This window comes from Limanda limanda, chromosome 7 (genome assembly GCF_963576545.1).
Source record: "Limanda limanda chromosome 7, fLimLim1.1, whole genome shotgun sequence".
Classification (NCBI taxonomy): domain Eukaryota; kingdom Metazoa; phylum Chordata; class Actinopteri; order Pleuronectiformes; family Pleuronectidae; genus Limanda; species Limanda limanda.
Window position 1 is genome coordinate 1,943,233 of NC_083642.1, and position 72,089 is coordinate 2,015,321.

Consider the following 72,089-nt stretch of genomic DNA (forward strand, 5'->3'; position numbering starts at 1 on the left):
TGAACATTAAGCTAAATTGTTGTACTTATGGCTAATCTGAAGATCTGAGGTTCACAGAATCACAATTCAAAACTTATATCTGATGATATTATTACCAACATGTCTCATCTCTATTGTTATTGTTGTTTTTATCATATTGTTGGATATTTTAATCTGTTTTACGTTTGCACTATTTGTAATTGAAGGATTATATCAGGTCCAACTGCCTTGTCTGCACTTCATAACTTTGTATTAAAGAAATCTGTGTAATTAAAGTTTATCATCAGTATTGTTTAACTTTGTTTGACATGTTAGACTATTTGTGTTCTTTTATACAAATGTTTTAAATTCCTCATGCTGAAGAAACAGAATCTGCAGTGCAGGAGAAATATCTGTATTTCTCCAGCTGAAATCTCATTGACCCCTGAAGTATAACCCTGTCCATCATTATTCTTAAAAAAGTAATTCACTAACAATAGTAAAAATGAATATGAGAATATTTTAGGTTTCCTGAATATTTAAAAGAACAGAATGAGCTAAAACAAGGAACAATTAAAAAAACATGTTCAATTTTGCTCAAAGCTTTAGAGCTAAAGATGGACAAGGAATGATTTAAAGTTGCACCTTGTGTAATCAGGAATATCGCATTGATGTTAGACGTATAATTGGTCCTTTATGACCCTGATTTAGAAAAAGCCTTGATCCCCCCCAGTGTAAAAACTTACAAACTGCATCCTGGGTAACATCTCCCAGTTCTAACTCTCAGAACCGACTTCTGTGTGTGAAGAAACTCCTCTGGCTTCACGGCTCTGTAATGTGTTGCCACAGCTCCAGTCTCCTGTGGCTGACAAGTAAAAATAACCAGTGACGGTGCAAAACCGAGGTCACACTTTATTTTACAGTGCACTGACAAGAAGTGAGAGGTTTTATCAGACCACTTCATGTCGTGGAAGCATTGTTGGATCCCTACATCTTTATTAGAGGGTAATTCACAGCGTTATTACAGAACTGCAAAATCAAATCTGTCTGTTATTTCCTCACCGTTAGATCCTTGTTTATATTTTGCTAGTGTAAATTACAATGAAGATTTATATTGTTTTATATTGTTGTTTAATGTCTGATTGTTATTTATGTACAGTGCACCTGCCACACCAAGGCAATTTCCTGTATTTGCAAATATACTTGGCAATTAAAAGAATTCTGATTCTGAACATTTCTAGTTTTGTGCATCGTGATATAAAGTCCAGATTGTTTCGTGTTATTCTGGCACACCTGTGTTTACTTACTCTCCAGTGGAGAACGTATTATTTCTGGTATTGTATCATTGACTCCGGCAGGAATCCGGCAGGCCTCCCTCGGCAGACTCTTTGTTTCCCTGATAATCGGCTGAGGTCATCCTCTGCCCACCACCGCTCGGTAATCTCCATCCATAATAACACAGCTGCCTGGGAGCCGTGGCAGGAGGCTGGAGAACCTAAGCGCCTTTGGTGAGAAGGAGGAAAAGTCTCTCTTTGAAGACAGGCTCTCCAGCCCTCCCGGGGGTTTAACATCTTATTATTTTCCAGTTCCACACACGGCACCGGTTTTGTCGGCGGGGGGGGGACACTGCTGTGTTGGTGTCACCTCCTCCGTGCCCCCGGTGATGGCAGGCTAACGAATGAGGGGGGAAACCATTGGGAAACTTGCTTTTTCACCCCCACCCCCCCTCCCATTAGCCATTCGTTTAGCCGTCGTCTTACATGGGAAGATTATTGGGGAAAGAGCTGGCGACGGATCAGTCATGAACTGACTGAATTAAATTAAAGCTGAGGAGTGGAATTCACAAACATGGAGCCAAATATAGAATTATCCAATTATTTCCTCTCTCAGTCGTGGTGTCACCGCCTCTGTTACCAGACTTTGACTCATTCAATCTCTGCTCATCGCATTTTTCTCTGGCACTGTGAGTTCAACTCGACGGATTCATGTGCAGCCTGGATATCACACGTTATGCATATGATTATTAAAATGAGCGTTTGAGATGAGTTATAATTAGGGTTGCAAAGGGGCGGAAAGTTTTCGGTAAATTTCCGGTAAATTTCCGGAAACTTTCCATGGGAAGTTTAGCTCGGGAATATTGGGAATTTTGAAAAAATGTGAATTCTTCCATCACGTGCACAGATAACTCCCAGCATGCTTCACTCTACAGCAGGGCTATTGAGGCCTGCTGTAGAGTGCAGGACTAGTCAGGTAAGTTTCCATGATATTACTGGGAAAATATATTAGCATGCTGATTGAGGATTGTTCATCTGTTCATCTAGACTATTTCCATTCATTTATCCATCAATTGTAAAATATGTTCACAGACGATTCCAATTGTTTGGCTAACTATTTATATCTCTGGCATTGCATTAGTGTTTTTTTACAAACTTTTTTCTCATCTTATTCTACAGAACAATGCCACGTGCACTCTCTCATGTGTGGAGACATTTCACCTCATCCAATGTAGAAGGAAAGGCTGTGTACATTTGCAAATACTGTGCAAAGACCTATGTTAAGAATGACACAACGATGCAGAAGCATATAGTCAAGTGCCCAAAGTTTCCTCAGGGCTCAAATCAGCCTATGACACAACAAAATGTTTATATTTATGTCTGTATATGACAAGGTAAATACAGTTAGTATAAATTACCCACAACCTTTCCCGTTTATTCCCGTTAATTCCCGTTAATTCCCATGGAAAGTTTCGAACTTTGAATATTCCCGGAATTTTGCAACCCTTGTTATAATTCCTCGATATGTTTTGATGGTGTCTTCTTTGACGATGCAGCTCATTGACTAATTACACCGATGGCGGCTGCTACACCCCCCCCCCACTCCTTCTCCTGCTCGGCTGCAGTGAAACCTGAAACCACTTTCTGCACATAAGAGAGTTCTTATCATTGCGTTGTGTTTTGTTTGATGGTGTCACTCTGCGCCCGGTCACCCGGGGCCCTGCAGCATTCACGCACAGATCCTGTGACAGCATGATTAATTGTGTTGTGTTCATGGGGGGGGGGGGGCGAAACTAAACCAGGAGACGGATTCGTGAGGATTCCTCGGCTGTGGGAGAGAAGTGGCCGTTTATTGAGAGAAAGACCCGGTGTATGAAGATAAATGAAAGCACAGAAACTGTTTTTTGCTGATGTTCTAGAAAAGCCGCTGTCAAGGATTCTGGAAACAATATATTTTCAGAAGGATAAACGGCTTCTTATCTTCCATTAAGGTTCTCTGATGGCCCCTGTGATGGCAGCATAAACCCTCACAGTCACATTTCCATTTTAAAGACCGGGAAGGGACATCAGGCAGATTTTTATTGCAAATGCTGAGAGAATATAGAAGAGTTTTTTTGCAAATCCAGACATATTTATTTTAGTGTGCACTCAGCAAATGCAGATGTGCCGGCCGAGGTCATATCCACGAGTCGTGTCCGAGCATCGCCGGCGTATAATTGGATTAGGCTCCAGATTATCGTGTGGGTTGTGAGTGTCAGGGAAGCGGACGACCACGCCTTTAGAAATGATTCATCACAATAAACCAGCACTAAAGTGTTTCCCCCCCCCCCTCGTGAATACATCAGCAGCAGTAATGGAGAAAAAACAGCTTTTACACACAAGATGAAGTGTAGTATGAAACTGCACGCTCAGCACAAGCCGCTCTGACGACTGGGAGCCGGAGATGTTCACAAGTTGCTTCGGCCTCACGGGGACGTGTGCGTTGAGTGAAACACACAAAGAAACATTTCAGTCATCAGCTTTTCAATCATCGCTGACAGCTTTTATGATTCCAGCTTCGCAATTTTGTTTACTCGCTCCTGCAATTCACTCGCTCGGGAACCCCGGACGACAACATCCAAACAAATGAGCGTGAACGCGACGTTGTAATTTCACAATTTTGTCGTAATCTCGCCACGACATTGTAATCGCGGGCTCGGTGAAAAACACAGAGCATGATTTAAGAACACAGAGGTGGCCTGGATGTGTAATTTGGCATTAACCCTGTGTTCCATGTGAGTCAGGGAAACAACAGTGACAAGACAACGTTTGACACACACACACACACACACACACACACACACAGACACACACACGTGCACACACAAGGTGACGCCTGATGGGAAAGACTCAGCTGACAGCACATGAACACTGTGGCTGGGCTCTTGCATCATGAAACAACAAATGAAATGTGGCTGGTGTGGATCCCCTTTCGAGTGCAAGGGGGGGGGGGCCCTTCAGCACATGATAAACATTATGGCAGCTGGAAGACATCCCATCATAAAAACACAATCTGTAGATCCGTGATATTCTGCACGGTGACTGACTTATAGCTTTAGAGTCGTGAAAGAACATTTAAAGAAAGGATTCATGGTTCTTAGCTTTATTAAAACCCGTGGAAAGTAATTTAGAAAGTTAATTTATTTCAAATGAATTCATAGCTGTGGTTATTTACACCGTGGTGGATAAACAAATGGATGCCGGGTCCCAGTTACCAACCAGTTTAACTACTACTGCATGCTGAGTGCAGAAACCCACACTGTATTTTATGATTATAGATAATACTCCAATAAGATCAATTAAGTTTATGACCCTTTATTTATCCAGGAGAGGGTTTGCTGACCAGGCCCCAGCAGCAAACCGATACAATTAAGGAAAGAAGAACAATAACGATGAGTTTGTTCAATAATTTATGCGGCTGAATCCACAAATAATACACCTACATATACAACAAGCCCAGAGTGTGTTATTATCAGGCTCTTCACAGATGTCACATCGTGGAGAGGCGATAGATTTTTCGGTTTCAATTAACCCAAACACGACGTGACCTTTAATATTTTAACACAGCACAATAATCACAGGTTATATAACAAGCAAAACGCACATCACAGCTTGGTTTTCTACAACAGACTCCGAGGGATTTGAGCTTCTGGTGATTCAACAGCTTCATCCTCTTCATCAGACAATTGTTAAAAGACGTTGTGATAGAAGAAATGACAAGAAGACAAATTCAACTTGTGTCTGGATATCAGAATCAGAATCAGAATTAAGTATATTTACAGGAAATTGCCTTGGTGTGGTTGGTGCACTGTACATTAATAACAATCAGACATTAAACAACAATATATATATATATATATATATATATATATATATATATATATATATATATATATATATATATAACACAATATAAAACAAAACAATACATACAGTAAGAGAGTTATGGGCACGTAAAGTGCTAAGGTGCAGAGATTTTTCTGGAATAGGTGGTGACCGGGGAGTTCAACCTGTAGAGTCCACACAAATATTTATTAACAAGGAAAACAGCTGTGTGTGTGTCTTTGTGTGTAAAAGTAACTCTGGTGACTTGTCAACTGAGGTTAAACTAAGTTATCCTCTTATTCTCCTTATTATGTTGCAGCAAACTTATGTAGGAGTCACGGGTCTGAAGTTGTTCAGCTGAGAACAGGAATCTTTCTTCTGGTTCTCACGTGGGTCGATTTGAACACATCCCAGAGGAGGACAGGTTGTGTGAATCAAGAGGTTCAGAATGAAACACTTTTTATATTTTGATATTTATTCTTAAAATACTTATCTTATCTTTCGTAGTTTTTCTTTTTCCAATATAATGCTGTCCTGTTACTTGGCACATAATGTGCTCGATGCAATAATAAAAATAAATCAAAGGTCCTGGTTTCGCTGTGTCATCCCGCTTCTCTTCAACGACATCGATCAAACTTCTGTGTTGTGGGATCTTTCACTTGCTGTCTGAGACGTATTGATATTCAAAGCTGCGGTCTGTCATATTAATAATTTACTCAGTGACTGTGCTGTGCCTTTAAATATGCAACAGTATAACATCAAGAAATAAAGAGTCGATATGTTGTACTGGTAACTACTGTCCTCTCAGTTCCATACTGCACCATGAAGATGTTTATACAGCCTCTGACCACAGAAATTACATAGAAATAAGTTGATTGATTGATTGATTGATTGATTGATTGATTGATTGATTGATTGATTGATTGATTGTTTGATTGATTGATTGTTTGATTGTGCAATTGCAAATGTTCTTCCCTTTTAATAACTTACATAGATATTTGTGTAAATTCATATTAAAGTTTAAAGGTTAAAAAATACTTCTGCCATGTAATTGAAAAAATAGTCTGACACATTCTGTTTTCAGACAAATGTTCTTGTGATATTAGAATTTAAAATGATACTGTGATATTTTGATTTGTTGCTTGGTGCACACAACATTACACAACTGTTCATATTAATAATTAAACATGTATAAAGCTCTTCTAAAGCCTAATCTTCTTCTTAATAATGGATGTTATCTGTATCTAAGAACAGAACCTGATCCTTATGTACAGGCGGTTTTACAAGTTAAAATATGTTTAGTAAGTAACCATTGATATATCTATATGGATATATCCATATATCCATATATATCTAGTAAGGTACCAGTTAGTATAACTTACTAAGTGGTAACTGTACACTTTATTAAATGAACACCTACACACTGGATACTATAAGTTGTTTCTAAAAAATTTGGATCTACTCATTGTTGTGTCGCTAATGCAAATAAATGCTGAGAAAACTAATATCAATTTGCTGAGTAGTAATATAGGTAGAACCAGACGTTAGGACTCAGACAAATGATTTCAGAATATCTGGAGCAACCCACTTGTTAACTGTGGAATGGAAACTTTATAATATCAGCAGGCACTTACAGGAAGTCATCAGCTGCTGCTTCAGGGTCTAAACTCATAGCTGGTCTGATGCAGGCTGTTTGTAATAAGCTTTGTTGGTACCAAAACACGAGAATTAGGAAAAACTCAATTATCATTTTACAGAGGTAAAGTATTTTTTTCAACCAAAGCGATTTAATTCTACCTGGAAGCATTTATTGTGTCGAGAGCATCTTTGTTCCACAGCAAATTAAAAAGGCAGATATTGTTTTTGTCTTGAAAGCTTCTGGTCGACAGACGTGTGGCAACAATATAAAAAACTATAAAATGTCTCCATCTAGTGACTGAACGTGTGTCAACACTCGTTTCTCATTGTAATGTGTCTCGTGTGTCTCTCACTCGGGTGTAGTTGCTGCACAACAGCCAACATGGATCACACACAGGGGGGGAACAATATGGGATGAGTGGAGATATTTCATCCAGGGCTTTTCAAGAGTTCGTAGCCAATAAGCTGTGACCCTCACACGATGAGAAGAATAATAACAAGGGATGAAAGATGGGGATGAAGGAATGAGAGGGAGGCTCAGCTCAGACGGGAGGATTTTAGATATGGTTCTCACATCCCTGGTAAAATTAATAATTTAGTTATTTAACCTTCAAAGTTGCTAAAGAAATATAAAGGATGACATTAGTATGAAAGCAGTGAATGTAGTTCACTTCAGTCTTATTCAAACACAAAGTGACTTTCAATACAAGGATTTGGCTTCAACACAAATGTATTGATTAGTTTCAGTCTCATCAGGAAGCTAATAACAGGCAAAGTTTGCACCTGGCTAATGAGCATAGTGGAGAACACAACAACTGTGGACCTAGTGTATAGCCCTACACCTTTGTTAATCAACAAATCTTACAGATTCTTTCATAAGAATTCAACAATATTGAAAACAATGTTGTTTTGTATCTACTGCACCAGCCATCACATCGTTCAAGACCTTCGATCCTGCCATTAAAGCAGCGTAATTACCTTTTGTTAAATGATTTCTTAACCTTTCTTTAGGTTTGTTGAGGTTGAAATGATCACTTTCATTTCAAAGTCTTCACTAAAGGTTTGTGTAGTTTATCTCTTGTTCTGTGAAACATAATCAAAAGACATGAGAATGATTTACAAGATTTCCGTTGGTCAAACAAAACCATCACATGGATTGCAATGGATTTGTCTTATTTTTAATGAAACCTCCTGACGTCTGTCTGATGGATTACTTTGAGATTTGACTCAAACATCCACGGAGCGCAAAGGATCAATCATAATGTCTTTGGCAATCTTCTGGCCTTTGACTTTTGTGGCTCAGACTGAAATATGTTGACACGTATTTGATGGATTACCATGAAATTTGCCACAAACCATTCACTGCTTGTAAAGATCCATCACTTAATGACGTCCAAGCTGCAACTATTATGACATGACTCTTAACTTCTGTCCTGGAGCTCTAATAAAATAAAAAAAACACGTTTGGATCTTCGCCTGCACTAAAAATAAATCGTCACAGATTATGGACGTAAAATGTGCGTTTTGAATTCAGATGATTCCCGTGTGAAATAATAAATTCATCCATCAGGTATTCACAGTCGCTTCGCTCTCATTTGAACCAGCAGGACACTGACAGGTAATATCCACCGAGGCTTTCACGATGTTTAATTCAATAAACTGCTTAAGATTCAGTCAGTGGAGAACAAATGTAGGTCTGTGTACCTTCGCTGCTCATCCCTCAGTGAGGGATAATGGGGAAGGCAAGAAAAGAGAGGATGGCCTTGATTGTAGAATAAGCGTGACCTGCTGCTGAACCCTCTCTGGCTTCACTTCCCTGGCCACAGGCGCTGGAGATACGGGAACTGCTGACAGACGTCCTCCACTCAGGGGTCACGCTGACATTGTGTAATGCTGCCAAATTAGGTAGAGGGTCCTCCACCAGGGCTGCTGACATTTCATCTCACTTGACTGAGGTTTAATGATTACATTTTCTACAATGACACTTAGAACTTTTCTTTGTGTAAATATATGTAATCGCTGACAGACTGGAAACACTAGTCTGGCTCTGGTAATAAAACCAGACGCCCAGCTCCTCTAATGCAGAGGCGTGATACAGCCACAACATCACATCAGTGCCATTTGTTGATTTGGTAATTTCCGTTTGCTGTTATTGCTTCACATGCACTGTAATTAGGTTGCACTTGTAAAAGACAGCTCCCTCACAATGGCCCTCGCTGTCCTAACTTGAATTTAAGAGTTTATTACAATGTGGCTCCACAAAAAGCTTCAGGTACAATAGATTTATTTCGTTGCTGCAGCGAATGGGAGGCAACAGACTGTGAGTTATGTCAACAGGAGTTTCTCTCAAGGTCCAGAACTCACAGAGAAACTCCAACGCAAAACATAAAACATCTGATCTGAGGAGTTCCTGCCGAGGCCGTCAGACTCTCAGGTCAATCATCTGTGGAACATGAGGGTCAGACATAATATAATACATGATATTTCAGATATTAAAAGGTGTATAAGTAAGTAATAATGGTATTATTAGGGCCCGAGCACTGACAGGCACTGACAGACAGTGAGGCCCTATTGAAATTGTAAGGATTATTGTTATTCATGCAAATTAACTGGCTTTTTGAGGGCTTTAACATGCTGAAATTCTTACCAAAATTTGCAGAAAATTTGAAAGTGGTGAATATTTACTTATTCTGGACGAATTTTCAAGGGGCGTCGCAAAATGGCTCATCGGTGCCCCCCGAGACCCCCGGAACGCGTTCACATTGACCGATCTTCACAAAAATGTATACACATGTGTATCATGACCAGACAAACATAAAGTCTATAGATGGCCATATTCTACATTTTTACTTTGAGGTACTTGTACCAGGGCTTTCATCAGATCAGCTTCAAATTGAGATGAGTGTCATAACAACAAGGTGGAGATACACACTAACTCAAAAATTGGAAATACATGGACCATGAATCCTTTGATGATGAGCCGTAAACAAACGACTGCACTCCTGCAGTGTCAGTGGTCAAAGATCAGAGGAATCTTTATGTCTTGCAAAGCTGACGTCTCTCTCTCAGAATTGGGACGTTTCCTCAAACTGTGTAAACATTGAGGTACGGCGAAGGTTCATCCTTTGCCAAAGGAGATGATGTTGTCATAACTCCACTGTGCATTGTCCTATAACCACCAAACTTCTGTCTCATGATAAGAGTCCAAGCCTGAACTGCTCTATGTGTCAATATTTCCTCAGGGTCATAGCACCACCTACTGATCAGTGTGAAAATTAAGTTGTGACAGTTCCCAGTGCAACTATGCACTTTGAGATGTGATAACACAGATAAAAACTCACAACCAGCTCCTCCCAGTCAGGTTATGTCTGTGTTTCCTCCCTTCACAGGTGTGTCAGTCTAAGAACCAGTGAACAACAAGCTGTGAACTGTGGGAGCTGAGTCACTGCAGGGAGTGAACGAGAGGGGGAGGAGCAGAGATCTGTTCAGAGGTAGTGAACCTGTTCTACAGTCTCTGGCAGCAGCTGAAATGGAGCAGCAAGAAAATCACCTGGACAGAGAAAGATTCTCCTGTTCGATCTGTCTGGATCTACTGAAGGATCCGGTGACTACTGGCTGTGGACACAGCTACTGTAAGAGCTGTATTAACAACCACTGGGACAAAGAGGAGGGGAGAAGAAGCTACAGCTGTCCTCAGTGTAGACAGACTTTCAAACCGAGGCCTGTCCTGGTGAAAAGCACCATGTTAGCTGATTTAGTGGAGGAGCTGAAGAAGACTGGACTCCTAGCTGCTCCTGCTGATCACTGCTATGCTGGACCTGAAGATGTGGCCTGTGATTTCTGCACAGGGAGAAAACAGAAAGCTCTCAAGTCCTGTTTGAATTGTTTGGCCTCTTTTTGTGAAAAACACCTCCAGCCTCATCTTCAGTCAGCTCCATTTAAGAAGCACAAGCTGGTGGAGCCCTCAGCGAAGCTCCAGGAGAACATCTGCTCTCGTCACGACGAGGTGATGAAGATATTCTGCCGCACTGATCAGCAGTGTATCTGTTATCTCTGCTCTATGGATGAACATAAAGACCACGACACAGTGTCAGCTGCAGCAGAAAGGACTGAGAGGCAGAGAGAGCTCGGGCCGAGGAGACAAACAATCCAGCAGAGAGTCCAGGACACAGAGAAAGACCTGAAGCTGCTTCAACAGGAGGAGGAGGCTTTCAATGGCTCTGCTGACAAAGCAGTGGAGGACAGTGAGGAGATCTTCACTGAGCTGATCCATCTGCTGGAGAAAAGAAGCTCTGATGTGAAGCAGCAGATCAGATCCCAGCAGGAAACTGAAGTGAGTCGAGTCAGAGAGCTTCAGGAGAGACTGGAGCAGGAGATCACTGAGCTGAAGAGGAAAGACCATGAACTGAAGCAGCTCTCAGACACAGAGGATCACAACCAGTTTCTACACAACTACCCCTCACTGTCACCACTCAGTGAATCTACACCCTCATCCAGCATCAGGATCGGTCCTCTGAGGTACTTTGAGGACGTGACAGCAGCTTTGTCACAGGTCAGAGGTCAACTACAGGACATTCTGAGTGAGACAGAGACAGAGATTTTACAGATTGTGTCTCAAGTGGATGTTTTACTGCGACAACCAGAGCCAGAGACCAGAGCTGACTTCTTAAAATATTCACAGGAAATCACACTGGATCCAAACACAGTAAACAAACGTCTGTTATTATCTGAGGGAAACAGAAAAGTAACACGTCTGCAGAAAAAAATGGCTTATTCTGGTCACCCAGACAGATTCACTGGTTATAGTCAGGTCCTGAGTAGAGAGAGGCTGATCGGACGTTGTTACTGGGAGGTGGAGGTGGAGGTGTGGTTGAGAGGAGTTTGTGTAGCAGTCACATACAAGAATATCAGCAGAGCAGGAGGCTCAGAATGTCTATTTGGATACAATGATAAATCTTGGTCATTAATTTGTAATGGATGCGGTTATTACTTTCGTTACAACCGCATCTGGACTCGAGTGTCAGGTCCTTGGTCCTCCAGAGTAGGAGTGTACCTGGATCACAGAGCAGGTGTTCTGTCCTTCTACAGCGTCTCTGACACCATGACTCTCCTCCACAGAGTCCAAACCACATTCACTCAGCCTCTCTATGCTGGGGTTGGGGTTTTTTCTGAATCCACAGCTGAGTTCTGTAAACTCAAATAGACTCGAGTCATTAAAAGCAGTGATTTAGAATCTGTGTGTAAATCTTTAACTTCTTTTTCTCCATGTTTGTTGATCAAAGTTCGTCGTGGTGACGTTTCTGCTCCGCACAGAGATCAGCTGTCAATCAAACACTGACCTTCCTTTATCACACATATTTAGTTCTCACTTCGCAAAGACAGAAATCTATAATTACACTGACATTAATGTGTTTGAAAGAACTGATGTTGCTGTTGTTTTCTAAATCAAAGTAGAAATCAGGTTGTGTGATGTTTAAGAACCTGTGTTGATCCTGATTAGTGTTGCAGAGGGTCGGAACATTTCCGGAAACTTTCTGGAAACTTTCCACAGGAAGTTAAGCTCAGGAATTTTGGAAATGTTGACCCTTTTTTGCAGAAGTTACGGGGAACTTAAAGGAAGTTTAAAACCAGACGAGGCGAGCCAAGCTCAGCTGGAGCCTGGAGGCATCTGGTTTGGAACATTGTCTGCCAGAAAAGTAAACCTATGACTTTGTGTTGTTGTTGAACGTCTTTGTCATTACCTAGCATGTGATTACTTGTTACATTGAAGCCGTGTTCATGTTAATACCAAGTTCATTTGTATATGGTAGGCTAACCTTTTACAGCCGTGAGAGTACGATGTATGTAAAGTTGCAATCAGAAATATTCAACCCCCCAAATATTTAAGGATTTATCAATTAAAGTTTTTTCAAAGAGCAAGATTCTGCTTCAAATGACTTCTTTATAAATTGAGTAAAACAGAAAATCAACACAGAAAATGCATAATGTAGTATTTGTGTGTAACAGTATAGTTTGTTAAGATATAATATAATATATAATATTGTTGTTTTTAAGGCTGTCTGACAGGTTTTTTTTATTAATTTATTTAATTTGTTTTTACTCCCGAATCTGATTGAGATTCAAGTTTAGCAATTTATATTTATATAATTCAAAACACCAATTTACAAATGCAAAGCTGGTGGAATAATCTCAGTATTTGCTCTTCAACTGACTTAGTTCTATATCAGCTTTCTCGATAATATATTGCTTCCTATGTTTTAATCAAGCCTGCAGTATACATTTGTTTAGTCTTTCAGGTAGGATGCAGATTGATAAATCTAATACCTGGAATACTAGTATAACAAAGAACAAAACATTTTAAGGTTTTAGATTTGATAACAACATCGTATCTAAACACTGACAGACAGTGAGGCCCTATTGAAATGGTAAGGATTATTATTATTCAGGCAAATTAACTGGCTTTTGAGGGCTTTAACATGCTCAAGTTCTTGCCAAAATTTGCAAAAAATTAGAAAGTGGTGAAAATGTACGTATTCTGGAATAATTTGCAATGGGCGTGGCAAAATGGCTCAACGGTGCCCCCCGAGACCCCCGGAACGTGTTCACACTGACCGATCTTCACAAAAATTGATACACAGGTGTATCATGACCAGACAAACGAAAAAGGAGATGGTGTTGTCATAACTCCACTCTGCATTGTCCTATCAGCACCAAACTTCTGTCTCATGATCAGAGTCCAAGCCTGAACAGCTCTATGTGTCAATATTTCCTCAGGGTCATAGCGCCACCTACTGATCAGTGTGAAAATGAAGTTGTTGTATTTATTACTTATTTTTTTCAGGCTAAACACATGCAACGCTTCAAAATACATGTGCTCGGGCCCGTTCAATGCTGCTTTGCAGTCCTAGAAATGTTAGAAATTGTATTTCATAGTTGGTACTTTCCCGGGTTGAGCAATCCTGGTTACTTGTGCTTTTCATTTGAGAAGCCCTTTGTAAGTTGGTTTTTACTCCACTGAAAATATCCTTTCTGGAAACTTTGAAGAATTTGAATCTTACAACCTGTGCTGTTCTGAGCTGAAGGTGACAGTTCCAAGTGCAACTATTTTTTCTTTGTCTTCTTATTATTTCTGTTATTATTATTACTAGAACTAGTAGTAGCAGTGTAGTAATGATGGTATATCATTCTTACTCATCTTTGTCTTCTTGTTTCTGTTATTATTATTATTCCTAGAAGTAGAACTAGTAGTAGTTTTATAGTAATAGTGGAATTATTATTATTTGTATTTGTATTACTAGCAGTAGATGTACCAGTTTTAATAGTATAGTAATGATGGTATATCGTTCTTGTTCGTCTTCATCTTCTTCTTGTTTGTGTTAATATTATTCCTAAAAGTAATAGCAGTTTTATAATAATCATGGAAATATTATTTTTATTTGTATTATTACTAGAAGTAGTTGCACTAGTATTAGAAGTATATTATATAGTAATCATTCTTATTCACCTTCTCGTTAATTCTCTTGAAATTATGAATAATGTTGTTATCATTAGTAATATAAATATTATTAATATTAGCACTAGCAGTAGTTGTATAGTTATAATAAAGATAACATTTATAATACGACTATTATGCAGTTATTGTTGTGGTACAGACTCGTCCACTGCTGCTGGCGCTGATATTTCCGAGGGCCCGTGAAGGCGTCGTATGTGTGCAGGGTGTCATGGCGGACAGGAAGCAGCAGAAGATGAGGCCTGAGTCTCTTTAGCCGCGGGTTCGATCCCTCCTGTCTCCTGTGTCCGTCCCTCTTGTCCACCCGGGACAAAGTGGACTTGTCCTCTTCTTCCTCCTCAGCTGCAGAAGAACTCAGGTCAGTTTCTAAAGTCGCTGCTTCCCGCGGTGACGCTGCAGGAAACCTCCGGAGCTTCATCATCTTCATAATCTTTAATATGATAAACAACAACCTGTGTTCTAACCCGTTATAAACTGTGGCTAAAGTTCGTTTGCATCCTGGAAGTTAGCTTAAACTTATGTATAATAATAACAACCTTCATACGTCACTTGGAACATCTGGCTCTACATGTGGATTCGGGCCCAGCTGTGAATCTGACATCTGGATGTTATCATGAATCCAACAAGGCTGTTCATATTTTAAATTATGAATAATAGTGGACCTGGTATAGATCCCTGTGGTTCACCTTTTATTAAAACTCATAAAGTTACAGTCATCAGCTCGAGTTCTACCATAAGAAATAATTTACAAACCAATTATAACAATTTTTCAAGATTCAGCTAAAGTTGTGGAAATTTCCAGAACTAGCCGATGACATTATTGTGCAAATTAAGATTATAACTTTTCACCGTAACCATGGTAACGACAGAGGAACAGAGATCTTTAAAAGATTCCAGAACCAAATTGCTGGGACGTTGCGTTCCAGTGAAAAGTTTAAAACAACAAACATATTTTTTTTACTACTGTATATCCCGCCTATAGTGTATTCATATTTATATATATTTATATTTTTATCCTGCTCATAGTGTATTCATCGTCCTTATATCATACAATTCCTGTTAATACTGTAATATTCCATATATATTTCTTACTGTACAGATCTATTTATTTACATTTTCACTTTATTAGCACATTACTCTGCGGTTTATGTTTTAAATTATGAATAATAGTGGACCTGGTATAGATCCCTGTGGTTCACCTTTTATTAAAACTCATAAAGTTACAGTCATCAGCTCGAGTTCTACCATAAGAAATCATTTACAAACCAATTATCCAATCTTTCAAGTTTCAGCTAAAGTTGTGGACAATTTCAGGAACTAGCCGATGGCATTATTGTGCAAATTAAGAGTATAACTTTTCACCGTAACCATGGTAACGGCAGAGGAACAGAGATCTTTACAAGATTCCAGAACCAAATTGCTGGGACGTTGCGTTCCAGTGAAAAGTTTAAAACAACAAACATATTTTTTTACTACTGTATACCCAGCCTATAGTGTATTCATATTTATATTTTTATCATGCTCATAGAGTATTCATCGTCCTTATATCTTACAATTCCTGTTAATACTGTAATATTCCATATATATTTCTTACTGTACAGATCTATTTATTTACATTTTCACTTTATTAGCACATTACTCTGCGGTTTATGTTTTAAATTATGAATAATAGTGGACCTGGTATAGATCCCTGTGGTTCACCTTTTATTAAAACTCATAAAGTTACAGTCATCAGCTCGAGTTCTACCATAAGAAATAATTTACAAACCAATTATCCAATCTTTCAAGAGTCTTTATTCGTTCAGTTAAGGTTGTGGACAATTTCCAGAACTAGCCGATGGCATTATTGTGCAAATTAAGAGTATAACTTTTGACCGTAACCATGGTAACGACAGAGGAACAGAGATCTTTAAAAGATTCCAGAACCAAATTGCTGGGACGTTGCGTTCCAGTGAAAAGTTTAAAACAACAAACATATTTTTTTACTACTGTATATCCCGCCTATAGTGTATTCATATTTATATATATTTATATTTTTATCCTGCTCATAGTGTATTCATCGTCCTTATATCTTACAATTCCTGTTAATACTGTAATATTCCATATATATTTCTTACTGTACAGATCTATTTATTTACATTTTCACTTTAATATGCACATTACTCTGCGGTTTATGTTTTAAATTATGAATAATAGTGGACCTGGTATAGATCCCTGTGGTTCACCTTTTATTAAAACTCATAAAGTTATAGTCATCAGCTCGAGTTCTACCATAAGAAATCATTTACAAACCAATTATCCAATCTTTCAAGAGTCTTTATTCGTTCAGCTAAAGTTGTGGACAATTTCAGGAACTAGCAGATGGCCTTATTGTGCAAATTAAGAGTATAACTTTTCACTGTAACCATGGTAACGACAGAGGAACAGAGATATTTAAAAGATTCCAGAACCAAATTACTGGGACATTGCGTTCCAGTGAAAAGTTTAAAACAAACATATTTTTTTATTACTGTATACCCAGCCTATAGTGTATTCATATTTATATTTTTGTATTCATCGTCCTTATATCTTACAATTCCTGTTAATATTGTAATATTCCATATATATTTGTTACTGTACAGATCTTATTTATTTACATTTTCACATTAATACTCTGCACTTTTACTGCCTTTTTTGCACTTCTGGTTAGATGCTGAACTGCATTTCGTTGTATAAGTACTTGTACTGTGCAATGACAATAAAGTTTAATCTAATCTAATCTAATCTAATATTTAAAAACAACAATTAAAACCAGTATCTCGAGGAAATGCAAGGAAACGTGTTGATAAAGTTTTGTTGTGACAGGTCAATTGTCATGTGAGCTTCTTTGAATGCTGTAAAAATGAATTGAGATTTAGTGTGTGTACCCAGAAACACATAATTTGTGTTGTTTTAAAACGTGTCTGACCGAAGCGTCCTTCATTTGTGGAACTCAGGAGAAAGTCTGGACCCTGTTGTGCCGACATTCTCCAGACTTCATGTCTCTTATCTGAGGCTTGTTGCTGCTCATAGGGGGGGGGGTTCCACGGTTGCCTTTTTATGGCCGGGCCGGACTCAGCTGTGGAGGAACCAGGGATTTGTGTCACTCTGATGTCTGCACTGAGAGAGAGCAGCTGTCTCACTGAGCAAAAGCTGCTGAGTCATGCTCCGGTAAAGAATGTCTGTATAACTGCAGGAAAAGATCCCACCAGTTTGTATTTCAAACTTTTCAAACCTTTCAAACCAGAATAATACACGTGAACAGCCGAGTTTGAGGAAGGTCGTTCACAGTCGAGTTGTTTCACTGTCGTTATCGGTAATTACCAGCTTGCACCAGTAAGGGGCGTCGGTCTCACTGGGACAGAGACATGCAGAACACACTGTACACACTGTACACCAGTATGTGGAGTGCTGGTGATTTACCAGTTCAAATGCACAGAGCAGATGAATAGTCGGGACTGTTGGAAGCCAAACTGTAATGAACCTGTTGATCTGACTCAGACCCTGCAGCCAGTGAACTAAGCCAACTCTGTTCTTCACTTTAAATGAAACAAGATGATGCTTTGTGTTTTTTTGTAATCTGAGTTTGTTGCCTTTTGTATTTGTGCTCCAATATCTGAGAGTAAAGTTTTTACAGATGTTTGCAGAACTCGTGCAGATGCATTTCAGCCTCGTCCACATTACAACGTGAAGATTTAAAATCTAATCAGCAGATGAACTGATAATGAAATTCAATATCTTTGTGTTTTCAACCGCTGTCAGACAATATGAAAATATGTTTCGTAGAAAGTTGCCATTTCTCACTTTAAACTTATCTCAGTGTCTGTGTTTGCAGTAGTTTGTGCATCTTCATTCATCTTTATTCTTCCCGACTGAAGTCACAGAACCTCTCATCAACCTTTTCAAGGATAAGAAAAATATATATAAAAATATACACCCACCAACCCTCCTCTGGAGTTATAGACCGGATGTTACTCATAAAACTGAAAGACGCTGCAGAACCCTGAAGCTGCACAGATGTCTGTCCACCTGTTTATTCAAAGTTGAGTTAATCTGTAAAATATCAAGCATCAGTTCCATTTTTGTTATCTTAGGAATCATTGCCAAATACATTTTTTTAAGATATATATATCGACATCAGTCAGTCCCCAGAAATCCATTTGACTCAGGTTCTACTTGTGAGTAGCATCCTGAGAGTGTTTTTATCCAGAATACAGCCAGAGGTCATGAGTTCATCTCCAGGGGAAAGACAGACGTGTACTGTTATGGTACCTGATGACAGCTGGGGGGGGGGGGGGCTCAGAGACCATGCCACCTATATGGCGAAGGGGGGGGGGGCAGATGCCTGGCTGTTACACTGCTCTCTCTGTGCTCTTCCCTCATAGCTGTGGGATTGTGTCTCTGCCATGTCCCTCCCTCCAGTATAAATGTCTTCTAGTTATTCCTGGAGCCGGTTGGTAAACACAAGTTGCTCAACACACTTCCTTCCTTCCTTCCTTCCTTCCTTCCTTCCTTCCTTCCTTCCTTCCTTCCTTCCTTCCTTCCTTCCTTCCTTCCTTCCTTCCTTCCTTCCTTCCTTCCTTCCTTCCTTCCTTCCTTCCTTCCTTCCTTCCTTCCTTCCTTCCTTCCTTCCTTCCTTCCTTCCTTCCTTCCTTCCTTCCTTCCTTCCTTCCTTCCTTCCTTCCTTCCTTCCCTGCTGCACTTTGAAGCCATCCTCATGTTTTATGTTCGTGATAATGCGAGAAGGGGAAAAGAGATAAAACGGTCCAAAACATGGAAGACGAAGACCAGATGTTATTGTTGAATGACTGAGCTGCTTTCCTGGGAAGAGACATTTTTAGCATTTGCACGCGGGACAGGAGTCGTAAGAAATCACTGAAACGACTGGAGGAAAGGAAAGCTCATCACTGCTATGTAAGGAGAAGCCATTTCCCTTCTAACATAAAGACGATTGCTTAAACACGAGGGAGGAAGATGTGTGTTTCCAGTGCAGATCTGGGTTGTGGGTAGGGTTGCTAAATTCCGGGAATATTCAAAGCTGGAAACTTTCCATGGGAATATACAGGAATACACGGGAATTAACGCGAATTAACGGGAATAAACTGGATATTGTGTGGATAATTTATACTAAATGTATTTACCTTGTCATATACAGACATAAATATAAACATGTTGTTTTGTCATAGGCTGATTTGAGCCCTGAGGAAACTTTGGGCACTTGACTATATGCTTCTGCATCGTTGTGTCATTCTTAACATAGGTCTTTGCACAGTATTTGCAAATGTACACAGCCTTTCCTTCTACATTGGATGGGGTGAAATGTCTCCACACATGAGAGAGTGCACGTGGCATTGTTCTGTAGAATAAGATGAGAAAAAAGTTTGTAAAAAAACACTAATGCAATGCCAGAGATATAAATAGTTAGCCAAACAATTGGAATCGTCTGTAAACATATTTTACAATTGATGGATAAATGAATGGAAATAGTCTAGATGAACAGATGAACAATCCTCAATCAGCATACTAATATATTTTCCCAGTAATATCATGGAAACTTACCTGACTAGTCCTGCACTCTACAGCAGGCCTCAATAGCCCTGCTGTAGAGTGAAGCATGCTGGGAGTTATCTGTGCATGTGATGGAAGAACGCATCTTTACATCTTTAAAATAGAGTATTGAAGGATGTTTTTATTGCTCAGCGTTTCATTTGCGTAGTTTTTTTTTTTTTTAAATTCCCAAAATTTCCGAGCTTAACTTCCCATGGAAAGTTTCCGGAAAGTTTCTGGAAATTTACCGGAAACTTTCGGTCCCTTTGCAACCCTGGTTGTGAGGCCCTGTCTGCCCTTCACGGGTTCAGTTTGATCCCTCCGAGCCGAGAGCACCGCTGCATTGTTGAACCCCGGTGTGGAATGTGAGCTAAGTCCTTTGGCCAGAGGACCAGGGGCCTTATTACAGCCTTTAAACAAATCTCTGTAAAGAGATACCTGTGTATTTCGAGAAGGAATGATCATCTCCCAATGTTGACAGGAGCCTCGGATTGGCCGTTAAATTCACGTCCATGTGAAGTCAACAAAAGTCTGTTCAAGTATTTTAGCTTTTTTTTTCCTCCTGGCGATTTTACAGGAATGTAGACCTGAAATTTAATCCACAACACAAGGTCTAAATCCACTGTACCTCTCTGTAAGCTGCAAGGAGTTATAGGAAGCTATAAATAGAAAGATTGTTTTATCATCATATAAACTATTTCAGAATTAAAAAAAACAGAATTTAGGGTCAGGTTTTTAAAACAAACAGAAAAGAATAAAAATATTCTGTAGTACGAGTGTTGATTTCAACATTCTTGATGAAGGCTGCAACTGCTCATGACCCAAATATATTAATTTCAAAGCTTCAACTAGCAACAGAATTCTCTAGTGGCTCCTCTGTTTTGATTAGTGTATCATCAAATTAAAAAAAAAATTTCTGCTGATTAATTTACTCATTTCGTAATTACGAAGGTCGGATTTCAGAAGCTGTAACTTTCATATTTGTTTGGTGAGTCTTCAGGCTAATGTTAGTTATTCTCTTCCGAGAGGAGGTCATGTGATCGGAGACTGAAGAATTATGACTCAAAAGACGTTTAAGTGTGTTTACATCATCGTTTTCAAGATTGTTGTATCATATAGACTATTTCAGAATTAAAAAAAACAGAATGTAGGGACAGAAAATAATCCATATAAGGGTTCATAGAATAATTATATAATTATTTTTTAAATTTTAATTAATAATAATAAATATTCTGTAGTACGAGTGTTGATTTAAACATTCTTGATGAGGTCTGCAAAAGCTCATAACCCAAATATATAGATTTTCAAGCTTCAGCTTCTCTAGTGGCTCTTCTGTTTTGATAAGTGTATCATCAAATTAAGAAAAACATTTCTGCCGATTAATTTACTAAATACATAATCTGGAATCCAATTTACTGTAGTTTAAGACGAGGACCAGTAACAAGCTCATATTTCAGAAGCTGTAACTTTCATATTTGTTTGGTGAATCGACAGGCTAATTCTGAAAAGGAGGTCATGTGATCGGAGTCTGACGAATCGTGACTCAAAAGACGTTTGAGTGTGTTTACATCATCCTTTTCAAAATAAAACCGGGTCATCACTCTGCCTTGTTTCCAACCTTCTGTCTTCTCTGAAACTCTGGAGCAACGTGGACGTGTTTTCAGATGTAAACTTCTGATCTTGTGGACGAAGCCTCCGACAGGAAGCTCTGTGTGTGTTTGCTCTGGATTCTTCTCGCTCCTCTCGATGACGACTTCCTCTCACTGGCTGACCACAGACACATACCAGTAGAAAAAGGGGAGGGGCGGGGTCTACACTCTCTCCCTACAGCGTCAGCTCACGGCATGTTAGGTGTTCGCCCCAAAGCCCCCCCCCCCTCTGGAACTGGACACTGCTGGTGTATTAATAGACCCGGAGCACAAGCGAGCTCTCTTTCTTAAACACAAGTAAGGAGCTGGTGGAACTCTCGGGTCGAGCAGCGCTGTTGAATAATCTAGACGCTTGTTCTCTGGGATTGTTTAACGTATCTAAGGAAGTCAGGTAGGGACAGAGCAGCTTATGGATTTGAATTTCAATTTATTAAAACCTATGTTCATTGTCCGGTAACATCGGTGAAACGTCGGCTTTAATGTCTCTGCTGTTATTCGCTACTTGGCTTGTATTTGCTTTTAAGCATTTCCTCTGGGATTGAAGAGTCAGATATGAAACTTAATACATCTTTTGTTTTTGAACTGTGAAACTTTTCTTGAATGAAATTGCATTATAGATATTTCTCATTAACTTTTGGCATTATATACCACTGTGTTTCCATCAATCATCAATTCTAATAATCATATTTTATTGAACAACTATTTATTAATCAGGAAAATGGCTTTAATTTTGGCTTTAATGTCTCTGCTGTTATTCGCTACTTGGCTTGTGTTTGCTTTTAAGCATTTCATCTGGGATTGAAGAGGCAGATATGAAACTTAATACATCTTTTGTTTTTAAACTGTGAAACTTTTCTTGAATGAAATTATACATTATAGATATTTCTCATTAACTTTTGGCATTATAGACCCCTGAGTTTCCATCAATCGTCAATTCTAATAATAAACTAATAGATCTGCTTCTCAATTTTGAGAATTAAAATGTTGTATTGTCAAAACAAGTGATTTGAAGATGTCTGTTTTGGCTTCAGGAAACAATTTTTGGGATATTTGATTGAACAACTATTTATTAATCAGGAAAATGGCTTTAATTTTGGCTTTAATGTCTCTGCTGTTATTCGCTTCTTGGCTTGTATTTGCTTTTAAGCATTTCATCTGGGATTGAAGAGGCAGATATGAAACTTAATACATCTTTTGTTTTTGAACTGTGAAACTTTTCTTGAATGAAATTGCATTATAGATATTTCTCATTAACTTTTGGCATTATAGACCCCTGAGTTTCCATCAATCATCAATTCTAATAATCATATTTTATTGAACAACTATTTATTAATCAGGAAAATGGCTTTAATTTTGGCTTTAATGTCTCTGCTGTTATTCGCTACTTGGCTTGTATTTTCTTTTAAGCGATTCCTGATATTGAAGAGGCAGATATGAAACTTAATACATCTTTTGTTTTTAAACTGTGAAACTTTTCTTGAATGAAAATATACATTATAGATATTTCTCATTATCTTTAGCATTATAGGCCCCTGAGTTTCCATCAATCATCAGTTCTAATAATCAATTCATGAATGTTTGCTTCTCAATTGTGAGAAATTGAATGTTGAATTGTCTTTTCGGGTTCAGGAAACGTTTTTTTCGATATTTTATGAAACAAACTAATTATTAAACAAGAAAAAATTTGCAAATTCATTGATAATGAAAGGAGTTGTTAGTTATATTATTGATTTGAATTTCAGTTTATTCGAACATATGTCCGGTAACATCGGTGAAACGTCGGCTTTAATGTCTCTGCTGTGATCGCTACTTGGCTTGTATTTGCTTTTGAGCATTTCATCTGGGATTGAAGAGGCAGATATGAAACTTAATACATCTTTTGTTTTTGAACTGGGAAACTTTTCTTGAATGAAAATAAACATTATAGATATTTCTCATTATCTTTAGCAATATAGGCCCCTGAGTTTCCATCAATCATCAATTCTAATAATAAAAATTAATAGATTTGCTTCTCAGTTGTGAGAATTTGAATGTTGAAAGTCAAAACAAGTGATTTGAAGATGTCTGTTTTGGCTTCAGGAAACAATTTTTGGGATATTTTATTGAACAACTATTTATTAATCAGGAAAATGGCTTTAATGTCTCTGCTGTTATTCGCTACTTGGCTTGTATTTGCTTTTAAGCATTTCATCTGGGATTGAAGAGGCAGATATGAAACTTAATAAATCTTTTGTTTTTAAACTGTGAAACTTTTCTTGAATGAAATTATACAATATAGATATTTCTCATTATCTTTAGCATTGTAGACCCCTGAGTTTCCATCAATCATCAGGTCTAATAATCAATTCATGAATGTTTGCTTCTCAATTGTGAGAAATTGAATGTTGAATTGTCAGGAAACGTTTTTTTCGATATTTTATGAAACAAACTAATTATTAAACAAGAAAAAATCAGCAAATGAATCGATAATGAAAGGAATTGTTAGTTGTACCAGGTTGATTTAAACTTTCTCTGTCCCACAGATGAAATCAACGTTCTGATCACCACCACCAGAGATGGATCCACCAGAGCGAGCCGAGCCGGAGAAGCCCGTCCTGCAGACGCAGCCGTCCACGCTGCCGTTCTTCGACACGGCTCACGCCTTCAACCTCCTTCGGGGAATCCACGAACTCAGAGCCGAGAGGAAGTTTTTCGATGTGACTCTTTGTGCCGAGGGCCGCGAGTTCCACTGCCACCGCACCGTGTTGGCCGCCGCCAGCACCTACTTCCGGGCCATGTTCACAGGAACGCTGAGGGAGAGCGTCATGGACCGGGTGGTTCTGCACGAGGTGTCGGCCGAGCTCCTGGGTCTGCTGGTGGACTTCTGCTACACGGGCCGGGTCACCGTCACTCAGGACAACGTGGACCTGCTCCTGAAGACGGCCGATCTGTTTCAGTTCCCCTCGGTGAAAGAAGCCTGCTGTGCGTTCCTGGAGCAGCGGCTGGACATCTCCAACTGCTTGGAGATCCAGGACTTTGCGGAGGCGTTCGCCTGCAGAGAGCTGGCAACCAGCGCTCGCCGCTTTGTCCTGAAGAACATCATGGAGCTGGCGAAGGGGATGGACTTTGAGCGATTGCCCTGGAAGCGCCTGCTGGAGTTCATGTCCGATAACGAGCTGGGCGTGGACAAGGAGGAGACGGTTTATCAGATCGCGGTGCGCTGGGTGAAGTGCGACCTCCAGCGGCGGCTCCACTACTGGCCCGAGCTCCTCCAGCAGGTCCGCCTCCCGTTCGTCAGGAGGTTCTTCCTGTTGGCCCACGTGGAGAGCGACCCGCTGGTCTACCTGTCGCCCACCTGCCTGCGCATGGTCAACGAAGCCCGCAGCTTCCAGTCCTGCGAGTACGACCGCCACGACCGGCCCTGCCACCGCATGCGCCCACGCCCGTCCACGGGCCTGGCAGAAATCCTGGTGGTGGTGGGCGGCTGCGACCAGGACTGTGACGAGCTGGTCACGGTGGACTGCTACAACCCCCAGACGGGACAGTGGCGCTACCTGGCCGAGTTCCCGGACCACCTCGGGGGGGGCTACAGTATAGCTGCCCTGGGAAACGACATGTACGTGACCGGTAAGACAATCAATGACACTCAAGCATCTTTACAACACACTCTTCTACACAACACTGTGTCGGGGAGCTCCAGAGACCGTGTGGCTACAGTGGTTACAGTGGTTACCGTGGTTACAGTGGTTACCGTGGTTACCGTGGTTACAGTGGTTACAGTTGCAGTGTGTGTCAGTCAGTACATTTCCACTCCTGTTCCTTCGTATTATGAATTGGTCGTCAGGCGTGAGGGCTTATAAATAAACCGCCGTCTCTTTGGCTGGTGTGTGTCTGTCTGTGTGTGTGTGTGTCTGTGTGTGTGTGTCTGTGTGTGTCTCTGTGGGTGTGTGAGTAAGACGGGACATGATGTGCTGCCAGGATGCCAGTGGTGTCATCATCAATATCATCACCAGCATTGTTCGCTTGAGTTTCCCTCGACACATCATCTGAGACCTTGAGTCAGAGATGGAAGGAGACTGATGACGAACCATGAGATTAGCATTTAGCTCAGTGACTCGACAGAAATAATTATTACGTCTACAGGCAGATTTAGTCCGATTTCACCTCTGATACAGTTTATTTTGCACATTTAAGATGTCAGAGTTTCTGTATTTGAAACTATCAGAAGCTTCACTGACTTTTAACGGCAACAAAAGAGCTTCAAGTATTAACTCCCACCAAAACGTCCTGATTTTATTCAAAGCATATTCCCCTGTTGATGTTCATTAGTTTTCCTGTGAAAAGGGTTTTAGATTTACTTTGGCAATGATTTCATATTGATTTCAAAAAGTGCACAGGGACCTCAGTGAAGGAAGACAACCCTTTTCTGGATTTAGTTTTGTTTATAATACATATAACAGCGGATAAAGATATTTTCCATGCCACTTGTCATGGTTTCATCCCTGCGTCTGTCAGGCGGCTCCGACGGCGCTCGCCTCTACGATGGCGTGTGGCGCTACAAGTCCAGCGTCAACGAGTGGACCGAGGCGGCGCCCATGCTGAAGGCCCGCGAGTACCACAGCTCCTGCGTGGTGAAGGGTCAGCTCTACGTGGTGGCGTCGGACAGCACCGAGCGCTACGACCACGCCCTGGACTGCTGGGAGGCGCTACCCGCCATGCTGCACCCGATGGACAACTGCTCCACCACGGCGTGCAACGGACGCTTGTACGCCATCGGCTGCCTCACCGGAGAGGACACCATGGCCATCCAGAGCTACGACTCGGACGCCAACCGCTGGGTCATGGTGAACTGTGGTCAGCTGCCTCCGTGGTCCTTCACGCCCAAAACGCTGACCCTCAACGGCCTCATCTACTTCGTCAGGTCAGAAGGAAACCGATGTTTTTACAGTTTCACATCTGAACTGAATCTGAGAAGGTTTCTCTTCATGGCTCCTGTAGTTCCCTCATTTCTCTGGAACCTTCCTTATGGTTTTATATAGAGAGGCTCATATTGTGTTATTAATTAAGAGAAATTCAGAAAGTACGTGCTTGTTATATATAAAACATTTGATAACATTTGGTTTGTCTGCAGAGTGAGTAATTAGATAGATAGATAGATAGATAGATAGATAGATAGATAGATAGATAGATAGATAGATAGATAGATAGATAGATAGATAGATAGATAGATAGATAGATAGATAGATAGATAGATAGATAGATAGATAGATAGATAGATAGATAGATAGATAGATAGATAGATAGATAGATAGATAGATAGATAGATAGATAGATAGATAGATAGATAGATGGATACTTTATTAATCCCGAGGGAAATTTAGATCTTCCAGTAGCTTATACACTTTGCACACATGCACTCATTCTTCTATTAAATACAAAGAAGGTGCACAATCTTTTCTTGAGTTGCTTACATTTACATTCTGGTCGTTTTCTAATGTAAAATATATTTTTTGATTTCTTATTTACATTCTAAAGTCTGTAAGATCACGAGAACACTTTGGGTTATATGAGCTTTCAGTCAATTTATAATTAAACCACATGAATTTATAATTCTATTAAGAGTGGCTCATATTGTGTTATAATAAAACATTTTATAACTTGGTGTTTGTTTGCAGAGTGAGTACTTAAAACTTGCCCTTAAGGTAAATTTGGTTAGTAACACTTTTTAATACATAGGTTTTGAAGTGCTGGACCTTTTCTTAAGGTTGTGGTTATATGAGCTTTCAGTCAACTTATAATAAAACTACATGAATTTATAACAATAAAAGATCACAGACTTTCTCTAACGCAGTAAACCTGAGGATATAATTGATTATTGTTGATAAGATGTGACTGGTTCAATAGTTAACATTTGAATCATGGGTTGTTTTTGTCAGTGGCTTGACTTTGGTGTGTCTCTATTTGTAGGGATGACTCAGCGGAGGTGGATGTTTATAATCCCCAAAAGAACAAGTGGGACATGATAAGTCCGATGACCCAGGTTTGTATTTCACACCATGTGTTTCTCTGCTTTCGTTCTTCATGATCTCTCTGCGTCAACAGCTCCAAAGATGGTGATGAACACACACATGAACCAAAGTGATGGATGAGCGAATGTGGTCAAATATATCAGCTTGGTTATTTACTTTAAATCTATTTGATTATATTGATATTACTTAAAAAGTCAGTTTTATATGTTTCCTTTAACCTCAAGTTGGTTTATTTATCTTTTTTTCTACCGCTTTTTATTTTATTTGACTCATATCTATATTTTTAACCAGCTTAATGTTATTCTGCAGCATCAGTTTTTTTGTTGTGACACATTTTTAATCATCCAAATATTCCTTTTTTTCTTAAAGCAAGAAAAACAGATTCATGCTGATATGATAATAGTGTCTAGATATATATATTTTTACCCTTATTTTTACCTCATTTTAATTATTTTACTAACAGTCCTTTTTATTATATTTATTCACTTTTAGTTTTCCTTTAACCTCAAGTTGGTTTATTTATCTTTTTTTCTACCGCTTTTTATTTTATTTTACACATATCTATATCTTTAACCAGCTTTATGTTATTCTGTAGCATCAGTTTTTTTGTTGTGACACATTTTTAATCATCCAAATATTCCTTTTTTTCTTAAAGCAAGAAAAACAGATTCATGCTGATATGATAATAGTGTCTAGTTTTATATTTTTACTAGGGCTGGGCAAGTTAACTCGTTTTAATCGAGTTAACTCAAGTGATGAGTTAACTCGATTGTTTATCCGCCAATTATTTTCTTTTTTCCTGTTCTGCAGCAGTCAGCAACAGACTTTCACAAAATAAAAGCCTGACTTTCACAATAAAACAATAAATAATCAAACCTGAGTTAATGCGAGATAAAATAATTAATCAAGTTAACTCATCACTTGAGTTAACTCGATTGAAACGAGTTAACTTGCCCAACCCTAATTTTTACCCTTATTTTTACCTCATTTTAATTATTTTACTAACAGTCCTTTTTATTATATTAATTCAGTTTTAGTTTTAGCCCCAAAACTGATAAACAACAAAGTAAAAGTCCATTTATTTTTCATATCGTTGATGTATTTCCTGTCTGTTTCCCCAGGTGCACGTTGGAGGAAGCGTTGCAGCCTTGGGCGGTAAACTCTTTGTCTCCGGTGGTTACGACAACACCTTTGAGTTGTCGGACGTGGTGGAAGCCTTCGACCCCACCACCCGCTCCTGGGCCCTCGCCGGACGCCTGCCTCAGCCGACCTTCTGGCACGGCAGCGTCAGCATCTTCCGCCAGTTCATGCCTCAGGTGTCCAGCGCCTTCCGCCCGACCGACGCGCCCGAGACGAACCCCATCCACCTGCACCGCCACCAGCGCCACCAAGCGCTCCACAATCTCAACAACAATATCAACCAGAACCAGGATGTGAACCCGGCGCGCTGAGTCTGGACCTTGAGACCCTTCTCACATGTTTTCAGTCTGTTCTCCTCCATCGTGCCACCATGGGCTGACTGTGAATTCACCTCATCACTGTTGAAGCTGTTTCAGGCTGAAGAGACGAAGGAGAAGAATCCACCCGAGTACGAATCTGTCGTAGTGACAATCGTGTCTGTGACTGGAGGAAGAAGAGAAAGTCGTGTTCACAGGGAAACAGTTCTGGTTGTGTAACGGCCCCCCCCCGCTTCTCTTTTATTTTCACATCTGGCTTGCCGTAGTGACACCGTAAAACTGTAATTTTTACAGTTACAAGTTACAGAAAGATTTGAATCATTAAAACCAAAACACGAACATTAAAATCCAATGAACAAACAAATCGCCAGGTGAGACACATCTGACTCGTTAACGTGACGTAGCGACTCCCTTCCGGACTACCCGCAGCAGAGTGAATGGGACCAGCTTCATTACCTCGTTCCGCTTGGCGAGGGGTGTTAAAGGGACTCTTACCTTTGTTGCATTTTTACACTTTTTGTGGATAAGGTTAAATTGGTATTAATAAGGTAATGACACTCTAAAATGCAAGACAGACCCACCAGGAGTAAAAACAAACAATTATTTCACTCTCGTAATATTTAGTGAAAACTTCAACCAATAAAATTCTTCGGACCGAAGGACCTTATTGGCCGACAGACCTGTCTGTTTGCTGCATGGAAACAGACAGGAAGCCCGTCTGCTTCTTGTGGCGCATTCGGGCCCGCGTCATCAAGGCGCGTCCTCAACTAGAGGGTTTGTTTTGATTCCACGGCAGACAGTAGCGACCGTATCGACCGTAGCGACCGTAGCGACTGACGATGGCAGACCAAAGTGGTCCACGGCGTACTGAAACAGCCGCTCCCAGGGGGAAAAACAAAAGAAAAAACACCGCGGATGGGAACGAGGGGGTGGGGCATTGGAGGAAGGCGGGATGATTCGAATGTGCTGTAATTCTCAAATGCAACAAAGGTAAGAGTCCCTTTAAGCTGTAGTTGTTTGGATGGTTCTTTAGGTCTGAGAAAAGCTGGCGTCCGGTTTGGTTTCCGCTCCTATCTGTATTTTATCGCACTGGGGCGGAAACGAGGGAGCTGGTGTGTCGAATCAAACCGTCCGCTCCTTTGCTGCAGGTATTAATGCGAGGGGAGTCCCTACGTGTAAAAGACGACCAAATAAAAGAATAAAACAGTCTGCATAAACGGGCCGGTTAGCTGACAGTCACAGGTTGGTTCCTGTAGAAGCAGAGGGAAGTGTCTGAATGCTGCTCTGACAGGGAGGTGGGGGAGTTTCTTTTCAAAGTCATTATCCTCTAAAAGTTTTTATCTTTGAAACATACTGTGTGAAAACACTTTAAATTTCCGGCTGAAACGATTTATCACTTATCGCTCAAGCTTATTTGATAATAATCTTCTTTTTCTACCATAAAATGTTTCCCGGAGGTTCGAGCGTCTGTGTTTCACGACACCTTCGGCTCCAGAAAACTCAAATATTTCTCAATTTACAGACAATTAACAGAATATCAGCAGCAACAGTCGGAAATGTTTTTTATTTTTAAATAGCATCCTTTATTTTTAGAAAACCATGAGTCTGGTTAACTGCCCCCTTCCTTCGATGAAGAGCAGTAAAACAGATGCTTCTCTCGAGTTTTTATTCAGGAGCTATCAAACACCGGATGAGAACATCTGTGAGTCAGCAGCTGATCATTGTGGAATTTATTTTTCTACAAATGCATTAAATTTGAATTCTAAACGCACACAAGCACCAAAGTGAGTGTTTAGAAGCCTGATGAGGCGTCAGAGTGAAGTCTGACAAACATCCTCCTCTCATGTGAGTCTGTCACATGTGAAGACTTTGAGATATGATCCATCAGTCACTTGTATTCAAACTCTGACTCTTAAGGTTGCCAACTCCCTGAAAAATAAATAAGGGACACCTCATTTGAGCTCCTCTTTTTCTGAGTGAAACGATTTTTTAACTTTTTGACCCTGAATTGAATAAGATGCATATTTTTGAGTGACATGAACACATGGAAAACAAATTATTATCCAGCACTTCACTTAAATAATAAACAAAATTAACTCAGTAAAATAAGAATCTTTCTTAAACAGAAACCTGTCTTGCTTAACTTAAAACTGTATACATTAATATAAAACAATAGATAGAAAGCAGAACATCCATCCGGAAATAGTGCATATTTTTTGTGCAATAACAAAAGTGCAAACAGAACATGTTATGTGAATATGCTGTAAGCTCATTGATCCCAGAGCAGGACATTGCCTGGGAACAAGTTTACCGTAAATTTTCATATAAAGCGCCCGGGTTTTTCATTTTCCATTGGCATTTTGCTGACCATTTTTTAAATCTCACAGAAATAAGGGACAAATTGCGTCTCTTTTCAGCTCAATACGGGACAGGTGCTTATGTTCCCAAATACGGGACGATTCCGTTTTTCAAGGGACGGTTGGCAACACTACTGACTCTCCAACAGTGGTCGAGGAGCATTGTGGGTAATAAAGGCGCCAGGTCAATGTTTATCCTTTAAATCAGTCCAGAGTCCGACTGTTACTTTACTTTATTATTTAACCGTGATTCACCAGCAAGAAAGAAACCAAACGTTTGGCCCGGACACGACAACAATCTGTCTACATTCCAAAAACAGCTGCGATCACAATCGATATTCAGCAGTAAACAGACAGAAGGCTTCATCGGATGTGTTGACTTGTAGATATAGAAACACCAGAGAGTTCTGAACGTTGTGAAACCTTTTCATCACGGTACAACTTCTGCACTTGTTCAATATGAAGTGATGATGAGGCTGCACACACCCACCCCCCCCCCCCCCCTTTACAACCACCAGCAGAATGTGCATGAAGTATTTTCCTATAGAATTGTATTTATGATTTTTTTTTTTATGGATGCATTTGCTTAAGAACCAGAGCAGTGACACTAGTGAAGGGTTGGAGATCTCAACTGGAAAAATCTAAATAACTTGTGCTCTTGTGTAAAAAACAAACTTTTGCTTTAATTGAAATTGTAACTTTTGTGTGTTTCCATAGAACGTAGTCGTACGACGGCCATTTTCCTCTGACATCACACTCGGGGTGGGAAACGCAAAGACTGTTATGAACAGTTAAAATTCACTTTAGCATTGAATCGAGCATTTAAAATTAGGGCTGGGCAAGTTAACTCGTTTTAATCGAGTTAACTCAAGTGATGAGTTAACTCGATTAATTATTTGATCTCGCATTAACTCAGGTTTGATTATTTATTGTTTTATTGTGAAAGTCAGGCTTTTATTTTGTGAAAGTCTGTTGCTGACTGCTGCAGAACAGGAAAAAAGAAATAATTGGCGGATAAACAATCGAGTTAACTCGATTAAAACGAGTTAACTTGCCCAGCCCTATTTAAAATATAGAATTATATTACAAGCTTGGATCCTTTTTAATCTTATTTCCCATCTCCCACTGTGCTCGTCATTGCCTCCGTGGATTCAGCCCCCCCACCCCAGTATCCACCTGTAGACTCCGACTGGGATTATAAATATTTGCTCATCACTCCACTTAATATTAAAGTAATCATATCTAGCGTGACGTCAGAGGAACATCTCCGCAGTGTGACGATGATCTGTGCTGTTGTTCATTATAGTTTTCATACAGGTTTGTGTTGTTGAATCAGTTTTGTAAATATAGTATATTCATATCCTTTCTGTGTTTCTGTAATGTTTACAGTGTAGTTACCATTCATGAAACTGCAGGCAGACCTGAGAGTTTATTTTGCTGAGTCACTCGAGTTGTGCGATGAATACGAATGTTCACTTATATAGATTACAGACAGTAGCTGTGGCAGAGTGTGAGAAATCAATAAAGGTTTTTTTTATGATTTTCAAGCGTATGCTCATGTTTTTGCCCATAAAGCTTTAATCATAAACCTGCGTGTTAAATGATTCTCACAATGTTCCGACATCTGTAAACCAGGAACATCTCCAGTCAACAGCTGCACGATTTGAATCTCCTCCATAATAATTGTTGTGCAATTAATACAGCATCATTGTTTTATAGTCGTCGTTTATACGTCCGATGGGTCAAATCTCCAAGAAATGGAAAGTGTCATGCAAAGAAAAATCGCTTCATGGTGCGACTTGTTTCCAGAAACTCCACCGGGCATCTTTTAATGATATTTTGGAAAATAAGAAAATCTGTCACCCTCATCTTTTATTTAAGTATGAAGAAGAGATCAACCCTAGCTAAGTCAAATTAAAATTAAATCCGCCTTCAGGCTCATTAAATACCACATAATGTTGTTTAGTCCATACAAATACTTAAATTATCAATCCTGCAGCAAAGAAATACATTAATCACAAGTGAACAAGGTAAATCATGTTTATTATTAATCATAATTTTCCAAATCTAAAGACTGATAAAGATATTTTATGGTTTCCAGAGTCCAGCTGCTTTGGGCTCACTGGGATGAGGAGGCAGAATTAAACCAAACAAAGGTTTCCAGCTGTTTTAACAAACATGCAGTTCACCTAAATATATATAAATTACTACGAGCATGAAATGTGTTTGCTTCTCTTCTCTCACGACTGGAGACTCATCAGCAGTCGTTTCAGTGACGGTTCCCGGCTGTGATTGTCCAGCTGCTTCCTCTTGTAAGTGCTTCTCTCTGACCTGAATCCCACGAAGGCTCCGGTCTCTGTCAGTTCTCATGTCTTGGTCTCGGACGTGTCCTGGACGAGTCCCTCCAGGTCCACCGTGGACTCGTACGTCTCGGGGACCAGCCCGGTCGGCTGCAGGACTTCAGGCACCGAGAAACTTTCCTCTGCCTCCACCGGTGCCAGGTTGGGATCTGACTCCACCTGCTCCGTCACCGGGGCGCTGGACTCCATCACCACCCGCATGATGCAGCCGGAGCCCAGGCCTGCTGCTGCTGCCGGCGGGGGGGCGGCGGCCTCCTGGTTTGTGGTTTCCTGGAGGTCGCCGGCGCCCGGGCTGTGATCCGTCTGCTCGGTGCTCAGCGAGACTCCCGCGGTTTTTGTTGAGTCATTCTCACCGGAGCTTCCCTCCACATCCTGAACGATCAGGTTCCTCAGTTTCCTCTGGCGGGGGTTGTAGTTCTCAGTGCGTTTGTGGATCTGAACGTGTCGTCTCAGATGAGCCTGGAAGACAGAAACAGGATTTTACATTTTTAATTAATCTACAACTATTCAGATAATCATTTAATCTCTGGTTCTAACTTCTACAATGTGAATATTTGCTTTTCTCAGTGCTCTGTGATCGTGAACTGAATCTCTTTGACATCCTTTGAATTCAAATATGACCGACTGCTGCATTATATTATTACTATTATTACTATTATTATTATATATACTGTTGCTGCCATTATTACTATATACTGCTACTATATTGGTATAATTACTATCATATATAAATATATATTATGTTATATTATATACTATATATACTGTACTATTTTTATATACTGTCTAACAATAACATTACCATCATATCATCAGTACTATTACCATCATCTTGCCACTGCACCTTATCTACCTATTTATCTTGTGTTTCTGTTTTTATTCTTTCTACCTCAATATTTTTTATTGTATTGTATTGTATTTTATTGTATTCAAATATACCGGCTGCTATGACGACTTAATTTCCCTTCGGGGATGAATAAAGTAATATCTATCTATCTATCTATCTATCTATCTATCTATCTATCTATCTATCTATCTATCTATCTATCTATCTATCTATCTATCTATCTATCTATCTATCTATCTATCTATCTATCTATCTATCTGATCTATCTATCTATCTATCTATCTATTATTCATAATATTGATGATTCCAAGCCGCTGCTACTCAGCTCGGTACATTTGTTTATTCAGATTTTATTAATATTGAATATATCACACGTCCAAGTTCAACACTGCACTTCCTTGGACCCTGAACACCACACACATCAAGTGTGAAGCTGATCAGATGAGCGAGATATGTGAGCCACATACAGACAAAGATTACGAGACAGATGTTTTTATAAAACCTTGTTGCGTGATTCAGATTAATTTCAGGATCAATTAACAGATCATCAGAGGATTTATTAACAAAATGGTGGAATAAGCTCCCACTCGACATCTGAAATCTGAAAGTTTACACATCTTCCGCCGAAAACTAAAAACACACCTCTTCCGACTGTACCTTGAATAAAAAAAAAAAAAAACGAACCACTTTTGAAACTAACACTTTGGTAGCACTAAAATGGCACTTACTTATAGCATATTGTAGTTTTGCTTTATTTCGAATAAATTGTACTGTCTTGATTCTTGTTGTTCTTGGTCTGTACCCTCGGGGTTGAATGCACTTATTGTAAGTCGCTTTGGATAAAAGCGTCAGCTAAATGAAATGAAATGTAATGTAATGTAACAATAATAGTTATTGAACCAACCTGTCGTGTGAACTTGTAGCCGCAGTCCAGGCACTCAAACTTCCTCATCCCTTTGTGGCGACGCAGATGAACCCGAAGCTGCTCCCTCGCTGGTGAAGAACCACATGAGAGAGTCTTTAGCACCGGATTCATCAGGAATAAAACTCGATGTGTTCATCGCACATTGAGCCAAACGATGCTGGTTGATCTGGATCTCACCTTTGAAGGTTTTGCCACAGATGTGGCAGCAGTGGGGTCGACCCTCCTCGTGCTTGCTCGCCTTGTGGCGGACCAGCGCTCCTTTCTCCGTGAACCGCTGCTCACAGACGTCGCAGCCGAAGGGACGCTCGCCAGTGTGCGTCCGATGGTGTTTATCTAGACTGGCTGGTAATAAAGAGACGACAATCAGTACAACAAACAACAGCCAGATGGCGCCATTACTCTCGCTGACAGAGGAATATTCAAAGTGGGAAGGGAGGAAGGATGTTTACTGACCTTGTGTCCTGAAGGTTTTCCCACAGAGGTGACACTGGAACGGCTTCTCGCCGCTGTGGATACGCAGATGCATGTTGAGGTTGTTCTTCTGGGAGAAGGCGTGGCCACACAGGGTGCAGACGAACGGACGCTCGTTCCTGGGAAGCACATCGAAAGAAAACACTCACGTATCCTGCACAGGTGTTTTTATATGGTCTTTAGCAACCTGGGCTCTATCATTTTAAATGTAAGTCTTTAAATGAATGGCTTCAGTCCAATAGATCCCATGTCTCACTTTAGACCATGCAGCTGCTTGTTGTCTCTGCTCCTGTGATCTTGAATTTCAATTTACAGGAGCACTCCAAAATCTCCTGGACTAATTCTGAAAGTTTATTAACTCCTATTCGTTTACACAGCCAATTTAAACCCGCTCCACTACCTGTGAATGGCCTTGATGTGCATCTGCAGCCCGTTGCGACTGGACGCTCGGTGGCCGCACTCCTCACACACGAACGGCTTCTCCCCTCGATGCTTCGCTGCTTCGTGGACACGCAGCTCCGTCCGGGTCAGGAAGGTCTTAGGACACTGGGGACACTTAAGGTGAAATGATGTTTAAACAGAGTGGAAACAACAAAATGAATTCAAGGCAAATGTACAAAAAAGTTAGTTGTACTACACAAGTTATAAGAGATATAAATATGTAAAAAGTATAGAAGATGTAAAAGGTTTTAAATATATATATATGGATGAAAATTAATTGAATCCTTCCACTCTTATTATGTCACTGGGTATTAAAAGACTAAAACATTAACAAGAGTAATTGTAAGTACATGGAAATCCATTTCACTGCAGTAAAAAGTATTTCAAAGAAGTTAAATTACACACTTGAAGTATTATTTAGTGTAGACACGTGGTCGTGAACATAGAAAAATGACATGTTGTTTTAACAGAGTGGAAACAACAAACTTATTTCTAGTTTTACTACACAAGTTATAAGAGATTATATAAAAAAAAGAAGAGATATAAATATGTAAAAAGTATAGAAGATGTAAAAAGGTTGTAAATATATACTGTATAAATGTGGATGAAAATTAATTGAATTCTTTCACTCTTATTATGTCACTGGGTATTAAAAGACTAAAACATTAATAAGAGTAATTGCAAGTACATGGAAATCCATTTCCCTGCAGTAAAAAGTATTTCAAAGAAGTTAAGTTACACACTTGAAGTATTATTTAGTGTAGACACATGATCGCGAACGTAGAAAAATGACATGTTGTTTTAACAGAGTGGAAACAACAAACTTATTTCTAGTTTTACTACACAAGTTATAAGAGATTATATAAAAAAAATTTGAGCTATAAATATGTAAAAGGTATAGAAGATGTAAAAAGGTTGTAAATATATACTGTATGAATGTGGATGAAAATTAATCGAATTCTTTCACTCTTATTATGTCACTAGGTGTTAAAGAAAGAAAACATTAATAAGAGTAATTCCAAGTACATGCAAATCCATTTCCCTGCAGTAAAAAGTATTTCAAAGAAGTTAAATTACACACTTGAAGTATTATTTAGTGTAGACACGTGATCGTGAACATAGAAAAATTACATGTTGTTTTAACAGAGTGGAAACAACAAACTTATTTCTAGTTTTACTACACAAGTTATAAGAGATTATATAAAAAAAAGAAGAGATATAAATATGTTAAAAGTATAGAAGATGTAAAAAGGTTGTAAATATATACTGTATAAATGTAGATGAAAATTAATTGAATCCTTCCACTCTTATTATGTCACTGGTTATTAAAAGACTAAAACATTAACAAGAGTAATTGCAAATACATGGAAATCCATTTCCCTGCAGTAAAAAGTATTTCAAAGAAGTTAAGTTACACACTTGAAGTATTATCTAGTGTAGACACGTGAACAGAGAGAAACTCACAGCGTGTGGTTTGGGGAAACCGTGGACCTTCATCATGTGAATCGTCAGGTTCTTCTTGTACATGAATTGTTCAGCACACAATGAGCACTGTGTGAAAATAAAGAGCATGTCAATGAAGATCATAGATAAAACTCATTTTATTTTAGCATTGAAACTGCTGGCAATCATGGTCAATCCCTCTCAACCCCCCCCCCCCCCCCCCCACACACACACACAAAACACTGGACCAGCTAAGGAGCAGCTTCAGCCACGGACTCATTCAACCCCCCCGCTGCTCGAAGGAACGATACAGGAAGTCGTTCCTCCCAACCGCAATAAGACTGTTCAACTCCTCCCCCTCTGTCAGAGCCTCCATCACAGAACTGCACTAAACCTGTCTCCTTGCACTGTGGACCTGTACAACCGCTCCATATACACTTACTTCACATCATATGTGATATGTGTTCATATAAACCATACTGATATAATATATCATTTTATACAATAATATTGTCTTTTGCACACTCATAGTATAGTATATTATCTATTGTATAGTCAAATACTTATATTTATACCTCCGCTATATATCATATTATATCATACTCTTTGTATATTCTTTGTATATATCAGTCTATATACACATATTTATACATTTGTACATGTTATTATTATTATTATTATATTTACTATTATTATAATATATACTGTTGCTGCCATTATTACTATATACTGCTTTTATATTGGTATAATTACTATCATATATAAATATATATTATGTTATATCATATACTATATATACTGTACTATTTTTATATACTGTCTAACAATAACATTACCATCATATCATCAGTACTATTACCATCATCTTGCCACTGCACCTTATCTACCTATTTATCTTGTGTTTCTGTTTTTATTCTTTCTACCTCAATATTTTTTATTTTATTCTATTGTATTGTATTGTATTTTATTGTATTCAAATATACCGGCTGCTATGACGACTTAAATTCCCTTCGGGGATGAATAAAGTAATCTATCTATCTATCTATCTATCTATCTGTCTATCTATCTATCTATCTATCTATCAAACTAACTAACTAACTAACTAACTAACTAACTAACTAACTATCTATCTATCTATCTATCTATCTATCTATCTATCTGTCTGTCTGTCTGTCTGTCTATCTATCTATCTAACAAACTAACTAACTAACTAACTAACTATCTATCTATTTATCTATCTATATGATTTGTTGTCGTGGGGGGGGCACCTTGTGGGGCATTTCTCCGGTGTGCGACACATTGTGTAGACGTAGCTGCTCTTTTCCTTTGAAGGTCTCTGAACACGTGGAGCAGGTGTACGTCTGGAATCAGAACAAACCAGGAACACGAGTGTTACACTTTCACATGTGGAGTTGAGGTTTTGGACCTGAACCTGTTTGACTTCCTGACTCACCTGCACTCGAGCACAATCTCTGATCTCATGTATTAAGAGATTCTCCTTCCTGAAGTATCTCTTCCCACACTTCACGCAGCCGAAGGGCCTCTCGCCCGTGTGTCGCCTGGAAGAGAAAACACACGTCAGTGGATTCCACAGAAACCTGAAGGAGAAGAAACAGAGAAGACATTCACCTGTTGTGGACCTTGAGGTAGTACTTGCTCTTGAAGGACTTGTCGCAGGTGGGACACTGCACCGAGTCCTTCTGCGAGTCGTCCTCCTCCGCCTCGCCGTTCTCTGCCGTCTCCGTCTTCCTCTGGGTCCTGCGTCTCCGGGCCGTCGATGTGGACGAAGCTGAAGGAGTCGGCTCGGCCACGGGAACGTACTCTTCATCCGAACCCTCCGTGACGCCCTCCAAATCCCCCCCGTCCTCCTCTTCCTCCTCCAGCACCCGGTTCACGCCGTTGTCGTTTGTGTCAATCTGCAGCTCGGGTGTCTGCAACGATAACAACCATGTTAGTGTTAATCATTACTTGCACCTGTAGATGCATGTGTAACAGTGTAAATATGTTGATAGTTAAAATCCTGTCCAACCAGGAACTGCAGTCATAGTTTGTGTATGTATTTCTTTTATTTTGCCGTGTACATCTTATTTTGAAGGCCCACAACGGGAACTTCTGGGGATTAGTGGGGCGCAACCTTTTTTTTACTTCAGATGCAGATTCCCCAGCACTGAGTAAGTTGTGTCGCTCTGTCTGTCAGTGTTTTAGTTGATATTGGTTAATTTAGTGTTTAAAACGTGTTTAATAATAAAATGCAACTTTTGTAGCTTTTCTTTTATAGATGACTGTGTCCTTTTTGTTGTTGCAGGTATGTTGTTCATAGTAGTAAATTGTAAATCTATACGATCACGTGTTAGCCAGATGCAGATACCCCAGCGCTGAATGACTGTGTCCTTTCTGTTGTTGCAGACACAGAAAATAAAGTTAAATTGTTTCACCAAGCCTGCCTCACGTGAAATGAATGAATAGAGCAGCAGTGAAAAACACAGACGGTCACACATGTAGCAACAAATACACAATCACAGTGAGGTGTGTCATGCTTCCTGTATGTGTGTATTTTACCTCAGCTTCTACACTTGGCTGATCTGGATTTTGATTTCCCACGTCACCACTTTCCTTCTCCACAGGGATATTTGATGCTTTAGTGCTTGGTGTTTCAGAGGCTGTTACATCAGTGGTGGGGACCTCATCGGTCACCAGCCGCTTGGGACCCTTCACTACTCGACCTGAGCGGGTGGTCGTGGTCGCGGTGGTAGTGGCGGCTGGTTCAGGATCGAACGCAGAATCATCTTTTGTTACCAGGACCACCTTCTCGTCTCTGACCGGACCCTGAGGGGTCGTGTCTGCCGGGGTCTTTCGAGGTCGGCCTCGTTTACGCTTGAGAGGAACAGGATCCACGGAGGTTTGCTTGAAGCGCTCACAGAGCAGAAGAGCTGCTGGGACACACAGGCTGGCGGCGGCGTGCTGCACCTGGTCCAGGTTCTCAGGGTCCAGCTTCAGCTCCCCGGTGTACAGGAAGTCCAGCAGCAGCTCCAGGCCGGCGGTGGGACACTCCTGGAGGCGGAGCTCCATGCACGGGGGGGCGGGCATGGGGGGGTGCTGGAACAGGTCACTGAAACAGGCCAGGATGTTGCGGTGGGCGAGGTACACCAGCCCACCTCCCACGTTCAACGCTGCATCACAGAACCTGCCTAGCGCCCTCTGCTGGTTCAGGGAGGACAGGACGTGCTGAGCATGGCTGCTCCCGGCTGCAGGCATCGCTCCACTGATCACTGCTGCTGCTCAGACACACACACATAACAACACACACACAGAGATCTGTTATTCACTGGGAATCTATAAAGAAACTGAGAACTATCACAATAATTCATGATTATCCTTTTATTTATCCTGACTCAGACTTTTATTCCACCCCCACACCTCTAGGATGTGTTAAATTAACACATATTATATTATATTATACTGCATTACATAACATATTGCAATTTGACACTGTTCACTGTTTTGCATTTAGCATTTCACTTTTTATATCTTTTATCTTTTATATCTTTTTATTCAGAAATGTTTATGTCAAAATAAATGTTACTTTGTATAAATATTGCTAAAAAGTGAGTAAATAAGAAGTAACAGTGAGTAAATATATACTGGTTTCCTATTTTTTATTGCTCTCCTATGTATGTTGTATTTATTGTGTTTTTATGTTTCTATGTTCATTGTTTGCACCAATAACCAGAGCAAATTCCTTGTATGTGTAAACGTACTTGGCAATAAAATACTTCTGATTCTGATTTATTCAGCTTTCTACTGTCTTAGATCCTCCTAGAACTAAAATGAGTTGTCAGTTAATCAGTGAAATTGTTTGACAAAGAAAAATCATGAACCAGTTTGATAAGGAATTCATTGTTTACGTGTTTTTAAAAAAAGGGAAAAGCTGATTTATTTTCTCGACTGTGACGATTAGCAGCTTTTAATTATCCTAAGAGTGAGTGAGCTTGGTATTATCAGGTTTTATTATTTTAAATCACTAATTAAAATAACTAGAAAATCGATAATTAAAAGAATGACTAGTCTTATACCGTCCTTTAAATTTTATATCTAAGTACAAAGAGAGCCAAACACCAGTTAAATCATAATACAGTATCAGAGACATTTTCTTTTTTCTTTTATTTTCCTTTAAATGTCATTTTAATGTGTTCTTAAGTTACTTAAAATATTTTCTCTTATATGAATTACATTTATCCATGTTTTTATTCTATTAACAGGTTTTTATTTATATCAATATTGTATGTAAAACACTTTGAGCTACATTTATTGTATGAAAGGTGTTATACGAATAAAGTTTATTGTTATTTTTATACAGATTATCTAGTTTGATAAGGAACTCAATGTTTAAGTGTTTTTAAAGAAAAGGAAAAGCTGATTTAATCTTCTGGACTGTGACGATTAGCAACTTCTATTTATCCTAAGAGTGAGTGAGCTGAGTTTTATCAGGTTTTGTCTTTTAAATCACTAATTAAAATAACTAGACAATCAATAATTAAAAGAATTACTAGTATTACACCGTCCTTTAAATTTAATATCTAAGTACAAAGAGAGCCAAACACCAGTTAAATCATAATACAGTATCAGAGACACTTTCTTTTTTATTTACTTTTCTTTTAAATGTCATTTTAACGTGTTCTTAAGTTACTTAAAATATTTTCTCTTATATGAATTACATTTTTGCATGTTTTTATTCTATTAACATGTTTTTATTTTGATCAATATTGTATGTAAAACAACTCGAGCTACATTTATTGTATGAAAGGTGTTATACGAATAAAGTTTATTGTTATTATTATACAGATTATCCAAAAATACTTGGCCAACACACCTGCTTCTGATAAACAGTGGTGAAAGTAATAAAGTACATTTACTCAAGTACTGCACTTTTACTTGAAGTACTGGCTGCAGATAAAAATGGCCCCTGCACTGTTTACAGTGGTTCATAAAACCTGCAGACACATTTACTCCATGTATTACCTTTCATCTGAGCTGATGACGCACTAACCACGTGGGTTATTAAGAATACAGATTTATAGAATATTTTCCTGGCTTCAGTGCATCTGCATTTTTCAGTAAATATTAAAAAATATCCATCTACCTGTGCAGCTTCACGTTTATTTCCTTGCGCAGATCTTTAAAGACGCTCCCTTAGCGTGCCACTCACCCGACAGCAGCATGTCCTCGCTCTCATCTGCGGGGATCGAACCCACGGCGAGGATCGATTCCCCTTTACCACCGAGCCGCACCTGATCCCAGGCCAGTGCTCACAGGAGGAAACTAACAGAGCAAAGCTTCTCTGTCTGCAGCTTGTTTTCGTTTCTTTTAGGCCCCTAAAAAACTGCAAACCGGAAGCGGAAGTGACGGTGTTTACCCGATGAACTCCGGGAACAGTCTTTGTTGCCCTTTATCAAAAATCGACATTCGTTGCTATAACAATTAAATTACAGCAATTCAAGTGTTCATTTGGGATTAAAATGATGTTTGTTGTTTTTTAATGTGGTATGTGATCAGTTTAAATATATAAACAAGGCTGAAAAGCCACTTTAAAGTGTAAACAGGGAAACACCGGGTAAGGTCATAGTCGACCATCCGGACGCTGCGTGGGTCTGCAGCTCACACATGTTAGCTAGCTCGTTAGCACCGCTGCGTTAGCACGTAGCCTCCTCCTGGGATTCACTCAAGTAAATTACTAACTCTTAACTCCTCTTAAATCATTAAAGCGCTCATCCACATCCCGGAAGTGGTTTTTATTTTATTTTTCACTCCAAGCTGGGGGGTAAGTTCTCTCCATCGCAGCCCTACAGCAGCAGCAGCTAGCCTAGCAGCTAATGCTAGGCTAGCTGCTAATGCTAGTTTCATGCTGCGACAGGCAGCTGAGGAAACTTCAAGCTGGGTTTTAAAACCTCTAACTTTATCTGGCTCCTCCATCTTAAGTTGTTTGACCACTCGGACTCACAAGTGGAGGAATTAGAAGCTAACATGCTGCTGTGTTAGCATGGTTAGCTTAGCTGTGCACTGTTGTGACAATCAAGCTATATATGGCTATATGAAGTCTCATATATATATATATATATATATATATATATGAGACTTATGCAGAACTTATATATATATCGTAGTTCTGCAGCTGACTGTTTTATTGATGATTCATCTGCAGAATGTTTTCTCCCCTTACTGATTAGCAAATTGTTCAATGTGTCAAAAACACATGTGCACATTCATGTGTCTAGAATGTCTGTCAAACTTCCAAAACAAAAAGAAACCTCCATAAGTCCATACGTTTACATTAACTTGTGAATCTGAACTTAAGCATTTGTCAGAAATGAATGAGAACTGTTAATATCACGTATTCAGATAAACATTCTTCTAGTTTGCTCCAACAAAACAAATATGTAAATTCAGTTTTATAGAGAAAACCTAGAAATCTTCATGTTTCTTTCGGGTGTTAAATGTATTTTCTTACACAATTTTGTTCAATGATCAGAATAGTGCCGATTATTTTTCAGTTGATGGATTCATTGCTGCAGCTCTAATAATTAAAATTATTGCGTCACAAATTAGTAATTGGTTTATTTTCCTTCTATGGACGTATTAAAATCACAAGCAACTTTTTGTTGATCATTCAGTACATCAAAAAAAGTCGTACTTCATTACAGCTTATTTCAGTATTTTTCTCAGCTTCTTTGACATGAGGATTTTCTGTTAGTCTCAGTTTCATATCATCTTACACTCGCCCTCAAATAGATAAATAAGATGTTAACTCACATAAGAATTCTTGCACATATTTGATTAAATTAATCTACTGAGAATAGATGAATATATCATACATGTTGTATTGTAATGTGCTGTTAACAGAGTGTATTACACATCTTGTTCCCTCGTAGACGATTCACCTTTTTGCTAATTCTCTGCCTCTTTTTATTCCAGGCTCCCCCCTTTGTTTTTCACCGGCTCCTTCATGAGTAATTGTTGTTAAAAGAAAGATGAAGGTGAAGAAAACAGCACAGGTCCAAGGCCACGCCAAGTCTCAGAAGTGGAAAGATGTGAGAGGTAAACGGAGCCGGACTCCCGTCACTTCCTCTCAGCTCAGCTCCTCTCCGGTCATGGCGAGGATGGTGAAGGAGCACAAGGCCACGGTGAAGAAGAAGCCCTCGGTCAAGAGGCTGCAGACTAAAGCCAAGTCTGTGTCTGACTCTAAGAAAAACACTCCACAGCCTGAACCCAAGAAACCCTACATCCAGGCGAACGGAAGTGCAGCCTTCACGATGGACAACGAGTCCGACGACTCACAGGAGTGGAAGGCGTATTCCCAGGCTGCTCACGGGAACGGCGTGGGGACGGCGGCGGACACGGACGACTTCCGACCGGGTCGACTGGAGGGAGAGGCTCTGCATTACTGTGCAGAGCGAGACGATCAGCAGAACCACGCTGTGCTCGTCATGCAGATGGATCAGGTGTGTGTCAGGATTAGGGTTGCAAAATTCTGGGAATATTCAAAGTTGGAACCTTTCCATGGGAATATACGGGAATAAACGGGAATATACGGGAGTTAACGGGAATAAACTGGAAATGTTGTGGGTAATTTATACTAACTGTATTTACCTTGTCATATACAGACATAAATATAAACATTTTGTTGTGTCATAGGCTGATTTGAGCCCTGAGGAAACTTTGGGCACTTGACTATATGCTTCTGCATCGTTGTGTCATTCTTAACATAGGTCTTTGCACAGTATTTGCAAATGTACACAGCCTTTCCTTCTACATTGGATGAGGTGAAATGTCTCCACACATGAGAGAGTGCACGTGGCATTGTTCTGTAGAATAAGATGAGAAAAAAGTTTGTAAAAAAACACTAATGCAATGCCAGAGATATAAATAGTTAGCCAAACAATTGGAATCGTCTGTGAACATATTTTACAATTGATGGATAAATGAATGGAAATAGTCTAGATGAACAGATGAACAATCCTCAATCAGCATGCTAATATATTTCCCCAGTAATATCATGGAAACTTACCTGACTAGTCCTTCACTCTACAGCAGGCCTCAATAGCCCTGCTGTAGAGTGAAGCATGCTGGGAGTTATCTGTGCATGTGATGGAAGAATGCACAGTGGAGGGTTGAAACTCAACGTTCCATACATCTTTAAAATAGAGTTTTAAAAGATGTTTTTATTGCTCAGCGTTTAATTTGCGTAGTTTTTTTTTTTTTTTTTAAATTCCCAAAATACCCGAGCTAAACTTCCCATGGAAAGTTTCCAAAAAGGTTCAGTAATTTACCGGAAACCTTCCTCCCCTTTGCAACCCTAGTCAGGATACTTCACGTAGTAACAACAACAGCAAATCTTTCAAACCCTTCATTCCATTTCTTTAACTGAACACCACCATGTCCTCCTGCAGAACCTGTGTTTCCGGGGGAAGTGTTTCCTGACCTGCCTGTACGGGCGAGTAGAAGTCATGGGCTTCACTATCGAGGAGGGCCAGCAGTCGTACCCGCTCTTCTCCCCCGCCTCACATTGTCCACTGACCATCAGTGCAGTGGAAAGCTCTGCTAACTCCAGAGATCACAGCACTGAGGCGTCACACATCCTCCGAAAGTATCTGACAACAGGTAAACAATCAATCTCCTATTAGTTATTTGTGTATTTGTTTTTTTGAGTGTCTTGTTTGATGCATTATATTTATCTTGACTGTTTCTTCTGCAGCGTCTCTGAAGAAGTTGCTGAAAAGCGTGACGTCCCGCTCGTCCATCATCCTGCTGGAGCCCATGGAGACGCCTCTGACCCGGTTTCTGTCGAGCTTCAAAGAGCTCAACGAGTTGTTCAGCCCCCCGATGGTAAATAAACTGATGTTTTTTACATTTTCTTCTCATATAATATCACAGAATGTTGCCGTCTCTGTCAGAGTTGACTAACAGAAGCTTTTCCCCACCGGCCTTGTCTCTAGAGTGAACTGGTGTCGGCCGTTCTGGACACTCCCCTCAATGGTTTGGGAATGATTCCTCTGGTGAGCAGCGTCGAGGGCCTGAAGTTATCAAAGAGCCACAGAGACGCTCTGAAGTCGGTGGTCAGCGCCTGCAAGGGTGAGTCCCTGGGAGACATGGAGTTCATTGTGTAAACTGGAGGAAACGTTGTGTCTGGAGACTTTAATGTAGCTGTCCTGGTTATATGTTTCACTTTGAAAGTGGAACAAATCTGTCTTAAAGTCAATTTGTTCCAAAGGCTTCATCAGTGCAGTCAGACTCACTATGTGTCTGAACTCGATGATACAAGAAGCAAACAAAATCAAGTCAATAAATCTATGAAACACTTAATGAACCAACCTTGAAGTTGCTGAGGAGATTCGTTTTGAGTTAAATCACTTTTCAGGTCCAGCTCAAAAGATGAAATACTGTGGAAAAGTTCAATTTAGTTTAATTCAAAAGGTGAAACTTTCAGATAATCCAGGTTTCTTTGAAATCAGCCTTCAGCTCGTCGGTATTCATCATTTTAACAGAATGATTTGATGTATCACTGAACCAGCCTGAGAGAAACAGCCACCAGAAGAGGCTGCTGTTGTACCAAGGCAACACAGGATGTCTTAAAGGAGCAGTCCACAATTACACACTAGATATTAATGTTGTGAGGCCTCCAGTTACCATCCACTGGTGTAGAGTTACATTTAAACCATTATAAGGGGAATTTTTTTTAATGACCTTTACTTATTATATAATTTAGGGAGTGAAATAAGCTGCTGGAGTGAGACGTTAAGGTTTTAAACAAGTTTTAAATCCCTCACGGACGCAGCCTGAGAGAAAACAGAAAATAGTTTTTTCCTATTCATCTAACTTTTCAGTGCCACCAGCTTCGTATCAGTTTTAATTTCTGAATAAAACCCTGCACTGTGTGTAACAGACTGAAGTCGACAGATCTATGTGTTCAAACCACATTTAGTTGACCCCTGTGTGTTGTTCTCAGGGGACATGGATGGTTGTGCAGTTATCCTCGTATGTGGAACAAAGAATGTGGGCAAGTCCTCATTCATCCGCACCCTCATCAACACTTTACTGAATCAGTAAGTTCTCTTATTATTAACACAACATGCTTTCTTCATTTGTATAAAACGTATTGTGATGTATCTTCAGTTTTTATGTCAAGATTATTCATCATATTGAATTCTTGAATCGTGATGTGGTTGGTGTTGATATGATCCCTGTGCGTTACAGTACTTAACATTCCTATAGAAGCAGATACAGTCAAAATATGAGATAATAATACGATCTAACGTTTGTCTCTTTGTGTGTCTGCAGCACCACGTGTGTAGATTATTTGGAAGGCGACCTGGGTCAAACAGAATTCACCCCCGCTGGTTGTCTGTCGTTGTCAGTTGTCAGCGAACCACTTCTAGGTAGGTTTATTAAATCACCTTCCACACTTCTTCAGCTGCAGCTCATTTCATCAACTCCTCCTTTTAATATGTATATGTTTATTCCATATTCCTGTGCTGTGGATTAGTAGATTGACCCTGAGTGGTTTTTTCAGGTCCGCCCTTCACTCACCAGCGCTCACCGGAGCACATGATCTACTACGGTCAGTCGTCCTGCGAGTCCAACCTGGACCGGTACCTGGAGTCCCTGAAGTCCCTGTGGCGCAGACGCCCCCAGAGCAGAGAGACCCCCGTCATCATCAACACCATGGGCTGGGTCAAAGGTCAGCAGGGAACCAACATGACGAGTTGTGATTACACTGGTTGTAAATTGTGTCTTGAGTGTTTGTTTCCTGGTCTTTGCGATCCACAGGATTCGGGTTCGAGCTGCTCGTGGACATGATCCGCTTCTTCCCGGTCTCGCACGTGGTCCAGCTCGGTCACGGCGGTTCGACCCAGTGTCCCGTCCTCAGTCCGGAGTTCCTGAGGACGGCACACGGCTTCCAGACGCACCCCCCGACCCAGACCGCCCTGGAGGAGTTCACAGAGAGCCACAGCCCCCCCCGAAGCTACACTCACCTCATTGTACAAGCAGAGTTTCAGGGGGTGGCGCGTCAGGGAACAGCGTGAGTTCACCTCATCGGCCTGGGAGTCAATAGGAAAGCTTTGATTTAGTCTATTGTGTGTTGTTTATTGTGTGTGTGTGTGTGTGTGTGTTGTACATGACAGGAAACACCAGCGCAGCAATGAGCACAGAGAGCTGTCCCTGCTGTCCTACCTGAGTCAGCTGCAGTCTCCTGATCCTGGACCAGTTCGGCCTCTACACAGCCTCACACCGTACCAGGTACAGGACCCAGAGGAGGCAGTGAACTCTCCTCTCATCACCTGATAAGACTGTTTCTACCTATCTATTGTATAGTTAAATACTTATATTCATACCTCAACTATATATCATATATTATATCATACTCTCTGTATATTCTTTGTATATATAAGTCTATATACACATATTTATACATGTGTACATGTTATAATTACTATTATTATTTCACTATTACTATTATTATTATATATACTGCGTCTGCCATTATTACTATATACTGCTTTTATATTGGTATAATTACTATCATATATAAATATATATTATGTTATATTATATACTATATATACTGTACTATTTTTATATACTGTCTAACAATAACATTACCATCATATCATCAGTACTATTACCATCATCTTGCCACTGCACCTTATCTACCTATTTATCTTGTGTTTCTGTTTTTATTCTTTCTACCTCAATATTTTTTATTGTATTGTATTTTATTGTATTCAAATATACCGGCTATCTATCTAGATAGATAGATAGATAGATAGATAGATAGATAGATAGATAGATAGATAGATAGATAGATAGATAGATAGATAGATAGATAGATAGATAGATAGATAGATAGATTACTTTATTCATCCCCGAAGGGAAATTAAGTCGTCATAGCAGCCGGTATATTTGAATACAATAAAATACAATACAATAGAATAAAATAAAAATATTGAGGTAGAAAGAATAAAAACAGAAACACAAGATAAATAGGTAGATAAGGTGCAGTGGCAAGATGATGGTAATAGTACTGATGATATGATGGTAATGTTATTGTTAGACAGTATATAAAAATAGTACAGTATATATAGTATAGTAATTATACCAATATAATAGCAGTATATAGTAATAATGGCAGCAACAGTATATATAATAGTAATATAATAATAATAATTATAACATGTACACATGTATAAATATGTGTATATAGACTTATGTATACAAAGAATATACAGAGTATGATATAATATATGATATATAGTAGAGGTATAAATATAAGTATTTGACTATACAATAGATAATATAATATACTATGAGTGTAAGAATATGTAAACGGAGTGTGCAAAAGACAATATTATTGTATAAAATGATATATAATATCAGTATGGTTTATATGAACACATATCACATATGATGTGAAGTAAGTGTATATGGAGCGGAGTGTTGTACAGGTACACAGTGCAGGAGACAGGTATATTTAGTTAGACACGTATATTTAGTATATTTAGTCTCTTACGTTTCTGTTTGTTATGTGGTTCAAACAAATGAGTAACTGAGATGCTGGAGTCAGTCGGAGCCTCAACAGTTTCCCTCTGATCCCTCAGGTGCCGCACTCAGCCGTGGCTCTCGGTGTGATCCACTGCGAGGTGATGCCCGGTCACATGTTCTACGCGGCCAACGCCTCCCTGGTGGGACTCTGCTGTTTGGCGGAGAAGATCACGAGCAGAGGAGGTCCGGTGCTGTTGTCCCAGGCTCCCATCTGTCCCTGTGTGGGCTTTGGTACGTAAGCTGCTCCGTGCTGGGAAGTCAGGATTCTTGTCACTTCAAATCAAACTCTCAGATCGGATTCGCAGCTCAAGTCAAACCTGTGCAGACAACATGAGAAGCTTGTCTGGTTTGATTCCAGAATGTTCTTCCTGTTACGAGATGGTGTGAGTCAAAGGTTTCACCGAACTCTGAGTCAATCAGCTGTTTGTGTGTTGTGTGTCGCAGGTGTGCTCCGAGGTATCGACATGGCCCGAGGTCTCTACCTCCTGCTGACGCCTGTAGATCCCTCCGTCCTCCGCAAGGTCAACTGTCTCCTGCTGGGAGCCATCTCGCTGCCTTTCTTCGTCCTCACAACTCAGGTCAGAGGACATGGAATACACAACTCTCTGCAAACAACACTACACTTTGTGAAACACTTTGTGGTACCGCAGCATCCGGGCCCGCACCACCAGGCTCAGAGACAGTTTCATCCCCCAGGCCATAAGACTTTTAAACTCCTCTGAACTGCAATAACTCCACCAAACCAGCACCCTGGTATATCTGCATATTTGCACCAGCACCGTAATAAGCATATTTGAATATTTGCACTACTTCACAAATTGAACTATTGACTTATTTTTCTCCTCATCTGTAAAGATATATATTCATTTTATTTTTTGATATTCTATTTTATTCTATTTTATTGATATTCTATTTTATTCTATTTTATACTATTTCTATTTTTATTTTATTTTTTTGGTTGAAACTACTGAGCATTGCTTAACGAGAGCCTGTGACCCAAGTGTTTCATTGCCAGCGACTGCTTCATGTTATCTCTGTGCATTTGACAATAAAATCTTGAATCTTGAATCTTGAAACACATGAAATATTGGATCAGTCCGAAGCGTTCTGCCGAGCCGAGTTCACACCGCACGACTTTCAAAGTACACGTCGTACACCTAACTTCCTGTTGAAGTCACTAACGCTTCCTGTGTGTGTGTGTGTGTGTGTGTGTGTGTGTGTGTGTGTGTGTGTGTGTGTGTGTGTGTGTGTGTGTGTGTGTGTTTCAGTCTGACCTTGAGGGAGAGAAGCCGTACGTCACAGCGGACTACAGCTTCGATCTGACCGGGGCAGGAAAGCTGCGAGTCTTCAAGGGTCTGACGAGACCCAGTCAGATGTAAAGACTTTATCTACAGAAGCATCACTTCATCGCCTTTTTCCCTTCTGGACTGGAGGCTGACTCAGAACCGGTCAGCGCTGGCCTTCTGATTGGACAGAACCGAGGTGGAGTCCGGACACTTTTTCTTCTTCTTCTCATTTCAAGAGTCAGACGGACCCGGGACTCGGACTCTGCAGGACGAGACGGACGCCGGACGCCGTGAAGGAGTCACACGGCCGATGATCTCACACCTTGTAGTTACAGCTCCTGTTCGATGTATTTTATCTGTGGGTGACATTCCAAACAAATGAAAACTGCCACAAATTAAAACGAGAAACAACTTTTGTTCAGACTTCTTGTTTTCAGGTGCTTTTCTTAGTACTAGTAGTTGTTTGTTTTAAAGTCACAACTCACAATCCATGTAGATTTCAATCCAACGATGGCTTTTGAAACCAGTGTAGACTCTGATTCACGCAGTTTTTATTTAGTTGTATTATGGAGTAAAATATTCTCTACATTATTTATGTTTACATCCGAAACTCGGTCGACACGGCAGAGTAACGAAGGATCTTTCACGTGATGTCATCTGTAAATCTGACAAATTGACACATGAAAGAAGCCGGTATTTGTCAGTATTATGTTTATTTATGTGAAACTGACAAACTGCTTTCACTGTTGTTATTGTTTTAAACGTCCACTCGAGTGTTTCTGCTCTTACGGCTCAATCGAGAGGTTTTTGTAAATGTTCACAGGCTCGTGTTGGATCTAAAAAAGAATAAAGATCATTTTGTGTATTGGGGCTGAGACTCGTGCCACAGGGGGGGGGCAGAACAAATACTGTCTGGGGTATTTCTCTTTCTACAGAGGTTCATATACAGGAAGTGTCGAGGATAAGAGAAGTGAAGTGAAGTCAGAACAGACCCAGTCATTGTAAGAGTCTTAAAAGCAAATGAAGGTTAATGTAAGAAATGACTCAACGGACTGAGCTCTTGGTTCTCTGTCCGGAGGAACTGAAGGAGGAACCGAAGGAACCGAAGGAGGAGGACGCTCGGTCGTAAACAACCACACACTCAGTGGAGAATTGCTAATTTGTTAAGTGGGCTGTTTTAACGTCCCCTCTCTGCCCCCGTGCTGCTCTTTGTTCGCTGTTCTCCGCCTCTTCATTGAGGGCGGCTGCATACAAACACAGCACAGCGGCGTTTGGGCCGAGTCATTGTTTTGGCTTTGTCGTGTCAGATGTTTTCCCATAGACCTCATGCAAAGCAAAGAGGAATCCCACTGCAGCGGAGCCACGAGACGGACCTGAAACAACACGTCTGTGCAGCGTGTCCCCGTGCAAACATCAGAGTTAGAGGAGGTAGAGCCACAGAGAAATCCACTGAGGCTCTGATGTAAGAGATTAATAATTCATTGACCCTTTAGGATTTACATGAGGCTGCAGACGTGTGGGTGCAGCCTTCAAAATGTCAGTTTCAGTAAAGTATGTTAAACTCACCCAAGAGAGCACATACATAATTCAAGAAGGCAGCTGTAGTAATGCTAGAAAACAGGATTCGAGTTGAAATGATTAGTAATTGATTGTATGACAGAAAAGTGACCCAAAGAAAATTAGGTTTTTGTCTCAGTTTTGCAGGTTTGTTGTTGAAAACTGATCATTTTGAGTTGTGGGACTTTTGATTGCTCTGAACAAGTTGCAATGAGAATCAAACTTGGACTTATTCTGGACATTTTTATAATTTCTTTGACAAATCAGACAGATTCATGGAAATGGTTGATTAATACAACTCGAAATAGGAATGGTGGGCTACATTTCAAATATTGTTCAGCTGCTGCTCTGACCAGGATCATGATTTTTCTCATGTAATCTGTGGCACACAAAGAAAAAACACTGCATCAGTAAACCATCATCTGCTCACATCCAGTTCCAAAACATTTGTGGATTATTTTCATGATAGGTTTTTGTTTTTGGAGAAACGTGCCTCAAAGATCAGATTTTGCTTCCTTCAAACTTCCTGTTTCTCCCAGTTTTTGAGTAAATTTCACCCTCGATTCAGTCAATATGTGATAATCTGATTGAACATGAGTTCATTCAGAAAAATACAGCTTGAAAACACTGAGTTGTGTACTACAGTGGGTATTGGGCTAGTATGACGTGGAACAAGCAAATAATCCCATAGGACTCACTCTAGCGTATTGTTTCTGACAGAGAGGAACCACAACAAATCGCGGGAGTTGTTTTTTTCCAGAGTTTTTGGGACGGTAGACATGCTAGATACACACATTAACGTGTAGAAGCACTACAAAAGTGGCATTTTCATAATATGGGCCCTTTACAAATAAAATGAATTATTATTATTATTATTATTATTTAAAGAGCAGAAAGAGCGACGTGGTGTCGGAGCCCCTGGAGCAGTTTCCTGCCTTGTTGTGTCTTTTATTCCTAACTTCATTTATCGTCTTCTTCCCTCTGACGTCTTCTGATTGACAGGACGAACGTCTGAATGTACATGAGAACACACGCCCCCCCCCGGCTCAGACAGGTAAAAGACCCCCCCACCTTCTAAATACAACCACAACACTGACAGAGACAACACAAGGCTGCTGTTGGGAGTTTGTTGTCATGCCTTTCTGGTTGTGTTGGGTTTTAATGGTCATTTAGTGTTGTCTAATGGTTATTTTGTCTATTTATGTGTGTCAAGCTCAGTTTTCATATTTTTGTAGTTGTCAGATGTCCTTCTTTTGTCCTCAAGGTTGTCTTGTCTCCTTTTGTGCACCATTTTGTGTCTCTTAGGTAGTTGGTTTCATTTGTCTTTGTGGTCATTATTCATATTGTTGTAGTTGTTAAATGTTTCTCTTTCGTTGTTATTCATATCTTCTCGGTCATTTTTTCAACATCTTCATGGTTGTCCCCCGGATTCAGACAGGTAAAAGACCCCCCCACCTTCTAAATACAACCACAACACTGACAGAGACAACACAAGGATGCTGTTGGGAGTTTGTTTTCATCCCTTTCTGGTTGTGTTGGGTTTTAATGGTCATTTAGTGTTGTCTAATGGTTATTTGGTCTATTTATGGTAATTTTGTCTAATTCTGTGTGTCTTCATGGTCAGTTTTCATATTGTTGTAGATGTTAAATGTCCGTCTTTTGTCTTCAAGGTTGTCTTGTCTCATTTTGTGCAGCATTTTGTGTCTCTAAGGTTGTTTGGTGTCATTTGTCTCATTCTATTTGTCTTTGTGGTCATTATTCATATTGTTGTAGTTGTTAAATGTTTCCCGCTTGTTCTTATTAATCTCTTCATGGTCATTTTTTCAACAACTTCATGGTTGTTTTGTGTTTAAGTTGTCATTTTCTTTTCATTTTCTGTGTCTTTGTGGTCATTTTTTTCATATTTGTGTTGTGGGTACATGAATCTTTATGCATGCTTTGTGTCTCTTGATGGTCTCTTTGTGTCTTTGGTCATTTTGTGTCTGTGTTAATTTGGTGTCTCTTTATTGTGTCTTTCTCTGCCTTTGTCATTGTCATTCTGTGACTGTGTCTACATGCTTTGTGTGTTGTCCTGCATCTCTTTATGGTGGTTTTGTGTTTCTTAACAGTTGCTTTGTGTCTGCTTGTGGTCATATTGTGACTTTGTCGACATTTTTTAAAACCTGTTTATGGGAGTTGTGTGTCTCCTCGTTGTTTTGCATCTGTTTGTTGGGCATTCATGTTCATTCTCATGTGTTTATGGGAGCTGTGTGTCTCTTTGTGGTGTTTTTTGTCTCTTTATTATCATAATGTATCTATTTAAGCTAATGTTGTCTTATTGTGTTGATTTTTCATCTGTATATGGGAATTTTGTGAAAGCAATTTGTCTCTTTGTGGTCACATTGTGTCTTTGTGGTTGTGCTTTGTCTCTACATTGTCATCATGTATCTATTTGAGATCATGCTCTCCCATGGGGCTTTGTGTCTCTGTTGTCAATTTGTGTCTTTCTGTTCTTGTTCATCTGTCTCTACATTGTCATTGTGTATCCAGTCATGCTCATATTGTGTTTTTTGTGATCATTTTTACATCTGTTTAGTGGAGTCTCGTGTCTACTTGTGGTTGTATTTTGTCTCTTTGTTGTCATATTGTGTGTATTTAACCTCACGCTGTCTTTTCGTGTTAATTTGTCATCTGTTTCTGGGAGTTGTGTGTCTCTGTTGTCATTTTGTGTCTTTCTGTTCATGGTTATCTGTCTCTACATTGTCATTGTGTGACCAGTCATGCTCATATTGTGTTTTTTGTGATCATTTTTACATCTGTTTATGGGAGTCTCGTGTCTACTTGTGGTTGTTTTGTGTCTCTTTATGGTCATATTGTGTGTATTTAACCTCACGCTGTCTTTTTCGTGTTAATTTGTCATCTGTTTCTGGGAGTTGTGTGTCTCTGTTGTCATTTTGTGTCTTTATGTTCATGTTCATCTGTCTCTACATTGTCATTGTGTATCCAGTCATGCTCATATATCTGTTTATGGGAGTCTTGTGTCTACTTGTGGTTTTATTCTGTCTCTTTATTGTCTTGTCCTGTGTATTTACCCTCACGCTGTTTTTTTGTGTTAATTTGTCATCTGTTTCTGGGAGTTGTGTGTCTCTCTTTGTTGTTGTTTTTCATCTCTTTCTTTGTTGCAACTTTGTTTCTCTTTTTTTTTTCCCCTCACTGACTTTGTAACTATTCTCAGTCCCTTCATACGGAGGCTGTGGCCCCGGGGACCCCCCCCCCACGCTGACCCCTCGGGGTCCCGGGCCGGGGTGGGGGGGCTGTACCTCGTCCAATGCGCCGGTGGCTCGGTGGCGCCTCCAGCGGCCGCGGTGCGTCACTGTGTTCAGATCCCTCTCAGTCTTTGTGGAACCAGGTCGTGTGAATGAATGGAGCCGATGGTTGTGGAGCTGAGGAGGAGGAGAGACGAAGCGAGGAACCGCTGATCCACGGGAACCCCTGGAGGAGCAGGAGGACCAGGAGGAGGAGGAGCAGGAGGAGGAGAAGGTCCCCCCCCCCCCCCCTCTGTGCGTAATCCGTGGATCCCTGCGCCGACACAGCTCCTCTAATCAACATTGTTCCACCGGGACCTCGACGGATCTTCTCCTCGCCTGCAACAGGTTCTGCACCGGGTCCTGGTCCCGGTAGCTTCTGCTGAGGAGACCTTCTCCTCCTGGGAACCTGAGGGATCTGTGTGTGTGTTTTGTGTGTTTTGTGTGTTGTGGTTCCTCCTGGCCACTCTTCTCTTCTCCTTCCACCGAGCAGCAGCTTTGTGCTCCAGCCGGCCGGAGGGAGCCGGAGCCCGGGAGCAGTGCGAGCCACAGGAGGGCGACAGCACCGGGACAGCATGCCTACAGGCTCATTAAACCTGGCTGGGTGATTCATAGAAACACACACACACACGGAGACAGACACACACAGACACACGCTGGAGGAGCTGCTGCTGCAGAGGATTGTGTTGCAGACAGGACTGTGTGGACCATGAGTTCAGTTCTGCACAAGTCTCCACCGAGGAGCTGGCTCGGGCTCCGATTACGAATCAGTGAGTAAAACATTCATGAAGTCTCTTTTCCTATCAATGCAACTGTCATCTTCATCATCATCTTCCTCCTCTGTGATGTGGGACCAGTCTCCTGCAGGAGGAACATCCTGGTTCCTCCTGCAGGAACCGAGCTGCTCTCACATCTTTGTTCCTCCAACTCTTCAAAGTCCTTGCGTGGATTTGGCAAAGTGACCTGAGCAATCATTATCCCAGCTGGAGGCACAGAGGTATTTCCAGTCAGTACAGTCTGATCTGAAGCCCCCCCCCCCATGGAGGCTCAGCTCTGCAGCTGAACACTCAGATGATACACATCACCTCCTGTAAATCTCTAACCCCCCCCCCCCCCCCCCACCACCAGACCTGCCATCTGTCCTCCCCTCTCATCCCCAGGCTCATTATTCAGATCAAAGTTAAAGTTGTAATATCTGTAGTCTTGTTTATGGTTGGAAGTGAATCGTTATATTCACTAATTGATTAATGTGCAGTTTAAAAAAAAGTGTGAAAAAGGTTTATTCCACTTTCCCAGGGATGGACACTACGTGTTTACAGTTAGTTCAGTCCAAACAAACAAAGATTATGTGGGTTTAAAGGGCTTTTAATGTGTTTAATGGTACTTGTGCCATTTAAAATTACATCTATCCACTTGATATTAATCCTACAAGTTTCTCATAAGCTGCTGAAACTTCAAACTGAGCGAGTCACACAGGTAAATCCACAGATCTGAGTGAATCCAGCTCTCTCTACTTCCCTAGTGCTCAACATGACGTATTTAAAGTTAGTTTTGTCCAAAAACCCAAAGATAATGAAAGAAAAACGGGTTAAAGTTCATATTGGAGAAGCTGACGTGATCAATAGTCTTATTTTCGTCATAGTACAACTTTCCACCGGAGCAAACTGAAGTTGTAATCTCTCTCTCGGGCTTCACACGGAGACGTGCAGACGGTTCACAGGTGCCTTCGGTAAGCAACGAGAAAATGGAGTTAAAGTTTAGCAGAAGACTTAATTGGTTAATTGGTTGAGTCTGGAACCCCTCGGTGTTCCAGGCCACCGGAGTCTTAAGCCCGTCTTAAAAACACGGGACTAATCCGGGACCAGATGTCTCGTCTGGTCTCCGTCCGCTTCTGAAAAACAAAAAACAGAGAGAAGGAATCTCAGCTCGGTGATTCAGTGTTGATGGTGTCAGAGGAGAAGCTGCTCGGAAACATGGAGAACACACGATGGGTGTTTTGATTCATCATTTCACTCACTGACGACTTCAAATCATATTCAAATCTCCTGCGAGTTCGGCTGCAGGTAAATGGAAGATAAGCGACAAAATAGTGGCCTGTAATCACACTAGTGATGTTACAAGTCATAATATATCTTATTGATTATTTTCTTGACAATCGATTCATTGTTTAGTTTGGTAAAATGTCCGGGTATTAAAATAGAGGTTGATCACAGTCAACCAGAGTCCAGGTGAAGGCTCAAAGCCAAAGATCTTCAGTTTACAGTTCTATATATATATAAGTTCTCACATTTAAATGTATTAGAAGTGATTTAGAGATTTATAAATCAATCAATAGTGTCTGATCAATTAAGTGGTTCATCAACTAACTGTTGCAGCTTTGAATCTCAACCAAAGGTCCATTTAGAAGCTGTTGGACTGAGCACCTGCAGGATATCTCATGATGTGTTGGAGGTTCAAAGTTATGGAACTTGAAAAAACAGTGGCACCATTTAACAGCTCTGATTCTGGAGCTTTCAGTCAGATATGAATATGATCCCGTCATCTTCCTCAGGAGAAGAGTTTGGACATTTCTCATGAGGTGGCAGTTTGTCTTTGGACTTCAGTGATGTCTTGTCCATAATGGTTCACTCTCGTCTTGATGTTGCTGACAGAACAGTCCCATCTCCTTTAGTAGCTGCTCTGGAGCTTTAGACCGAGTCACGTGATTGTGAAAACATTTCCCTTGAAATTTGAACACTCTACGACATTTAGGGAAACTCGATGTGTTGATGAAGGTCATGTGACGCGGCTGAAAGCTCCGGAGCAGCTTCTAAAAGGACCTTGAGTTGAGATTTGTGGGTTTCATGTGGAAAAGCTGCAGAGCTCTGAGGGAACATTTGACGTGTTGAGTGTTTCCACTGACACACTTGAGTGTAGCTATAGAATTTGCCATGTTGTGTGTGTTTGAGTTGTGTGTGTGTGTGTGTGAGTGAGTGAGTGAGGTCTGGCTTGTGGCTTGTTACAGTTCAAACTTCCGTTTTCATACTGTCTTTCCATTGTTTCACTTTTTTCCCCGACAGTAATTTCCTTTCTCTCTTCCCCTCTTTGCATTTCTGCTGTTTCCTGGTGGCGCCGGGTCACAGTCCTTTTCTCCACTTTTTGTTTTTCTCTCTTGTCTCCAAACTGCTTATTCGAGAATAATCACTCCGGCCTCACGTGGCTGATATTACCACTCGACAGCCTCTATTTGTTTTTACGGAGGTTTGCCTGTGCCAGACTCATCAATAACTTTTTAACGGCTCTGAAGTGGGGAATGTAATTGTTGTTTTTCCTCTGATTTCATGTGATTTGTGTCACAGACGATAACAGAAAACAAAGCAGCGACTCTTTGATCCTCTTTGATGATCCGTTTCCAGACATGAACTCCAGAGGATGTCCGCAGAATTGGGTGCAGACTTTCTCTGGTGTTCTTCAGCCGTTATCACCAACATCCTCATCAGTGTCTTCTATATTTATGGATCCTGACCTACAGTATTTGTATTCATGCAGGAGAAACACCGGAGAATATCAGGAGAATCTCCAGAGTTCAGTGAATGTTTGAACGCAGCGATAGAGACTTTATTTCCTTCCTTTATATCTCATCGTTTCTGTTTCTGTGGCTTCCATGTCCCGTCCTCCTATAAAGTTTCATATTAATCCATTCAGCTGACAAACAAACAAACAAACAAACAAACAAACAAACAAACAAACAAACAGTTAAAACACAATACCTGGGGCGTAGGTAAAGAAATCACAAGGGTCTCATCATGTTGTAAATGGAACAATAGGGAACTGCTTCTCTTTAAACTGTGCAGCAGCTAATTAAAGGTGTAATTTAAGGTCACACACACACACACAGACACACACACACACACACAGACACACACAGGGATCTTCCTAAACGCCAGTGTTTATCTCCACTCGTGTCTTTCCACACTTATACCCCCCCCGCCCCAGCTAAATGACTGTTTAGACGTATTGCAGCGACAATAACTGTACTTTTATGGAATAAGTGTTTTGGATATCCCCCCCCGGACTCTGTCATTGGCTCCTCGGCAGCACCCCCCCACTGCAATTTACACCAGATTGTTTCAATTATGGGATTATTCACATCAACAAGTGGAAGAGCTGGTTGTGGGTCCCTGTGAGCCGCGGGTGTAAGGACGGTCGGTTGGATTGTGTCCCGCTCACATAGTTCCTTCTGGTGGTTATTCCAGATATATATCTCAACAGTTTGATGGATTGCTATGAGGAGAAACATTAATTACCATTAATTAGTCAGAACTCTAGGATCATTTCACTCTCAAGCTGCTTTCAGACGAGCACTGAACTCCGAACGGGCTGAGAACACAAACAGTCGGTTGCTTTGGACATTCTCCTGGAGTTTCTCCAACCCCTAGTAACATCTCTGGAGAAAGTCCAAAGAAAAAATAATATCTTTACAAATGAGTGATACAAAACATGTAAAACATTCTTAATAAATATATAAAAATCAAATATTCCCCAACTGATTTTATCAAATGCCAGCAAAGCATCTTGAGAACAAATTTTCTAAATATTTCAGAAGACAGTAAGAGAAAGGTTCGTGTCTATACACCCACTGTAGTTTGAGCTAACAGACTTTTAATCACCTGGAGAAAAGATTTACCTCGTAATTCAATAAAACATGTACAGCTCAATTCAAAATTCGCTTTAACCACCATTAAAGTATAAGAGAAGGTAGCAGGAGATTATCCTCAGGATTCACTGTAGGAGTGGGATGATGGAGATGTTATAATTCTGTGAGAGTCACGTAGAAGACACTCGGGGAAACCTGGGAAGACGAGGAAATCCAAAGAGAGATTCTTCTGTCGTTATTCACGCGTCTGACCGGGACAATAATAGTTTCTCATGTGTTGCAAACGCCGGAGAAGTTCTGGACCCAAGTGTGAGGCCAGAGTTCGCCAGAGTTCACGTCTGACAGATCAGGAATCAGACGCAGGTGACATTCTTTCCAAACTGCCCGTTCGCTGCAGCCCTGGAATCTTCAAACTAAAAGTGTTTCCAAAAAGTCAAGTAGTAAAACGTGTGCATGCAGATGACAGATCAGACTCAGGCTGTTCTTATGTTTCTCTTCCTCTGAGGTAGAGGATATTTAGAAAGTGGCTCTCAAACACAAATTGATCTGTTTCATCTGCACTCGTCCTCTTTTTTACTGACTTCCCACAGAGAACTTGTAAATCCAGTGTCGGTTTGGCGGAGTGAACCTCGGCCACCTTGCTAAATATAACCTTCGCCTCCTCCACATGGGCACAGGCCTTCCACTGCACTCCCTCCGTCAACACTCAGCCTCACACACACACACTTCTCCCCCCCGGCTGCACACACACACACACACACACTCCAACAGGCTCATTTACAGTCGTGTCGCACCGCAGCCGCTCACACGCTCGTTTCTCAACACACCATTAATACTTCAGTGAGAGCGCTCGGCACACGGGAGGTTTGTGTCTCACGCTAAAAATGAACTGGAGGTAGCTGAGGTGACGTTGCTCGTGGTGTGAGAAATACATCTGCACCTTTTTTAATGTCAAGTTTTATGTGAACCCTCGGCTGTATCACAAGGTGGACGGATAGATGGACGTCATGGGGAATAAATGCTGAGTCACTTTACAGCAGTCAGTTGAGAAGATTGAAAAATGCATTGATGTTGTGATGTGCGACTCTTAAATACGGAGATGTTTGGAAACGATGATGTAGACACTCGCACCCGCTTGCTAATTGGCTTTCTCCGTCACTTAGCTCCTCCTCCTCTGATTCGTCAGGCTCCTATCACATGATGATGGAAACGATGATGTAGACACTCGCACCAGCTTCCTAATTGGCTTTCTCCGTCAATTAGCTCCTCCTCCTCTGATTCGTCAGGCTCCTGTCCTATCACATGACGATGGAAACGATGATGTAGACACTCACAGCCGTTTCCTAATTGGCTTTCTCCGTCAATTAGCTCCTCCTCCTCTGATTCGTCAGGCTCCTGTCCTATCACATGACGATGGAAACAATGATGTAGACACTCGCACCCGCTTGCTTATTGGGTCTTTTCCGTCACTTAGCTCCTCCTCCTCTGATTCGTCAGGCTCCTATCACATGACCCCGCCCCCCCCAGCATTATCCTTTTAATACCAGCGTGGATGAAAATGTGGATAATCGATAACAAGTGCTCGTTCTAGCTCTTTCTGCATACACCAGCACGTGCATCACCAGTGTTCGTTAGTGGTCACTTGATAGAGGTTTCGTTTTGGAAATGTAGTTCTATGGATGTAGCTTTAGCTTAGCATAAAGGCTGTAAACCTAGAGAAACCTGGCTTTGTGAAAAGGCAAAATAAAATCCAGCTACCAGCACCTTTTTATTCCACTAATTCGTCACGTTACAGACAAATATTGGTATAAAAGTCAAAGTGTGAATGTGACAAATCGTGGTTTTACAGGAAGGTTTCGTGCTGTGACGTGTTCCTTTTGTTCCAGACTCTCATTAAACCAGGACTCTGCAGGTTTCACGCTTCACTTGACGTTTCTCTTACATCAGATTCTTACATCAGAGTGCTGCCGCCCTCCTCAGCTCACTCTTGGCAAGAAAGTCAACGAGTGTTTCCCAAAGTGTTCGAACTATTCATTTAATGAGAGCTTGTGTGGAGAGAGAGATGCTTTGAATCGCTTGGAGTTTGAAATACGATCCGAGTACGAGAGTGTTGTGCTGTTTTCAGCCATGTTGACATTTTACATAAAAGCTTTAATCTCTGTTTTCTTAATCCCAAGACTCCATGTGTTGTTTCTTCTTATTTATAGTTATTTATAATGAAGTTAATGTTCAAGCTGTTAAAAATAAAGCCCCAGTTAGACTTCTTTGTCATTTTGATTTGATGACGACATCTTAGGAATCATTTGGAGATATTCTCTTTATTCCAGGATTGGTTCTGTCATCCTTCAAAGGGACGCTTCTCTTTCTCTGCTCGTTCTCAGGAGAATAAAAGCTCCTCTGTGGCTGTGGAGGAACTTTCCAGTGTTAAAATGTCGTCAGGGTTCCTTCAGCTCTGGTTTGGGGCTTTGAACAGGAACCCTCCATTACTGGGGGGGGGGTGTAGGGTTTGAAAGATGAGAGTATTTAGGAGGCAGTGAGATCAAAGCTGATATCCAGATGCATTGTGGGAAAGGTAGGGTCCAGTGTTTTGAAAGCCCCACCCCCCTATAGGGGTCACATTTAGAAAGTGGTTCAGTCCTGTTTCTTCCATTTAAGAAACATTGCTAAAGTACAAAGTCTCTTAACTTTCTAAGATCTGGAGAAAATCATCCAAGCTTTAGTTTCTTCTCGTCCTGATTATTGTAACTTTGACCGTCAATAGTTTTAAGAGGTTGTTTAAAAACTCACCTATTTAATAAATATTATAACTTGGTCTATTCCCTATGGCTCCATTGTATTTGCCTCACCTCTGTGTAGTTCTTATTCTTCTATTGTTTGTGTTTTACTCTGTTATTTCATTTTGTTTTGTACAGCACCTTTTTTGTCATTAAAGTTGCTTTCAAAATAAAAGTTACTTCCTAACTTTATGGAGCTGGCTCTGTACAAGAGACTCACATTCATAACATTGCAGCTGCTGCTGGTCTGGAAACCAGAGCGATCACAGAGCTCATGTTTATTTGTTCTCGCAGACTGGACTTAATTCGCAAATGTGAATGTCTGGCTGAACCTCGGCTACTTCCACTCGGACTGTTTATTGTTCCACGTCTGTCGCTCAGGAGAACGTCACGAGAGTCCGGTGCAGAATGGGTGGAGCGCTCCTTTAAGAGGAGGGAGCACAACAGGAATAGTCTGAGTGTTAGTGGTGGAAAAAAGTAGATTCACCTACATCCTGTTCGTCATTAGACTCTTGGCTCGCTGACCAATGACTGCATCCGAACCCTGCCAGAGAAAGCAGCCTGTACCGCCGCTCGGCTGCCAGTGTGTTCATGTCCATTCCCGAATTAATGTTAACAAGGTTTCCTTCGTAGCCAAAGTATTTTCTGCGTGAGATCAGATAAAAAAAAAAAAAGCATTTGGATAAAAGCAGAGCCGAGCTGGAGGAGGGACTTTTATGGCCTCGCCACATCTGTCTGAAAAGCATATTTTTATTGAAGGGTGATGTGATGGATGCTGATGAAAGCCGGCCCGTCTGATGCCTCCTAGGCTGCCCTCTTTGTTTCGGCAGGAGCTGGAAACTGGCCCTTGTATCTGCAGCCCGGTTCTCATGCTGCACGGCTGCTCTCTTCATTAAAAGGGAAGCCGCGTGCTCAAAGCTGCTTCAGATTATTACCACATGTCTGCAAAGCCCAGAGCTGAGCAGCAAACCGGCTCCTAGCCTACCCTCTAATTTCTTATCCCAAAATTGGACATGTGGGTCGTTGTGTGTGACAACGTTCCTCCCTTCTCTCGGCCGGCGCTGCACATTCTCACAGTATTGCTTCTCCCGTTTTAGATTCATAATAGCAGAGCATCGGCCTTTTAAGCAACACTGGAGGAAATATTCTCCCTCGACCTGAGGTACCTGACTCCGTGTGGGTTTAACCCCTCGGCTGTTTCTCAGAGGCGGTGGACTAGTGGCAGGAACTTGGACTATGGGCAGAAACGGTCTCTGGTTCGTCTCTGGTTCGACTCCACGGAGAAACAACAAAAAGACGAACCTGGATTGATCTGTCCAAAAATCCAAGAGGATTCTCCCTACCCTGTCTAGTGCCCCTGAGCAAGGCACCTTACTCCCCCAACATCTGCTCCCCGGGCGCCGTACATGGCTGCTCTGTGTGTCCTGCACCAGATGGGTTAAAAGCAGAGGTTACATTTCCCTCCTTGCATGAGTGTACTTGTGTTTGGGACAAATAAATGTATCTTAATCTTAATCTTCGAGAAGTGGAAAAGCATTGTCTGGAGTTGAGCGTCTCACGATGAAACTCCCTTTGCTCATTCGGGCGGTTCCTCATCTCCAGCGTGAGCGTGGTCCCTCCGCAGAAGAGTCGGTGCATTCATACCAAAAGGAATAAATCTCTCAGGAGACATAAAAGGCGCGGGCACTAATTAATGCAGAAAAATGTCAGCCGCAAAAAACATAAAGAAAGTTCACTCTGGATGTGGGAGGAGGTTTACAAGAGACCTTTGTGTCACCCAGTCCAAAAGCCATTGGCCCAGATTGCCCGTCCCAGCATGCAACTCACCTCTGCATGAATACAACACTTGTGCGATGGAGTGGGCAGAGAGCCCCCCCATCGTCTGGAGATCCTACACAGGGCTTTAACATGAGCAGTTTGCCTCACTCCCAAGTTTTGTACAGTTTGGGGGAAACTCTTTGGACGGATGAGGTCGAGGCTCGGGGACGGAGACGGCGGCGGCGGCGTCTTCTCGCTGCCGGGGATCGGCGTGCGACACCTCGCAGCAGCTGGACGTCGGTGATTTAGGCAGAAACAGCTCAGTTAAATGGATTAGAAGAAGCTCTCGGTGGGCGGATGGCTTTTAGTGGATGATTAGTGGACTGAACATTGCACTGAATCAACAGGGAGAAGCAGCGAAGGGGGGGTGGGGGCATGTTGACATCAGTGTTTGCTCTGAAGACAGACCTGTGATCAGTTATATCACCTGTTGTGACCTCTTTGAGATTCACCGGTTAACACCTGGACGGCAGCGGTGACGCTTGCTCCAGGTTCAGAGTCGGTAGCCTGGTCTCCTGCAGATGAAATGGATTCTACTTGAGGGAAATCTCTCCGCTCCCCTGGACCGGCCTCCAAGCAGAGTCGGACCTGGCCGCGGCTCAAGGGAGTTTAGTGGTTTAGCTGGATGAGGTCATTGCACAGGTGGAGATCTGGAGTAAACATATTGGCAGTTGGCAGAGTTTAAAGTTGAGCCTGGGCCGAAGATGGTGTATGAGCTGGGGGTCCGGGGCGGGTTAGGGGCCGATCGGTTCAGCAGGTGAGGGTCGTCGTGTCACAACATCACAACATCAGCTCAGTTCTACCGATGACGACTTGACGTGAGCCGGACGAAGAAGCTGCGATGTTCACGCACTGGAAGAAGCGTGGAGCGTACGAGCTGGAGGCGCTGCCGGACCCGCTCGGAGAGGGAGGAGCCGAGCGCTACTCCTGGTCCTCGGCCCTGGACCTCAACCACGACCTGTGTGGTAAGCCGAGCTGCCAGGAGAAGTCACCTGACTGGGGGGTGGACTTGTGCGACTGTGTGTGTGTTTCTGTGTGTGTGTGTGTGTGTGGTTTCTGGAACTTATTAACAATGCTACAGACTGTACAGAAGTGAAAGGTTGATTAATAAAGGTTGAAAACCAATAAGGAAATAAAGTAAACCGTCAGTGCCGTCACCAGTTGGTCCAGACGGAAATATCTGGACAGATATTTGCATGATAGATATTAGAATTATTCAAATTTATTGAGTTGTGACCACGTATATGCAAAAAGACTAGATTCTTGTTCGCCTCCTTTGCAAATTGCAGCCAGAGACAAAAGGGACGGGCCGGGAACAGGAAGTACGTGGGACCCATGAATGTGTTACACCTCCTTTTCATGAAGAGATATTTGTTTTCTTCTGGGATATAACCTTCAAGATGAGAGGCATTTTTATATGATACTTAAAAATACTGAAAACTGGTTTAGACTCGAACGAGAGAGAAGTCTAAAGTTAGCACGGGAGCACAGGAGACTTGTAAAAGTGTTTTCCATTGAACTGGTTTGACTGTTTACTGAGTCTTATCTTAATTCACGGGATAAACAAACAAACCTGTGTCATCAGCATATTTTCACTTTCCGTGTTGCTTATCGTTGTCGGAGCTTCCTCAAACCCGGAGCTGCCTTCACGTGCGTCACCGGGGCAACATGCAATCGCACAATACTTCACATTGTTATATCTAACTCTCCTGAAAGCAGATGATCTGGTTCACATGTATTTTGAGCTCAGGACTTCAGCCTCATCATGGAAACGTTTTGTTTCTTTCCATTGCCCCGGCTCTTCCGTGGAAAGCACTCAGTGGCCTGGCATGAAGACACGAGCGAGAAGAGAGAGAAGAGACCGGCTCCGCAGATGAAATATTTACCAGCGTAGAAGTGCAGAGCTGAACTGAGACGCTTCCCTGTCTCCTCTCAGAGCCGTGTGTTTCTCTGACGTGGCACAGGGGCACTTGCTTTCCGCTGTGCCGCCCGATTTATGCCATTACTGGAGGGGAAGTGATAACACGGGGCCAGGGAGGAATGTTCCAGGTCCTCTTCTCTCTGCCAGCCGCGTGGAAATAATGTCCGCTCTCTGGTCAGCGTAAAGGACAGAGCCTGCTGAGGTAGATCTGTTTGGCACAGAGGGAACGGTTCTGCTTTGATCCTTCTACGTTTTCCATCTTCATCTCGGTGATGAAGCTTCAAGCGGAGACAGAAAAACCTTTCCCGACTCCCTGGTGCACTCGGCTCTTCAGCTCTGCAGCTTCAACAACCGTCCCTATCCCTGATTTGTCATGTAGGTAAACGTTGTGGAGCTAATATCTCCGAACACGTTCCTTGTGACACGTGGGAGGTTTGATCCCCCGGCTGCTCCTGCCCACATGTGGAAGTGTCCCTGTGCAAGGCGCTGACCCTTAAGCTTCTCCCCGTGAGCAGGTTCAGGACCTTGCAAGGCAGCTCCGAGTCTGTTTTGACAGAAAAGAGCAGTAATAAGGGTTCAAAGAGAAGGATTTAAGATGATCTATCGGCAGAAATGTAATAAAGCCCCGAGAGGAGGAAAGGAACACCGGCACCAGAGAGGGACTTGACCCTTGAACGTTACCGGTGACGGATTAAATGTGAATGAATTCAGAATAAATAAGAACAGTGCTCGATAGAAGCTGGAACTCTAAAGCCATCATTAGATATGAACTCCATGCAGGATCTGGACTTTCAAGTGAGCACATCTGAACCAGTGTTGGCCTGTATCACCAAAAGCTCTTGAATCTCATCATGTTTCGAAGTTGACATCTTCGTCCAAGTCTTCTACGCGTTTGGCTCCTCCTCCTCTTCTTCACCCTCAGATATTTGTATCCATCCGGAGAATGTCAGGAAGTTTGATATAAACAAAGTTTGTTATTTGAGTTCTAATTTGAGTTCTGGCACAACTTCAGGACATTAGTCTATTTCCGCTTTACATTGCACCCAATGTCCAAATGATCCTGAATGTACAAGTACACACTGGCATCCCCCGGGTCACGAGTTCCAGTAACACAACATAGCTCAATGTTACTTGGAACCAGCGAAGCCCATAAAAAGAACGGCCTGAGAACCCAGAAGGGCACTGCACCATTCTATAATAATAACTTGCACTTGACCAGTTCCTGTACTTTCTGACATAAATGCCCTAAAAATATTCCAGTTATGCAGTAATCCCCTCCTGACCCCTGCTGCAGATGGAGACCGGGGATTAGGTTTTCAGAGTTTATTGTGTCGTAACACTGGACCTTAGGTTCGCCTGAAGGGCCTCACGTTGTCAACTGTCATTTTCATTAAGTTATTACACAATCAGTCGGCAGAGGAAACCAGATATAATTAGTATTTTTCAAATCGTGTGAATTGAAAACATTGCACGGCTCCTCCGTTTGCCTCTGGAACAGTTTCCACAGTTTTGAACATGGAGACCTTGGGCGTGCTCAGATGTGGCGGTGGGGTGGGAACGATGGGGGGGTGGGGGGGGGTTGTGATGCACATGTGTGTGATTTCACCGCTGTGGGGGTAAAACAACATTATAAGCATGAGGGCTGTGTCCTGGCTGCTGCCTCTGAACCCTCAGCATTAGAAACAGCTGCGACCCGAGCGTGTTTTCTTTCGTCTGCTCAGCGAGTCCACGACCGAATCAACTGGAGAGGAGAACTCTCGTGAAACGCTCGGTTCTTTGTTCGCTTTAAGTTTCCTTCCTAGGTTTATGAAAGGTAATGTTGAATATATATCATAAGTAGTTGTGTATTTGTACATTAATCAACAGGTCTTACTTCTCTGCCTCTCTGCATGTGCTGATATAGCGATCTCTTCGCCAACTCTCCCTGACCGAACGCCATCTGCCTGCCTGCCATCTGTCTCCGAGTCCTTTTATTATTATAACCACCTCCTGGCAAGGATGGAGCGTGGTACATTACATATGGAAGCCTGTGTGTGTGTGTGTGGGGGGGGGGTGCGGAGGATTGTAGAGCCTCTCACAAACATGATGTGAAAATGAAGAGAGGAGGAGTCCGGGCCTCCGCAAAAATACGAGAATAAGCTCCGAGTCCTCGGACCACAGAGCGAAGGATTCTTAACATTCCTCATAAAACACAGAGTGTGAGTCACACGCCTGAACGTGCACACGGCTGAACGTGCACACGGCTGAACGTGCACACGCCTGAACGTGCACACGCCTGAACGTGCACACGGCTGAACGTGCACACGGCCTCTCCCTGTGTAACCTGCTGATCTCCACATCCTGAGGGAGGAGCCTGAACTCTTATGTCGGCGCATTGGAAATATTCGCTTTTCCAGAAACACAGATGTAACTGTGGCTTTGCATAGGCTCCACCCCCTTTTTTAATGTCGCTGCACCTGTCACCATCTCCAGTTTTACAATAATATCAAAAATACTTTCCACTCCAGGTTTTCAAAGTGTTCATATCAGCGTTTTCTTGACTCAAGGAGATGAAAGGCAGCTTCTCACATTCAGTCGGCGACCATCCAAGGATTGCAATGAATAATTGTTCCCATTACTGATTAATCTGCAGATTATTTCCTTGACAAATAAACACATCAATAGTTTTGGTAGAAATTTTGTGACAAATGCCTTTTTTCCCGACAGAATAACTATAAAATCCGAAATCCGTTTTCAAATAAATGCATTGAAATCTTACTTTGAAATGCACCGTACAAGTTTTTATCCAAAATGTAAAGGGAAAGTAACTTTAGACTGAACTGAGTTGATGAATTTCTTTTCCAATCCTCAGAATGATCAATATTTCAGCACCAGAACTTCTTTATATATAACTTTTTAACGAGCGCACACAAAGCTCCGACATTTTAGAACCGTGCTCGGCGCTGCTTTAAGGTCACAGCACGAGGATGTGTTGATTTGACAAGTGGGAAAACGTAGCGTGTTCCACTTTGCATCACTTCCAACCTGCCCCCCCACTCCACTGCTAATGGCTCTTTGCCTCGGGCAGAGTCTCTCTCTCTCTGGTGAGCAGGCCAGCAAAGAGCCGTGTAGATGTGGACGCTCCACTGTCTCTTTAGTGTGCGAGCTCATTGTCTGCTGTCACGTGTGTTTGTGTATAGTTCGTGCTTGTGTTTGCTTTTTGGCTTAATCAGCAGTGCTGAGTTCAGGGATTCCAGTTCATCAGAGAGAGAGAGAAAGAGAGAGAGAGAGAGAGAGAAACCGGGGGAGTCAGCAAGATGTGAGCAAGTAGGAGAGAAGATGGAGGTTCAGCAGAATGATTCTATAATAAAATTCACTTGGTCAGGCTGAGATGTTGAGAGGAATCAGGAGAAGCTGGAGTTCAGGGCAGAAGAGCCAGAGAACGGCTTCACTTTGTTATTAGCACGAAAAACCTTTTATTTGTTGTTTAGTAGAGCGAGTTTATGGAGAAAAACACAAGTAAATAAAGACCAAAATAGCCAATTCTGAAAATAATATATTGAGTAAACAATATTTACCAGGGTATAAATGGAGTAATGTTGTTTTAAATCTTTAAACGATCTAAAGGTAAAAAACTAACTCAACTACACTGTCAAATTTGTCAAGAAAATATTTTTAGTTTTACCGATATTGCTTAAACGATACATTTCTTAGTAAGATGGCAGTGGATCAATTCGAAATTTAAAGTTTACTTGACATACTGGATTTCTTTTTACCATTTAGGGAACAGCAGAAACAAATATGTAGCTACAATATTAATATGATATCACATTGTAAATTAATATAGCTAACATAGTAGCAAACAATATAACCGACTATCTGTTTCCATCTTTTCACCAACTCCAGAGGTGAAGATGGATTTAGTAAATTAGTTATTTAGAGCTTATTACTTTATGCTGAGCCAGAGAACCACATTCATTTGTGGTGGCTTCACTGTGTCATAAGCACAAAAAAAACCCTTTATTTGTTGTTAAGTAGATCTAATTAATGAAGTTATGAAAATAATAAATCCATGAGTCATCAATATTTACCGGGGTTTAAATGGAGTAACTTCCTTTTTAATTCTTTAAATGTATATGACCGTCAAACACAACCTCAACACAACTAATTGAACATACTCAAACTACAGTCAAATAATTTAGGAAATATTTGTAGTTTTACCGATATTGCTTAAACAATACATCCTTAGTAACATGAGGTCACTGGTTAGCTGGTAAATGTTAAATCCTCCATGATGTTCACCACTTAAGTGCTAACTTTGTTCTGTTTGCAGTGTGTTGCTGCTAAGGTGAAGTTAGTGAATTTGGTTTTTAGAGCTAATAACTTTTTGCTGGTTCGAGTGGCGTCACTGGACCCACACCAGTGAAGTTATGAAACCAAAACAATGATCTGAAAGACACTAAACTGCACCGT

The 72,089-nt window shown here is 41.1% G+C and overlaps 4 protein-coding genes across 4 annotated transcripts; 3 read left to right on the forward strand and 1 right to left on the reverse strand.

Annotated features, from left to right (window-relative positions):
- Positions 1–10,263: 10,263 nt before the first annotated feature.
- Positions 10,264–11,937, forward strand: LOC133005519 (tripartite motif-containing protein 16-like). The gene has a single exon (XM_061075223.1). The coding sequence runs from the start codon at positions 10,264–10,266 to the stop codon at positions 11,935–11,937; it is 1,674 nt and encodes a 557-aa protein (XP_060931206.1).
- A 2,517-nt stretch (positions 11,938–14,454) lies between these two features.
- On the forward strand, positions 14,455–30,395 carry klhl21 (kelch-like family member 21). The gene is made up of 5 exons (XM_061075402.1): positions 14,455–14,602; positions 23,981–25,064; positions 25,953–26,358; positions 27,405–27,477; positions 28,588–30,395. Exons 2-5 carry the CDS (start codon positions 24,014–24,016, stop codon positions 28,915–28,917), a joined length of 1,860 nt encoding a protein of 619 aa, XP_060931385.1. The 5' UTR covers positions 14,455–14,602; positions 23,981–24,013; the 3' UTR covers positions 28,918–30,395.
- Positions 30,396–33,302: 2,907 nt separating this feature from the next.
- zbtb48 (zinc finger and BTB domain containing 48) lies at positions 33,303–43,126 on the reverse strand. Its single transcript, XM_061075201.1, has 11 exons — positions 42,974–43,126; positions 40,327–41,042; positions 39,397–39,698; positions 39,221–39,326; positions 39,036–39,128; positions 37,789–37,875; positions 36,284–36,438; positions 35,866–36,002; positions 35,590–35,754; positions 35,392–35,480; positions 33,303–34,099 (listed from the first exon to the last, which is right to left on the reverse strand). The coding sequence occupies exons 1-11, from the start codon at positions 42,984–42,986 to the stop codon at positions 33,647–33,649; spliced, it is 2,316 nt and encodes a 771-aa protein (XP_060931184.1). The 5' UTR covers positions 42,987–43,126; the 3' UTR covers positions 33,303–33,646.
- Positions 43,127–43,419: 293 nt separating this feature from the next.
- nol9 (nucleolar protein 9) lies at positions 43,420–52,517 on the forward strand. Its single transcript, XM_061074765.1, has 13 exons — positions 43,420–43,585; positions 44,737–45,263; positions 46,212–46,422; positions 46,517–46,647; positions 46,758–46,893; positions 47,768–47,864; positions 48,100–48,197; positions 48,332–48,499; positions 48,589–48,841; positions 48,945–49,059; positions 50,418–50,592; positions 50,806–50,939; positions 51,630–52,517. The coding sequence occupies exons 2-13, from the start codon at positions 44,793–44,795 to the stop codon at positions 51,738–51,740; spliced, it is 2,100 nt and encodes a 699-aa protein (XP_060930748.1). The 5' UTR covers positions 43,420–43,585; positions 44,737–44,792; the 3' UTR covers positions 51,741–52,517.
- Positions 52,518–72,089: the final 19,572 nt, after the last annotated feature.

Excerpts from the sequence above, each read along its gene's own strand:
- LOC133005519 (XM_061075223.1), top strand. The coding sequence starts at position 10,264 with ATGGAGCAGCAAGAAAATCACCTGGACAGAGAAAGATTCTCCTGTTCG.
- klhl21 (XM_061075402.1), top strand. The coding sequence starts at position 24,014 with ATGGATCCACCAGAGCGAGCCGAGCCGGAGAAGCCCGTCCTGCAGACG. Across the intron at positions 25,065-25,952 it reads AAACGACATGTACGTGACCG|GCGGCTCCGACGGCGCTCGC; the intron begins GTAAGACAATCA and ends TGCGTCTGTCAG. Across the intron at positions 26,359-27,404 it reads GGCCTCATCTACTTCGTCAG|GGATGACTCAGCGGAGGTGG; the intron begins GTCAGAAGGAAA and ends CTCTATTTGTAG.
- zbtb48 (XM_061075201.1), bottom strand. Across the intron at positions 36,439-37,788 it reads GTTTCCCCAAACCACACGCT|TGTCCCCAGTGTCCTAAGAC; the intron begins GTGAGTTTCTCT and ends TTTCACCTTAAG. Across the intron at positions 35,755-35,865 it reads GAAAACCTTCAGGACACAAG|CCAGTCTAGATAAACACCAT; the intron begins GTCAGTAAACAT and ends CTTTATTACCAG.
- nol9 (XM_061074765.1), top strand. The coding sequence starts at position 44,793 with ATGAAGGTGAAGAAAACAGCACAGGTCCAAGGCCACGCCAAGTCTCAG. Across the intron at positions 46,894-47,767 it reads GGTGGTCAGCGCCTGCAAGG|GGGACATGGATGGTTGTGCA; the intron begins GTGAGTCCCTGG and ends TGTTGTTCTCAG. Across the intron at positions 48,500-48,588 it reads CACCATGGGCTGGGTCAAAG|GATTCGGGTTCGAGCTGCTC; the intron begins GTCAGCAGGGAA and ends TGCGATCCACAG.